Consider the following 71,895-nt stretch of genomic DNA (forward strand, 5'->3'; position numbering starts at 1 on the left):
TTGGCACCAGGAACAGGGTGGGATCATATAGCCAGGGACTGATCGGGGCTGTGGCAATTAGACTGGCTTAAATCATCACATAATTGTCACCAGAGTTGGAGTAGAGCTGTGGGTCAGAGCCCCATGGCTGTGGATGGAGATCCTTTCCTGTGCTCAGCTGTGCCAGCCGCCGGTCCCCAGTCTCCTCCCACCAAACGGTGCTCTTGCCTGAGATGTGCCAGCAGAGCTTCCCTGTTCACTCGCGCTGAGCCAAGACAAGGAATTAAGCGAATCAAACTATTTGGGACTGAAGTGGGCTGGGAGAGAGGTCTTGCCAGCAGACAAGGGACAGTAACCCCCAGAAGAGGGACAGGGCAAGAGGGTACACAGGGTACTCACAGCAGGTACTGCTGTGGTCATAGCTGTTTACAATCTGCCTGCTGTTCTCTACCCTTAAAGAACCTGTATGTTTTATCTTTGAAAAATAAAAAAAAAATCAAAACCCAGAAACAGACTACTAGATGGCTTGCTGACAAAATTTATTCTCACAGGGAAAAAATAACAGGTCTCTTTATTTTAGTGGAGAGAGACGTAGCAAGAAGAGATGGGAAGAGCTGTAGCCAGGCAAATTTCACATGAGAAATAAGGCGCGATTGTTCAGCTGTGCGAGTGGTTAACCAGTGGAACAGACTACTACGGGAAGCAGTAGAATTTCCATTTCTTCAAATCTTCAGCTCAGGACTGGATGTCTTTGTGGAAAATACTTTTAATAAACATGAGATTTTAGGCTCAACACTAACTAACTCAGTAAAATTCTGTTGTGCTTCTTAAACAGGAGGTCAGGCTGGATGATATAATACCCCTTCTGCTCTTAAAAATCCATGAAGTACAAATGAAACAGCTATTGAGCTCCACTATGGAACCGGTTAGGGTATACATTCATATGATTTCCTTGTCAGTGGCAATGTTTGGGCTGGAATATTGCAGCTCCTGACGACCTGGAGTCCAGGATAGCATCCTACTCCTGCTGAACCCTCTTCTGAGGTCAGTCTGTCTCTGTCTGAAGCCCCTTAGCTATGATTAGCTGCAATTCAACGTTCTTTGTGTCTAACTCAGATTGTGTTATATAAAAACAGAACTACAAATTATGGGGAAAAAAGAAGTATGCTTTAGTGCCAAGTGAAAGGTAAGTAGAGAGAAGCAAATTTAGTGAGATACAACAGGTGCTACATGTGAATGAAGGCTGAGTAACACGCTTTTCAGGCAGTCTTAAATCTGCAATTTTCTCAGCAAGTCATCTCAAAAGCTCTCTGAGTCCTTAAAAATCTGTATTTTTCTCCTCCTGAAAATAACAAAGCAGCTCTTACAAGAGCACTTTCCCTCACTAGGGTCCAAAGTCCATTAGTGTAATCAGCATTATTATTTCCTTCAGTTTCATATGTGAAATTGAAAAAAGTGAGTTGTCCCTAGCTAGTCAGAAACTAGTGAGAGTGATCCTGCTGTCTATATTTCAGGTAAGTATCTGACAAGGTTACAAGTATACAAATATCTTGATTTTATTACAAGAAATCCAATTTATTTTCTTAAAATGGTTTTCTGTGGTTGTCTTTTGATAATAATCCTGAAAGAAACGGGCTAAGGGATTCTCTTGCTCATAGTTGGATCTGGCCCTGATGGTTTCCACCAAATACAGTCGAACAACAGACAATATATAGTTAAAAGCTGTAAACATTAAACATTTCTGGTACACCCTGGAGTATCATCTCCATCCATTTACCACCTCCTTTAGATGTAGGTAAGATGTTAAGAGTCAATCCATCGCCAGCAGCGTGGGTAATGGGCAGCCCAATGGCAAATGACTGATATCAGGTGGGAGAAGAGTAGATGCAAAGTGCCTGACGCTCAGCCCGAAATTCAGCACGCAGCTGTGCAGCTGCTCTGCACGCACCAAGCTAGATGCCTGCCTGCCATCTGCGTAATTACATGAAGCCATGATTAGGAACGGTTAGCATGTACGCACTCCAACTGTCTGCGCACTTGGCTACACAATTGAAAAGCAGGCTTTCCGTTTGAGGCTGAACTCAAAAAACAAGGCAGCTATTCCTCCCATTGTTTTACAATATTACAACACAGTTTTCATCCACAAAAGAGCCCCAGCAAACAGCCAGGCATAGGCCAAGGTACACAGAAAGGATCTGATGGATCCACAGTTTTCACAGTTAATTTTTTTTCGACCAGCCAACTTGGTAAACCACTTCCCAGCAACAAGGCAGCACACTCACTCTGGAAACATTAACTCTTGAGTTTCTCAAAGATTATTAAAAATAAGCATCTACCCTGAGCTCAAATCTTACCTTGGCAGTAAAGGTAAAGGAAACTGGCCAGTAAGACTTCCCCCTGGTGTTGCTGCTGTGTAACCTGCTACACTATTTTTTTCGCTACTAATCCGTGTTAATTCTGTGCTTGCTTCTTGCCTGCCCTGCACCTGGAACACACCTGTACAGAAGGGAACTCAAGAGACCATTGGCCCCATTGGCCTTATATAGGATCCATTATGCCTAAAATATTCCTGACTGACATTTCTCTAACCTTAAAGTCTCCAGATACCATCCTCCACAGCAATCTATTTCTATTCATTATCTATTCCTATAGTTTTCCTGTACATAAACTGAATCTTCTTTAGTGTAACTAAAGCCCATTCATTCTTGTCCTATAGAAAATAAATTATTTCTTCTTTTCAATGGCCTTTCATTTCTTTCATGTCTGTTATCATCTCTCTTCTCAGTTTTCTGTTGTTCAGGGTAAGAAGTTCCAGTTTGTTCCATTTTTTCCATTGCAGGTCATGGTTTCAACCCTCCCATCATTCCTGCTGGTTCTTCTCTGGACACTCTCCAGCTGAGTCGTATTGCTCTTGAAGCATAGTGCCTGGAACTGGGTAACCACATGAGACCTTAGCTGCAGTCGCTGCCATTATTCAACTTTTTATCTGTTATAAGCCCCTCCACCTCCTTCCTGAAACCTGGTCCTTACTTCTGTGTTCTCTGTCCCATGCTTGTGCAGTTGAACATTTCTGCCTAAGTGTAGTATCTTGAATTTATCCCCATTAAAAAGCTATTTTCAGACCCTTTCAGAAATATGCGAAAAGCTTTTGGAATTCTAATCCTATACCCCAGTGTACTTGCAGTCCCCTCCCACCTCTTTGTCATTTCCATGTGGAATGTGCCCATTTTCCATTCCAGCAGCTAAATTAGTATTGAATAGAATGAAAAAGACTTAATGAGGGAGAGTCCCACTTGGTAATGCTGCTATACTAATAAAGCATGGCAGCAAAGAACAGGGTAACGTAGTTGCAACAGCACTGTACTGATCTGGTAGTACCCAACAGAGATAGACCAAGTTTGTCATCTCCAAACCTTTTAAGGTCTTCAGTGGAAAAGTGGCATGAAGCCATGTTGGGCCATGGTTTAACCTGTTATTTTTAAAAGCAGTATCAGCTTCTGCACTCTGTTCCCTACCTTCCCTTTGGCACTTGCTCGCACCCCTGCACAGTCTTTTCTGTCAGGGCAACACAACTATTTGTGTAGCCGAGTGGTAAACCACGCTGGGGGAAAACTAAAACAGCCCAAAGAGAAGTGTAGCTCAGGACTAGATGCATGCCCTGAACCAGGTCACTGTGGAGCTTGTGCCCGCACAAGGAAGAGGACAGGGGCATGTGGCTGGAAGTGTGAGCTCACAACAGGTTTAAGGAAAACTCAGCCCTTGCTGCTGCTCGGAGAAACAGCCCCATGCACCTCCCTGCTCTTGTCTTGTCTCTGATGCTGGGTGTAGTACTTAAAAATGACTTTGTTCTTTTTGGCTGGGTTAGTTTTCAACCTGATCGGTTCCCTGATCTGGCTGACTGCATATCTAGACAAGAATGTTGGCTCAAGATAGGCATTGGACATAGGAGAAGGGTTCCTAAAAAGTAGTTTCCTGCCTGGCTTTCATCTAGCTAAAAAGATGCTTTGGCCCAGAAAAGATTCTCCTTTATTGTGCCTTCCACCAGCTCGGTGTGTGGCTGTGTGACAGACAAAAAGACACAGCAGTGTGTCCTGGTGCTGTTGCACCACTTCCTTGAGTGCCTTTGCCTTCTCTATTGCTAAGGGCCTTCCATCGTAACTTCGTACCTGCTTTCCAGCCCCAGCTCCGTGTCCTCTCACTCCAGCTGTCTTGGCAATGTTTCCCAGGGCCTCTGGAGCAGTATCTTTCCCTTGTTTTTCTCATGCTGTTCTCATGCCGTTGTTCTCATGACCTTGCACCTGCAAACCCCCGATAGCATTCTCGGCAAATTCTCATGGGAAGCGATTGCCACCAGTGTGAGAATCACCCATTCTTCCCCCCTTTTCCTACCCTTTGGTTGCAGCTTTTGGTTTACATTACAGGGGGCACAAAGCTTAACAACCACCCAGTGTGCAGCACCTGCAACATAAGCAGTTACAACCAATAGCATTTGAGTGGGTACCAATAAACATTCTATTATTACTATGGGAAAAGCACTCCGGGGGGAGCCTGGAGGGGAGTCTAGGAAAGGACAATTTCTGGGGACCCTCCCCTCACTTTTTTATCAGCTGCCCACTTAGAAGAGTTCTCCCTTCCCCTTCTCTTTCTCAATCTCTCTCTTAGTTTCTTCTACTATTAGATTCAATGTATGCCCTCAGCTATGAACCCCATGAATAAATCTTTGTGCATGTGAACTTGTCCTCACACCCTGTGTGCAACAGGGGAAGGGCATCGAAGGCACGACACTGTCTCTGTAGAGAGTTAACAGGTTTACGTGAACTGGTGTGACCGGAGGAATGGTTCAGGAATAGAAAGCTGCCAGTCACCGCAGAGACAGGTAGATCCTGGGGAACAGGGTTCTTGGGAGAAGAAAGAGCAACAGCAAAGCCATGAGGTGACAGGGCACAGGAGCTGCTCCAGCAGCTGCTGGTGGGGACTGGTGCCCCCTTAGCACTGCTGGAAAATCTGTGCTTGCGCCCTGTTACGAGGCTTCACAGAGATACTTTGGAGTTTTTCCAGTACAACTACTGAAAAATTAAACTGAAATATGAGCTGAGAGAATAACCCATTTATTTAAATATAGATTAACCTTCCGTGTCAGACCATTTTTCCCAGCAAATAATTCCCGCACCATGCAGCTAAAGAAAGCCTGAATTAGAGAGAATAAGTATGTTTCTAAGTCATTTCTAAATCATCAGATTTTGTGGCAGCTAATCACTGCACTGATATTTTAGCGTTGTGAGTAGCTTCTGAAGATGATGCCAACAGAGTCATCATGGCTGTGTGCGTTTCAGTGGAAAATATTTTGGGCTAAGTGTTATGCATGGCTATTTCAACAGAAAAATATTTAAGGGCAAGTGTATTGTCATGGTAAATTACGTAGAAAAACTAGGGCGGGACATGGGAAAAAAGGCAAAAGTTATGTGCAAATAGGAAAAGGCAAAAGCCACATTTTGCAAAATTTTATTAAATTCTCCGTATATATTTTTTGCATTAGCTGTTCCTTTGCTGAGTGATGCTTAGACAGAACAGACAATGCAGAGCAAGGCCCGAGTCTGTACTAACTTCCCCACGGACTGGCTGTGTAATAAAGTTGTTTATCTATGAGGATTCCCTGGCGTTAAGGAGAGAGCCAGGCCAAGAGCAGCCCGCCCAAGAGGCACCCAGGGGTGATCATAGAGTCATAGAATCATAGAATGGTTTAGGTTGGAAAGGACCTTAAAGATCATAGAGTTCCAATCCCCTGTCGTGGGCAGGGACACCTCCCACTAGACCAGGTTGCTCAAAGCCCCATCCAGTCTGGCCTTGAACACCTCCAGGGATGGGGCATCCACAGCTTCTCTGGGCAACCTGGACCAGTGTCTCACCACCCTCATTGTAAAATATTTCTTCCTTATATCTAATCTAGATCTACCCTCTTCCAGTTTAAAACTGTTACCCCTTGTTCTATTGCTACAGTCCCTGATAAACAGTTCCTCCCCATCTTTCTTGTAGCCCCCTTTAGGTACTGGAAGGCCACTATAAGGTCTCCCCAGAGCCTTCTCTTCTCCAGGCTGAACCACCCCAACTCTCTCAGCCTGTCCTCATAGGAGAGGTCCTCCAGCCCTCTGATCATTATGTTGGGGGCCACAGAGCTGGATGCAGCACTGCAGGTGGGGTCTCACGGTGGTGGAGTAGAGGGTCAGAATCCCCTCCCTCGCTCTGCGGGCCACGCTGCTGGGGGTGCAGCCCAGGATGCGGTTGGCTTTCTGGGCTGCCAGCACACGTTGTCAGCTTGTGTTGAGCTTCTCATCCACCAACATCCCCAAGTTGTTCTCCTCACGGCTGCTCTCCACCCATTCTCTGCCCAGCCTGTATTTGTGCTTGGTATTGCCCTGACCCACATGCAGGACATTGCACTTGGCCTTGTTGAACTTCATGAGGTTTGCACAGGCCCACCTCTCCAGCCTGTCCAGGTCCCTCTGGATGGCATCCCTTCTAGCGTGTCAACTGCTCCACACAGGAAGCATGGGGCTTCCCTGGAGGGTCTTGACCTGCTGCATCTTTCCCAGGTTGAATGCAAATCTTGGTGGGGATCATCCTTGTAGTGTTTTTTGGGAAGATATGGAGAAAATTCTAGGGAGGTAGCTGCACATACCTCTGTTCACTATACAGACAGGGCAAGTGAAATACAGTTTATCTGAACATTAGTTTCTTATACTGGCCTTTCAGATTCTTCGATGCTATAGTGACAGATTTAGTACTTTACTATTCACACTTCTAGGAACAAGTTCTGGGATGGCCAAAAGGATGGGCATCAGCCCTTAGCATTTAGGACATTTTTAACTGCTGCAAATACAGGCATATCATGCCAAACCAGCAGCTGAATTCCTGTTGACGGTGTAGGTTGCATTGTTATTGGACTTTGTCACAGAGTCAGTGAGGGGCTGCAGATTCCACCACCTTTCTTCCATAAACGGGGGTCTAAAGTCCCTTTGGAAATACGCTTCATACACTGTAAATGTGCCTTGCTGATTCAGTGAAAGATCCTTCACACACAGAACAAGCTATTCTGGGAGAAAGGTCACTTTAAACTAGACTAAAGGCTCTGTTCACATGAGCTGTGGGTCCATGAGGATTTATTTGGTGACGATACTGGCTTAAGTAATTCTGGCTTTTTTCCTCCCACCTCCCTCTCTTCCCACCAATTGTTCATGTGCCACTCCCTGCACTGCGCCAGCAGAACTGTTTGTGTAGCTACATCGTGAACAAACAAGGGAACTGATCTAATAGAAGTAGGCAAAATGGAGAAATGTTGTTTGTTTTCTTCTGCCAGATCACTTGACCTGTGTGATTCATTACACAGCTATATAAATCACTCCCTGGCAGAGAACAGGAGGGCAGGTGGAAGCAGAAGAAATTAGTTGGTTGGGCAGGAATGGGACTGCCTGAGCAGAGCTGTTGCTGACCATGAAGCCACTGACTGAGTTTAAGCTTTACTGATGCTAACTGCACATTGTTGTCCCTCTGCCACCATTACAGCAGAGCTGTTACAATCGTGTAGATAATCCTACACTTTGGGTCAAACTCTTTTACCCTTGAAGGCAAACCACGAACTAAAGTGGCACACAGGGAGATTTCAGGAGATTGCTGAGGTGTAGCTCACCACTACCATCGGGGTGAGGTCTTGTTTCTCAGCCGTCTTTCGCTCCTGGCTGCAGCTTCCAGCCTTCCTTTGTGCCAGTTCTGGTGGTCATCAGAGAGGTTGCAGAAGTCTGGCCTTGTTCATCAGCTAAAGAGAAAAGATCAAGTTACTTTCTGCTTGATCAGTTTTCTTCTGGGCTAGGGAGCTGAACTGGCTTATTAATAGCCTTTGGAAAAGCAGAGCCCATGGGAGAGAAGTGGTAGAAAACCAGAACTAGGAACATGGAGAAGGCTTGGAAAGAGGGGTGGGTGCGATATCCTTCCTTATGTAGCATTGAGTTGTTAGATCAGCTCAGCTGTCTCGCTTTCTGATTCAGATACACCTTCCATTTTTATGCAGGTTGTTAGCTCTAGCAGATGGATAAAATACATGGCTTTTATCCATATCATCCTGAACTTCTGCAGCAAGATTTGAATGTGTGAGCTGTTCCTTGCTTTCAGAGCATGAGTCAGCTAAAGGTTTGACCCATTAATCTTTCAAAAGTGAGAGGGGAAAAAAAGACTGCAGCCTTTCTGGCTGTTGCACTCCCATCATGCAAAAGGGATGCTCTGGGTTTCTGTGTTAATGCTTTTTCATTGGTTTCTAAATTTGCTGTTTTCATAAGGCAAAAACTATGACATTAGCTGTCAGACTTAGAAAGTCAACTGGTGTTCTGAAAATCCAGCTGTGTTTTCAGATTCTTAATAAAAATACCAGTAACACAGCCTCTGTAATTGGAGATTAACTGACAGGGCTCTCAACAATACATGAAGCAGAACAGAATCCACCTCAGTTGCCATGGCTATGTTTTCCCATAGAGCTAATAGAATTTTAAAAATTACTTTCTCCGGTTAATTCAGCAATTCTGACCTATACACACATAGAAAACAGTTGATATCAATACAAAGGAACACTTTTTATACAGCAGATGCCAGTATCGCGTAATTTAGGTGCAGGGCTATCTCTGTACATAGGTAAAATAACTGTTACCTAAGGCAGCACAAAGCCCAGGGCCCCGCTGTAAATGCCGGAGCTTTAAAAAGTGAGACTCAGCTGCTCCACTGAGTAATGGGAGAGGTTTGAGGGCAACAGGTACTGCCTGGGGAGAATAACTCTCAGTGGAAACAAGCAGCTTTGGTTTCCAGGGCTCTGCTCTTTCATCTCTCTGCCCACTAGTTCTCTATTTCAAGTATTCCCCTTTCCTAGCACAGCACAGCCCCTTCATCTTTAGGATGGCAAAATTCAGTGTTACCTGCACAGCTGAGAAAACCTGAGCTCTCTTTAAACCACTCCTATTTCTTATGTTCTTTCTTAAGTATCCTCTACTGCCTGCTCTTGGAGAAAAAAGTACTGGGTTACCTGGACCAGCTCATTGCCAAAATCACCACCAGAAGAATTCAGGAGGGTGGAGGTTCTTCTGTTTTATAGAGACTACCTGAAGCATATCAAGGAAGAAGGAGGGAGAGACATCTTGCTGGACCTGTTGAAAATAAGAAAGAACTAGTCAAAAGATATGAAGGTGCAGTCTTAGCTGCAGCAAACACAAGACTGCAGAGTTGAAAATCTGGAGAGAAATGAGCAAGGCAAGTAGTAGAATCACAACCTTGGACTTTAGGTAAGCAGATTTTAGTTTACTCTGGAATCTTCTTGGCAGGAGGAGGGCATGGGGCCCAGGGCAGCGGGGTGAACTTCAAGGAGAACCTCCCCTAAGACAAAAAAGCAGTCCGTGCCGATGTACAGAAAATCTAGCAAGTGTGGCAGGAGGCCAGCATGAATGTACAAGGGACTCCCAGCTGAGCTCCAACACAAAAAGGAAGTGTACAGAAAGGGGAAGCACAGATGGACTGCCCAGGAGGAACACAGAGACATTGCTCGAGCATGCAGGGCTGGTGTTAGGAACGCCAAAGCTCAGCTGGAGTTGAAACCAGACAGGGAGGTGAAGGTTAACCGTAAAGGCTTCTGTAGGTACGCCGGCAGCAAAAGGAAAGCACTGGGTCCGCTGCTCCATTGAGCAGGAGACACAGTGACAAAGGACAGGGAAAAGGCTGAGGTACTCAATGCTTTTTTTTGCCATGATTTTCACTGATATGGTCTACCCTTAGGCTTCCTGGTTCCTCAAGCCTAGTAGCAGTCTGTGGGAGTAAAACAGCACCCATCACAGAATTTCGGGAGCATTGAAGCCAACTGGACACACACAAGTCCACAAGACCAGATGGGATGTAACAAAGACTGCCGGAGGAGCTGGCCAATGTCATCAAGAGGCCACTCTATATCATCTTTGGAAGGTTATGGTGATCTGGGGAGGTTCCTGATGACTGGACATGGGTAAAGGTCACACGTGTCTTCAAGGACAAGAAGAAAGATCCAGGGAATGACAGACCAGGCTGCCTAACTTTAGTCCCTGGGAACGTGATAGAGCAAATCCTCCAGGAAGCCATGTCCAAGCACATGAAGGACACGAAGGTAATTGCGATCAGCCAGCATGTATTTATCAGGTCGAATTGATTGCTTTCTACAATGAGATGGCTGGCTGTGTGGGGAAAAGTCACAGGCACTCCCATGGGTGCTATATAGGTTTTGCAAAGCTTTTGGCATGTTTTCCTATAGTATCCTTACAGTCAAATGGGTGAAATATGGCTGGAAGTGGGCTACAAGGTGGGAGGAAAGTTGGCTTGGCCACTGGCTCAAAGAGTGATCAGTGGTACAAAGTCCAAATGGCTGCAGGTTACCAGTGGCATCCCTCAGGGATGACTACTGAGGCCTTGACAGTTTAATGTCTTTTATTGATGACCTGGACAGTGTGATGGGGGACAATCACAGCAAATTTGCAGATAGTACTAAACTGAGGGCAAATGATTGATAAATTGGACGTCAGGGCTTCTATGCAGAGTGTCCTGGACCAGTTGGAGGAATGGATTCACAGGAAGTTCATGTAGTTCAACAAAGGCAGATGCAAAGTCTTGCACTGGGGCAAAAGCAGCTTTATGCAACCATAGGGGTCAACAAAGGAGCCGAAAAAGACACAGAGGTCCTGGTGTACAGTGAGCGGAACGTGAGTCAGCAGAGTGCCCTTGTGGCAAAGAAAGTTAACCACACATCAGGCTGTTATTAGCAAGAGTGTAGACAGTAACTTAAGGGAAGTGGTTCTTCCCCTCTGTTTGGCACTTGTGAGACCACATCTTACAAGTGCCCAGTTTTCACCTCCCCAGTACAAGAAATACATTGGTACGCTGGATTGAGATGAGTAGAGGGCCACCAAGCTGGTCAGGGACTGGAGCTCATGATATACGAAGAGAGACTGAAAGAACTGGGTCTGTTCAGCCTTAAGAGAAAGCTAAGGAGGGAGCTTATTGCTGTGTACAGCTGCCTAATGGGAAGATGTAGAGAAAACAGATGCACAGGGAAAAGATGAGAGGCAAGGATGGGGGGCAAGGGACACAAATCGAAGCATGGGAATTTCTGACTCATTACAAGCGAAAAAAAAGGTTACCATGAGGGTCGTCAAACACCGAAAACAGGGGACCACCGTGGCGGCAAAATCTCTTGCACTGAAGGTATTCAAAACTGGACTCAATGAGACCTTGAGGATCCGGCTTTAAGTGGTCCTACTTTGAGCAGGGATTAGAGATGATGATCTTTGGAGGTCCCTTCCAAGCTACACGATCCTGTGAGTCTGTGAAGAAATGTGGCTTGAAGAGGAAGAAATAAAGGAGTGAGTCTGATTTACTTTCAACTCATAAATATAAAAACTATGTCGCTTTCAACTCATAAATATAAAAACTATGTCGATGGCCTTGAATGATCCAGAAATACTCTGGTATGTGAAAAAAAGCCACAACAAAACAGCTCATCTCTTAAGATCTCATGTCTTCAAGGCATTCCAGAAATTCTTTTTTTTTGACATTTACTACTGCAATCCTATGAGAACTCACATTTGGTAAAATCCTCCCATAGATATAAAATCTAGCCCTCCCAAGTATCCACCGTCTGCTTTTAAGGTACGACTAAATCATCGTTACTTGAAACTGACTGCAGTTTTAAAAATATTTTTAAAAAATATTTTATTGTTCTCCCATTTTCCTGTACACATTATGTTAAGGGTCCTATTACTTCTTAGTTAATATATGTATGGTAGTTATATAGTAGTGTCATACTAATTAAGTAAATTATGAACTACACTATATATTTTTTTTCATAATGCCCCCCATGGATGTAAAAAATGCTTCTCCCATAATACAGCTGAGAAACTGAGGTACAGAAAAGCACAGGGGCTTTCCAAAGAGAATCTTGGCAGAGCAGAAATTGAAGCAAATTCTCTGAACTTTCAAGCTTGCGTTTAACCACACAACTAATTCTTTAAATAGAAGTTTGATGAAGTGTACTATGACTTTTGGAAAGTCAGCTCCCCTGGTCTATCAGCCTTTCATGTCTTCTGAGAAAGAAAATAAGCCAAGTGAAACTAAGAACTGTCTAGAGAGGCCAGCAGGATTGTCACCTGGTGAAGAAAGTCCTCTAGCATGCAGAAAATAAAAGGCATAGACCAGTCTGGGCCCAGCAAGCTGATGAAGGAGACCAAACTGGTTGATTTTGGGTGTGGGTGGGGAAGCTTCCTGCGTGCAGGCCAAGAAGCACAGGCTAGCTGAGGCTTTCGCTTTCCTTATGTTTTGGATGAGCCAGTGAAATGTGGTGGAGTTGAATGCATAGCTGGCCATCTGGAGGACATCACTTGACAGCTGCAAAATGAAGGGGAGCTGTCTTCTCTCCAGTAGCTCAAGGGCACCCACGGGGAGAAGTCAAAAACTCCCACCACTGAAAACTTTGTGCCTGCCCTTCTTTCAACAGATCTGCAGCACAGTCGTGATTTAGTCTTAATTATGATGCCCGTCTGAAAACATCCTGTCGTATTTTAAAAACAAACCTGTTCTTTCTTTCTGTATTTTCCCACAAACACTTTTATCACAACCTTGATCTTACAGCACAGACCTGGGCAGAGCTTTTATTAATTGTAAACTACAATATTTTGCTATGTATTGTGTAATGCTTCATTGGAGCCTGCAGATCTGCAGAGGTAAAGAGACACTGTTTATGGCTAAAACCACTAGAGTACATGCACCATTTTAAGCATATCACTTCTTTAAACTCCTTTATCTCCAAAGGTTATGCAAGATTAAATTTTACATACAGGGCACGGCTCACCTCTGTCACTGCCCTCAAAGCAATGGCTTTTCAAGACTGGAATGCCTCCCTCAGGGAGGAAAGACTTGTTTCTGCTCCTACAAGAAAAGCAGGTAAGATGCTGTGCCTGTGGGTAGATTACTTTTCCCCTTTGATAGTGGTCTTTTTACTGCTCATAATTATTATGACTCTGGGACCTGTGGTTTCTGAAATAAATACAAATCTGGCAACTGCATTTACAGCTTTGGTAGGACGTTGCAATGGTGCACAGGAGCAGGCAGCAGAGCAGAGACTATATTCCTTCTCTGGCAACACTTATTTTTAGACTAAAGAGCAAAAAAAAAAAAAACAAAACACCTTTAGGCACAAGAAACGGCACTCGAGAACCGCGCAAAGATGGACAGAAGGGCAGTTAACACCCGTCGCGACACGGACTGCTTCTTTCTATCTCACACGCGTCCTAGGCCGGCCCTGCCTGGCCCGCCTGAGGTACAGGCAGCGATATAAAGTGCCACCAGCTGTGAAAGGACGGGTTAATTTAACGCCCAGCCCCACCGAGACGAGTGGACTCCAAGCTGCCTCTTCAGCCAGCGGCCCCCTGAGGCGCCGTGCGCCGCTGGGCGCGGGAAGAGCGCTTTTTCAGCAGTGTGGCAGCTCGCTGCTCTTCGGCCGGGCAACAGGGCGCGGGTTTGCTTTACGGCAAACGTTTCGACCTCCCCGTCCGTGCTTTGCGGCTGCGTGGCGGGGTTGGGGGGCGGGGAAGATGTCTGAGCGGGGAGAAGCCCCGGCGGCGGCATCGGCGGGAGCGGGGGGTGAGATGCCGGCGAAGAAGCAGAAGCTGAGCAGCGACGAGAACAGCAACCCCGGGGATCTGTCCGGCGACGAGAACGTGAGGCCGGGGCGGGAAGGAGGATGATGGGGGGGTGAGGGGGGGGGAGGGGCGGTGAGGCGGGAGCGCGCGGGGCCTCGCGCCGGGGGCGGGCGGGAGCGCTGAGGCGAGGGGGACCGCCGCCCGCCGGGCTCCGCTGTGAGGGGGACCTCCCGGACCGGCCCCCGTCTCGGGTGTCCTGCCGCCCAAGGGGTCCCCATGCGACCCCGGCGGGATGAGGGCGCATCCCGGGCGGGAGAGGGGGCTGGGGGTGAAGGGGGAGAGGAGGCTGTCAGCACTCACCCCCCACCCGCCCCGGCTCGGTGGCTGCCCCTCGAGGCAGGCGGGAGGCCCCGGTGGGAGAGACCCGCGTGGGTCTGGGGGTGAGACACTCGCTGTTTCTCCACGTGGGTGAGGGAGAATTTGAGGCCCAGACTCTCGAAGTCTGCTTCAAAATGTAAGCCTTTTTTTTTTTTTTTTCCTTCTGCTGCAAAACAGCAAATTTTTCCATCTTTCTTGCAGTTTCGTGTTGTGCGTCTTCACTGTCACGTTTCAGAGTAACCTGCAGCATAAATTCACGTGTGCAGCCCTTTGAATGAGAAGTAGGGGATAGTGCTCATAAGCTTCTGTCAGCAGAAGGCAGTGGCAGGGGGCTCTAATCTCTTAAGTTAGGCTACAGTCTAGTGTTCAGAACAAAGGTAATGTGATTGATACAGCATAGCTTGATACTTGAAAGAAACAATCTCAGATATCTCGCAATCATTTTATGTAACTACTGAGTGGGGGATGTTATTTGGATATTAGCTTTATGCAGCGTAAGGAGTTTTCTAGTTAGAGCACTTATCCAGAAAGTGAGAGATCTGGACTACATCCTCCATAACCTCTTGAAGTGCCACTTGTGAGGTGACAGACAGGTTCAGGGTGCTCTGTACCACTGCTGCTGACTTTTTTTAATTTTGCTGCTCAGCAGCTTTTGTGAACCCAAGAATAATTTGGTGACAAAGGCATTCAGGTTTGCTTTGGTGCCTGTTGTAGGCTGTCAGTGACCATGGGAGGTGAGCTCTCTGGTTATTGAAAATGTGACCCGTCTCAGTGGTGAGAACCCCTTTTCAAGAGTTTGTTATTGGACTTCTCTACTCCTGATAGACGGGGATTCTGTTTAAAAGTTAGCATAATAGTGTTGGTTTGGAGAAAGGGTGTATTCTGTTCCACAGGTGTCCTGGATTCAAGTTTTTTGGTTATGTTGTAGTTGCAGGTACTGAGTGTAGTTACATCATACCAGGTACCTGGTGTTTCTATATTGACAATATTTGACTGCTCCAGAGAAAACTTCAGTCTTGTGAAGTATCACAACTCTGGCTAGCAAGTGTTATTGGGAGACCAGAACTTGGCAAGGTCTGAAATTTCTTAGCATAAGAGAGAAGAAACTGGAAAACGTAAAAATTGTTAAACTCCTTATGCGTATTAGGGGAGGGTTGGCTTTTTTAGGGGTGCAACGTGAAGGGAATAACTCCAGGTTTGGGCAGTTCGCGTACAGGTGTGTGTGTTTTCTTTCTTCCTTTTCCTCTTGATGTCCTGATTTTCAGAGTTGTTGGGCAAACAGACCGGTACCCCTCTACTGGCTTCTGATGATACACATATAAAACTGGGACAGAGAATAAATGTTTGGTGGGAATTGGTGTATTAATGTTTATAGCTGACCTTATTTCGTATTCCTAGTGGAGTTCCTGATGCAGCTTCATATTACACTTAATCTCTTCCAGTGACAGGCTGTTCTCTGTCTCTTAGTTCAGATCTAGAAATTGCATGGCCTTGGGATAAGTTGTTTTGCCACACTTCTCTGATGGAAACTGAACAGACTACCTTGCCAGAAAAATAAAAAAAAAGTTGATTTTTAACAAGCTGAACTTACTCATATGGAAGCACAGGGTTGCCAGTTATGAGGCAGATGAAGTTGAAGTTCACTGTGATGGGTGATGCAGAGAATAGAAATGTCCTTTTGAGTAGTGTCCTGCTGTTATTTGTCCAAAGCTGATCTAAAGCTGCTCAGTGACTGGGTGGGTTGTTTTGCGCACCCTTTTCTTCAGTTCTCCCCATCCCTACCTTAGCTCTAGCTGCTGACGGTTAGAGGGCCCATTGGATTAGTTAGCTGATCAGACAGCAAGCTAATTTTATTTTTGGTTTTGTTTTGTGGTTGGTTTTTTGTTTGTGGTTTTTTTTTTTTTTTTTTTTAAATTATCTTTTAGTTGAAGCAAGTATCAGTAGGAAAGAGCAGGAGGGAGAGGTAGGACTTCCTCTTCTAGTGGCAATGCTGACATTGCAGAGTTGTGCTATGCCTGATGCTGCTGAGGGTGTATAGAAGTGTCAGAACAGTTAGACTCTTGGTATGGCTAAGCGTAATGTTTTTACAAAAACAACCTCTTCCTTGAGTACTTCTGAAGTACTCATTTCATCTACGTCAAAGATGTTTTCTAGGGAAAGCAACCACTTATCTTTAGACATTTTCTTAAGAGCAGCTACCAGTATTCTGAAGAAACTTCACTAGATCATAGTTTGTGTCTCTCCCTCTTGGATTAGTCCTCATGTGACTCATGTTCTGTTTCTAGGGAGGAATGCTATTATGTTAGTAATAGATTTAAGTACGGGAATCTAAATAACATCAAGTCCTACAAGATCTTCTGTCCTTACAGGGGAGAAGGAAAAGTAAAAAGGCCAAGTGCTGAAAAATTAGTTGAATTTATACAACAATTAATGATACCTTTATTACATTCTATATAATCTGAATGTTTTCAGGATGATGCTGTTAGTATTGAAAGCGGTACTAACACCGAACGCCCTGATACACCAACAAACACTCCAAATGCACCGGGAAGAAAAAGCTGGGGAAAGGGAAAATGGAAGTCAAAGAAGTGCAAATATTCCTTCAAATGTGTAAATAGCCTAAAGGTAGGTATGTGTAAGCTTTAACATGGGAATGCTGGGTACTGCTTGCTCGTAGTAATGTTAATGTTGACTGTGAGACAGTGTCAAGATAGATATTTTTAAATACCTGTATGCAATTATGTTCCATGCTCATTTGAAGAAAGTACTTTTCTTCTTTGGAATAGCTGAAGTTTTGAAGAAAAAGAATACTGAGAAATAGGAAGCAGTAGGTAGTGCTGCAATTAACCCAATTTTTGTACAGGTTTGCAAAGTTGTGTGATATGTTATAATTATGTATTTCATTGAAGCTGTAGTTGCTTGAGATGAAGATAGGAAACTGGATAAAAGAACTCAAATAGAACAAAACCTGTGACAACTTGATGCACAGAACCTGTACAGATTTTTCTACCTGTTGAAATGTATTTAAAAAACACAGCCTTACAATCTTGGAGTAGCTTTTTCCTCACACTTACCAGATCAGATATTTTCTGTCCTCTGGCAGTTTTCATGAATGCTGTATAGTATAATTTGGTTAATTTATTTTGAATGTTGTGGTTATGTGTTTGCACCTGATCTAGGTCATATTTAACTTTCCACATAATACCTGATGATATTGGGGGATGTGGATTCACGGTCTTTACTCCCTTTTCTTGTGTTTTCGGGTATTATTGTGTTCCTCTGCACTGGTGACAGACTATGGTGAACTGAATGAATTTTCTCTTTTATTCTTTCACGCTGTCAGGATGTTGTTCTTTCATTCCCCAGCCTTGTGTGGGATATTTATGTAGCAGAAGCTGTAAATGTGCCATCTGATTTGATTTTTTGTAAGATTTCTAAATAAAGATTGTGTCTGGAACAAGATGGGAGTTTTGTTAAACTTTATATTTAGCTAACAAGAGGATGTGTGCAGTTCCATAGTGGATATTTTCTGCAGAATTGCTTTAAGAGGTTTTTGTCATTCCCCCACACTTAACTGTTGAGCTCTGCTGATGCAGCTGTTTCTGAACTTTGGCTTCAGACAGCCTCACTGAAATGCTGGGGTAGCTGAGCGGGAGGGGATGAGAGGGTTGGAGCATGGAAACCTTGTAAAGAAGCTTTGCCACTGGAGAAACTGTGATATGAAGTTATAGTGACAAAAGTATCTGGGAAACAAGTTGATCTTAATGTGTTTTTTGAAGTATAGGAATTCCATCAAGTCCTTTTGGGGTGCAGGAGGAAGGGAAGGTCTTTCACCTAGGTAGGCAGCTGTTTCTGCCATTCGCATGAATCACCCCCACAGGCAGTGCTTTTCGAGGCTTCAAGTCACGCTTCAAATACAGGCGCAGGCCTTTCAGCACCCAAACATTTAAGAAGTTCTGAGTTTTGCTAAGCATATTTGTTTTCTATCTGCAGACCAAATATTCCAAAGTAGTTAGGACTTTTCAAGTGTCTTCTGGGAAAACAGCACAATCCCTCACCCCAGCTCCAACCCAGGCCCTACTATAGGGTGACCCTATGTAGTTAAGCAATCCCTGACTTCTGTGGATTTGGATCAGGGTCTGGGAACAGATTGCTGTGCAAGTGGAGTCAAGCTGTGAGAGAGTAAATGTAGCATTTCAGCTAAGTGGGATATTTTTATTATCTTTTTTCCCCCCATTTCTCTTTGAACTGAAATTAATGCTAATAATAATAAACATGGATGTTAATACAAAGACTAGGGAGCAGCCAAATTTGGTAACTCCTTTTTGCTTCACATTTGAGGAAGCCTTTTTTTTTTTTTTTTTTTTTTTTTTTTTTTTTTTCTCCTGTTCCTCCATACTAATTTGGCAGATACTGTGGAGAGAAACTCTTAACGATTGAATATTGTATACAGGTTCAGAAAGACACTTGTGCTCTTTGGATGTCACATCATATATCCCAAAGTTTATAAGTCTTTAAACTATGCTGTAAGGTGCATGTACTGAAATTAATGAAAAGTCACTATGATTTAAAGACATGTAAATTAATTTTAATATTCTTTAGGGATGTATAAATTATGTGGTTTTCCACTTTCCTACTCTTGTTTTTCCGTCTTATTTTGCTTTTTACTTTTTTCCTTAGGGAAATAAAGAAATATGGCCATTACCGTCTGCTTAGAATGTTAAATGGTTATGATTCAGCCTGAAAAACTCAGTGTTTGCTAAATATGCTTTTTAAACACTACTGTGGAAGTTATTTTGGGTGAGATTTTAAGTGTCAGGAAAACAAAAATGTAACTTGGAAAATGACAGGAAATAAAGAGCTGCTTTTTTTTTTTCCTTTTGCAGTACTGTGTTACTGTAAGGTGCACTGAAAAAATCTTTGCTCTCTGTGGGCTCAATGGAAATGTAGTTTAAATGAAGATACACAGCTAAGAGATGCACATCCTCACATACATCCATCTATGTTTTGCTTATAGGTCTTTCAGCAAAGAACTGTGTGTATTCTGCTTTGATGTGATAGCTTTAAAACAATGCTATTATTTGCCCTTCCCTTTGCTCTTGCTTAGGGTGTGGCTCAGTGGTTCTCAGCAGTTTGGTGTCTCTCTGCTTCTACTCGCTGTCCCTTGAGCTGGGAATCAGTAACCAACCACATGCAAGATTCTAGCTTGTTGATGTGTAAAGGAGAGGCAACAAAACCCACTGCCAATAATGGCTTGCTTCCGCTTCTGGGAACTGGAAATGCATGTGTGGTCAGTTGGTTCCCCACTGGCAGTGTGGGTGACAATGTATTAAAATATGTTCACGCAGTTGCAGGGGATTATTTTTTTGTGTTGGCATAGTATTTACTTCACTGCCTTCAGTCTAAACCCAGGTCTAGTCTTACCGTCTGACTGAACCTGAGCTGACGTTGAGTGAATCAGGGCAAAACTAACCATTGTTTGTTTATTTATTTGCTTTTATAACAATTGTAGGTATATTTTTTTTTTTTTCCTCTACCTTCTTTTTCTCGTGCATGAAGAACCTGAGTACTTTATCGTTTATGCCCTTTATTCATACCAGGGTCAAGATGGCATTTCACAGTTCTACTTTTGGACCAGCATCTGGGTCAAACTCTTATGTCTGTGTAAACCATTGGTCAGATTTGCATGACATACTTCGCATCTCAGGATAACTATAATGTGCAGCACCTGACAGTGTAGTGTTTTTAAAAACCTGCCTCATTGTTTAGCACTTGGTACAAAAATCAGAGTAGACAGGTATTATCAAAATAGCTTATGTGCTGTCTCTAACCAGTGAGGATGATGGTAGTTTAAATGAGGTGAGCATAACCTCTTCATACACCTTAGCGACTTCCTGCAAGAGCCTTTGCGTCACTCCTTCATCCATTAAACACCAGAAAACCTGCGATATATATGGTCAGGCTTTTGGAGGTTGTAGCACTCGATGTGATGAATGTAGTGCGGATGATGTAAGAAGTCTAAAGACATTTGTTTCGCAGAGTAATTTTTCCAGGGAAATAGGTTGTCTTTGAAAAAGCTTACAAAATACTTTAGGTATGTACTCAAATATAGAAACAGTACAGCCCTCTGTTGTATCTCTACTTATAACGTATTACCCTAGTCTGGGTCTTACCTAGAAAATCATGAATTTTTTCAGCTTAAGTTGTAATAAATATCCTATCTTGAGGGAGGAAAACATCTTCTTCACTTTTCCCATTTCACTAAATTTATCAGAAACAGTGCACACGACAAAGAACAAAGTTATTCCAGAAAAACTAGTGCAAAACCTGCAAATGTGTCTTTGTAATAAAGCAGTAAGCATCCATGCATTTTACCTGTGTTGTCTTCATGCAGTATATCAAAACCCCTTGGTATTTACCAGCCTGAACTCTTTCACACAGAAATTCAAAACCAACTAATTATTAGTGAATTTTTTTTAAAGTGTTCTGTATTTGACCTCTCAGCCATTCTCTTCAAGGAAGACTTAAATACACTCAAAAAATAAGCCTAGAAAGTAAAATTCATAACTTCATTGGACACTAAAAATCATGGCCTTGTGTATGCAATTTTATGGCATGTATTTTTCCTCAGACTTCATGTCTAATAAAACTCTAATCCTTTACAGATGCCAAATACCTGCTTTTTCCTTCTGTCCTGGGGTCACTAATAACCTTGCTGCTTTTTTCCCTTTGCTAATATCCCATATTTATTCCTCATCACATAAAGCCCCTAGTCTGTTCTTTTTAATCTGTATTCAGCTTCAAAAGTTGTTACCAACTCTGAGAATTGCAGGAGGGCCTTCATCTCTGAAAGAGTTTCTCCCTTCTCCTTCTAGCTTATCTAGCTATGTCTGTCAATAACAGATACTGCCTTTCTCAGTAAATAATGCTATTTTAAGTTATTCCAGACTTCCATACTTTTCTGAGGAGTGTTGCACTCCCCACCCACACCCCCTCCTCAAATTTATTCTTCGGTTCTTGGGTAGGCCAGAGCTGCCAGGGCTAATATTTCTCCTGTGGCCTCTGAAGCACTGCCATTTGAAGGCTGCTTAACAGCCGTCATGAGACACTTCCTTCCTGCCTGTGCTGTCCCAGACAGTCCCCTGTGGGGAGGCACTTTAATGAACATTATTCTTACTGAAAACATCCTGTCAGGACAGGCCAAAATACTGTTATCAATTATTAACAAGCACCACTATATTCATCACAATTCATAAACATATCTGCTTCTTTTTTTTCTTTTCTCGATTAAACTGATGTAAGCTGTGTAAAAAATAATACTTGGCATTTCTCTGGTAGGTGTTTGTGAGGGCAATCTGAAAACACTTTGTAGACATGAACTTTGCAACAGCATTGTGACATGCTGGAGAGAGTTCATTGTGTGTGAGAGTTGCAAGACCTAACTGTGCTGTAATAGTTCAATGTGGCCCTTCTCCACCCGTATACCCGTGTAATTCTTCTCTGTCCTAATAATTCTTCTCTGTGAAGTTGTAAATCTTTTGTGTGGAAGTAATTATAACAGTATAAAAATGCATATGGACGTAGCCTTAGATGCAGAGGTTGCCTCTGAAAATTGCAAAAGAAAGTAGTAGAGCTGCAAATATAATTTGGGAGTTCTGCCAGCTTCTGGCCGTAACTGTGAGTTCTCCCCCTTCACTTTTTAAAAGCTTGGTGAGAGAAGAAAAGAGGGAGGGTGTCAGAATATTCCTTTAACCTCCCTTAAGGCAGCCAAGTTAAAATGTGATGTTACAAAATTATTCTTTTAAATTGTTTGCTCTCTGAAACTATAATGGATGTGAACCCAGTAGTTTGACGAGGAAAACGTATCAATTAAACTGCTTACCACCACAGCTGAATTTCACAGAAATAATACGCCTGTGGGTTTTCTTTTTTTTGCCTCTAATCTTACTTTACATCTACAGGAGGACCATGGTCAGCCTTTGTTTGGAGTCCAGTTTAACTGGCACAGTAAAGAAGGTGATCCTCTCGTTTTTGCCACTGTAGGCAGCAACAGAGTGAGTAGTCCGTTTTTAACCATAAACCCTTCCATGTGGTTCTACTTGCATTCTTTTTCTTTTTTTTCTTTTTTTTCTTTTTTTTTTTCCCAACCAATCCCTTTACCCATGTTTAGTACAGACACAGGATACTTCATATAGAAAGCTTTATTTCTGAGGTATGTAGCATCTGTTATCTGGGAGATTTGCATCCTCTGGTTTGTTTTCTGAAGTCATGTGTTAGCTATTTGGGAATTAGCCTATATAGTAAAGTAAAGAAAAAAATCCTCTGGTAGTGTAAACATGGGATAAGGAAGAGAGGTGCATAAATTTTATCTTTTCCCTAAAATTACTCTTCTTAGATGTTACTGTTTCCAAAAGGTCATATGCTCTAAAATGGGATGAGAAGTGTCTGCAGTGATGTCAGGCAGCTCAGTAGCTAAATTAATGGCCTGCATGGAGTGAATTTATAGTCTTTTTCTGAAAAAGGATCTATGTCATTTCAGTCTTGAAAATAACTCCTAAAGTGCATTCTGTGCAAGTGTTGTGAATAAACAAGAAGCCTTTCATTTCCAGGTTTGTTCCACTTGGCAGTTACCAAAAGTGCTAAACTAAGATTAAACAAGGTATCAATGTCTCAATAAAAGACCAAGCCATGTTTGAGATGGCTGCAGTAACTAATCCCAAATAGAGTTTAATTTTACTAAGAATTCAAGGAATAGATTTCAATAGCTGGGAAGGACTGCTGACAAGTCCTGGAGTGGTGCTTTACTGAGACTGCTGTGAGCATTCCTTCCACCTGCTAGAAACAAATTGATGATGGATGAGATCTAAACCATTAATGCACACTACCTCTCCCCATCGGGAAGTGAATACACAGGTGCATGTGATTTCCTTTTGAAATATCACAAGTACGCAGCAATCTCTCCCACATTTTTTTTTTCTCCAGGTTACTTTATATGAATGTCATTCCCAAGGTGAAATCCGTCTGTTGCAGTCCTATGTGGATGCTGATGTATCCTTTTAAGTTAAAAAGCCACTTGTTTGCTTCCTCTTCATCAAAAATGAAGAGGCTGTGTAGGAAAAAGCGCATGAAGTTTTTGTATACTTTGCTCATGTGTCACGTTCCTTATGTTAGGTCCAAGTCTTGCCTCTTTCCCACACCCTAGATTCCCTCTTATTGAAAAAAAAGATTAAACCCACTGTATTAAAATATTTGAAAACTGATTCTCCATCAGTTTAACCTTCCCAACGCTAATATCTGTGTAATGTTTCACATTCACTGCTTTACAGCGGTCTCTGTTTCCCTGTGAATTGGAACTGGTTTTAAAGCTGAGGAATTGTTTCACGCTCTGAAAGTGGTAATAATTTATGTTGATCATTTGCAGTATACAAGTCAATAACTTGCGAACTCAAACTTGATTCATCCTCTTTTTATTCCCAGTCAGTCTTCAGATGTTTTGGAGAAAGAGGTTAAAAAGTGATGCCAAGAGAGAGCAGGTGTTCCTTGTATGTTATGGAACAGAAGTGAGGAAACTGGCATCTGTAGAAAAGGTGATGTTGCTTATGTTTGCAGATTTATAATCAAGTATGTATTTTTTTCTTATTGGGTCCAGCAGAGACTTCTGGGCATAAAAAAGCAACAAATTTCCTTAAAAAAATAATTCCTGTTTCTTCTGTTTTCCTTAACGTGAGATGTTATAGGCAGATGAAAATTTCTATACCTGTGCGTGGACATATGATAGCAATACAAGCCATCCTCTTCTGGCTGTGGCAGGGTCCAGGGGTATTATTAGGATAATTAATCCTATTACAATGCAGTGCATAAAGGTGAGTGCTCCAGACTTCAAGATACAGCTTGTGTTTCAGTAAGGCATGAAACTTATGTCTTCTAAATGCATGTAAATATGAGGGGAAATGATAACTTGGTCTCTGAATTCTGTCCCAGCACTACGTGGGCCATGGAAATGCAATCAATGAACTCAAGTTCCACCCAAGAGATCCAAATCTCCTTTTATCTGTAAGCAAAGGTGAGGAAAATAACTTTTTTTTTCTTTTTTTTTTTTTTTTTTTTTAATAAATCAGAATGCTTTGGATTTAATTTTGGTCTTGAAAATGGCCAAAACCTCTATGAATTTTTTATGAATGGCACTGAACGAGTTTACCTTGAAAGTCTAGAGCAAATCTTGCTCTTTTATGGCTATATATCTTGTACGTATTAAATCCATGGCCTACAATAAACATAACTCCACCTGTGGTGCAAAGGGATTGTGAACAGTGCTTGCTTTTAGGAAAGAAGAAACAAACATTGGGGTTGCTTTCTCCTTTCTCACAGTCGAGTTAAATTTTTTTCAGTTGTTGACTCATGTTGCCATCTAGTGGGGATGTTTTAATATCGCAGGCAGCATTCACCACTGTATTCATGGAGAAAACTTTGATTCTCTATCGCTTAGGAGCAGCTCTGACTTTAGCTGGACTTCGTGTAAAAAGCATATTAGTAAAGGGAGAAGTGAGTTTTTGGTATTGTGTCTTATGGGCTCGTCCAGCATGTCTAAACAGTCACAACTTCCTAATCTTGACTGTTTTGTTAAGTAAGGGAATACTTGATCTGCTGCAAGAGTAAGTCTTCAGGAATCCTAGAGTTGGAAATGTTCAAATAAGGGGACTTTAGCGTATTTGGTATTACTGATGAAGCTACACAAGAATAGGAGTTGAGAACCTCTCTGATTCATGCAACTGTCAAGTTTGTGCTCTGGGTCTGTAATGTTGAATTTTTTGAGTCCTGTATATGTTTTCAGGTTCTCTTCTTAATAACATTTTGACATCAGCAGTAGTACTACAAGTTTTAATGTGCAATTTCTGAGCTGGTTGCTATCTCTGAGAGGGTATGAGGCAGGTAGATATTAGGGTCTCAGAACTGCTTGGCTGAGAGATGAATAGGAAAAGAGGGAAAAAGTTGGGATTTCCAGTCAGCGTTGCTGTAATTCAGTGCAGTGCACTTGTGGAATCCAAAAGGGAAATACACTAGGGGTTCTCATTTCCAAATGGCAAATACAGTAGAGGTTCTTCATTAAAAATTGTTACAACTTTCTGTAAACAAGTGGATTAGTTCATTTGACTTTAGAATATGTGTTGTTTAAAGAAACAGTTTCTCCATCATTGCAGTCTGTAGTTCATAAAGAATAATATTCTAAAGATTAAAAAAATGGAAAATCAAAACTTCTCTGAATGCTGATGTAAGAATGGCTGAAAGGAATTCTAGCATTTTTTGATAGATACAATTATTTTGATATATACAATTATTTTTGAGATAAAACTGAATAAAAGCATACTTGTCCAAGATCAGACTCTTCTTTGTTTTTTGGATGATTTAAAGATCCAAGTACATTTTTGCTGGAAGCTGGCCCTAGGGGAGGGTGTTGGGCACATGTTCTGAATTACAGATTAACAGTAGTTTAGTTGTAATGGCAATTTTGGTTAATGCAGTTTTGTTGTTTCTAACAAGTGAAGAAGAATTAAGTGCCTTGTTGATATTTACATGAACACCTGTTGTTGAAAGTGGTTAAGCTGAAATATATTATTCATATGTACATATAAAAAGCAGCATGTAATTTTATTTGTTCTTTATAGATCATGCATTGAGACTGTGGAACATCCAGACAGACACGCTGGTTGCAATATTTGGAGGAGTAGAAGGGCACAGGGATGAGGTGTTAAGTGCAGTAAGTGGAAGACTGTGGGGCAGTGATTTAGATTTACAGAGGGTAGTAAGCCTACGATACGCAACTTTTTATCCTCTTGTGCACTGTTTTTGATATTATACCTACTTAAAAAAACCTGAAGTGCATAAATACTGTTTTAAGGGGATAGACAAGTTTAAATCTAAGGTGGTTTGATTGATCTGGCCACCTCTCAATACACAGGACAGGTGTTCACTTTCTGTATGTTTCAGTAGCTAGTTTTATCACAGCGCAGCCTAGAATTAAAAAAAAAAAATAGAGCTCAGTGGGGCTAGAAAGAGTAAAAAGTTTTCATGATGGTCCCACTTTTGAAGTTCTTGAGGTCTTATCACAGCAAAGCAGCAAGAGCAAATAAACCTTGAGAGAGATGGTAGTGAAGGAAAGAAGTTATCTCAAGTGAGTTATGCTGCTTTTCAGTGGCTGTGGACAGACACTGGTACCCAGCAAATACCAAATAGAATAGTTGAATTTTAATACGCTGCTTTTAAGAACTGTTTTCCATTCCTGTTGTGTGACCTGAAAGGTGAGGGATGCATCTATATGAAACCTGACAGCATGTTATTCTCTTGTGGTTGTAAATAGTCATCAGCCATATCGTAGCCCTGGGATTCTGCCAGAGTTGCTCCATAAAATGAAACCTAGGGAATTTACTGAGGGGAGAGCACTAGCAGCCTATTCATTATTTGTCAGTGCTGTTGAATATGCCTCTCTTTCTTGAGAAAGAGTAAATAAAATTATTAAGATATTGTGCTGCTTTGCAGTGAGTAGGGTTAAGTTGTTAGTAGTTTTCTGTTTGAAATATGCAGTTGTATTGCATTCTTTAAGCTAGAAATGCTGTTTTGATGGAAATGATGGAATAAAATCTGAGTTGATACAATGCAACTTAGGCTGGGGGTCCTCAAAATTATTTTGTATACATAGGATTATGATCTGCTTGGTGAAAAAATCATGTCCTGTGGGATGGATCACTCTCTCAAACTCTGGAGAATTAATTCAAAGAGAATGATAAATGCCATCAAAGAGTCTTATGAGTACAACCCAAATAAAACCAACAGGTATGTAGACCGCATCTTCTTGGCTGTCTTTGCAAAATATGAATATTCTCATCAATGACCCAGGTTAATTTCTATCCAAATTGGGAATTCTTGCGGATAGTGAGTGACCTGGGGATTGTGCTGGATGCTGAATCTCTCTAGAAGATGTGTCTTATTGATGTTTGTTTCAGTAGAATTTTATTGAATTCAGATTTAAAGTTCTGACACTTTTATTTTTAAATATCTTAATAATTTCTTATCTGCTTGACTAGAAAAAGTCTGGAATTATCTCTGTCATTCTTAAAGCTTGTATTTCACTGTGTTTCAAGATGCCAGTGACTTTTTTTTCTCTCACCTCAATTTCTAGGAAGGAATCAAATCTGTGTAATTAAATATAGCAAATGATTTTCTATTTGGTAGTTATTACTAATATTGTATCTGTTACCTGATTTTGGGGTAGACACAAAACTGTTTATCTAGTAATAACCTTAATTTTCATGATTCTCTGATTTGGCCTCAGGTATGAGTAAATTGTCAAGTAAAAATAGCAGTTAGGGACATGATAAATCCTCCTTTATGAAGTTGATCACCTTTTTAATCTTAACTTCCAGTTAAACCATTGAGAGAATTGAAGAGTCTAAAACACACTGAACATGTTCAGCAATGAAACTAGCTGTGAAAATACTCTCGTTTTTTTTTGGTAATGTTACCAAATATTAAATTATGCTTTTTTAGCGTGCTTTTTTTAAAATGATGGATTTTTTTTTTTTTTTAGTGTGCTTTTCTATTTAACAATATAGATGTTGCAGAAGCAGCATCAGGAAAACTGAGCTTTAATTAGTTCTTGAAGCATTTGGCAATGGAAGCTGTGTTCAGCTCTGAAGGAGTGGTTTTGTTTAGCACTGTCTCTGCACAGTCTTGTACAGTGGGAAATGTTATTTCAGTAGGAATGAGGATGAAAACAGGGACTGTTCCCAATATTTAAAAAGAAAACAAAATTCATGACTTACAAAATCGACTTTGTTGTAAAACTGTTAAAACAACAAAGAAGACAGGCTTGTCCTGTTAACATCTTAAAACTGGCCATTAGAAACCAGACTTGTGCTTCTGTGTTTCTCTGGACCTCACTTGGCAATTTTCTCTATAGGCCTTTTATTTCCCAGAAAATTCACTTTCCTGACTTTTCTACGAGAGACATACATAGAAACTATGTTGACTGTGTACGATGGTTGGGAGATCTAATTCTTTCCAAGGTAAAGTGGCAGCTTTGTCAGCTATATTACTCGTATTTGCTTGTTTGGGGGATCTTTAAACCGTAGAAATTTTACTGGAATTGGGGTCTTAGGTTAACATACTGTGGTGTATGCTGCGTGTGTATGCTGTGCAAATGATTTTATGGAGTGTATTGTGAATTTTGTCAACTGTTATGATGTGCGAATAAGCAACTTGTACTTAAATTAAAAAGTAAAATTATTGCTACAGCTGTACCTCTGCTAAAAGTACAGGGATACCAGCTAACCAGAATCTGCATGGAATGTACAGAAAGAGAATATATAGATACTGATGAGGGATCCTGCTGCTAAAGGGAGAAATGAGGGTTCCCATAGTGGCGTAACTTTGATTAGAGTGTTGCATCCACTAGTAACATTGGCTTGCAGATATTAAACTGGGCGGTCCAAGTGCCTCGTTGCCAGAAATCGTTGCATGCATGGTCCTGTTGGCCGAAGGGATTGGGTGAACAATCCTCAAACCATGGTTAATTGAAACTGCTTGTGAAAGTGTGTTTGAGGCACATCTGGTTGACTTCCTCTGAAGTGGGTGAGGGAGGGAACCTGCAGTCCTCTTACCTGGCAAAGCTGTGAGGGCAGCAGGCTCCCAGTGTTGAGCAACGATGTGTTGGTGGTGATGTGGCTGTGATCTAAGGACAGAGGTAAAATTTTCAGTTGTACTTTTTTAATGTCATTAGGGAAGCTGTGAAATGAAATGTTTGGCTATAATTATACTTAAACTGAATGTGCAGTATAAATTATAAATATAGGTGATTTTTTTTTTCATTATTTCCCTCCAGTCTTGTGAAAATGCCATTGTGTGCTGGAAACCTGGCAAAATGGAAGATGATATAGATAAAATCAAGCCCAGTGAGTCAAATGTGACCATACTTGGGAGATTTGATTACAGCCAGTGTGATATATGGTACATGAGGTTTTCAATGGATTTCTGGCAAAAGGTATGCGTGAGCTTTGACTTTGCTGTATTTGAAGGTGTGTCTCTTTTCACTGAGTCCGTGTTTATGGGCACAGGAAAAGACTTGGCTCATGTGATGTTTGAGAAACAGAATGGTTTACTGCAAGGGGCTTTATATGGAGCTGGAGGAGCTCCAGATTTTTCATTCTGGGTTCTGCCTCGTGGAAAAAGTTCCACCAAATAAATATTTATTTTCCACCAAAGCTATGCTTAGTGATATCTTCCTCCCCTGTCCACAGAGATGGATAACAAAGTGGGGAAAAAGAGGCAAATTTTATAGCATTTGTAACCCCTCCAACAAAGTAATTAAGTCTTTCGTGTTTAAACAGACACAATTTGTCAGCTGTAGAGCCTTTATAAAATTCTGACTTCCGTTCTTTGAGATAGTATTTTAAAACTTCTATATTCTCTGCTTTCTTTTAAAGATGCTTGCTCTGGGCAATCAAGTTGGCAAACTTTATGTTTGGGATTTAGAAATAGAGGATCCTCATAAAGCCAAGTGAGTACTTACTTTTTTTTAATTTTAAGACAGGGAGTTGGGGTAATTTCCTTTTTTCTTTACTGATAACTGTAGAAATTCTTTAGTTCCCCTTTAAGTACTCAATAAGTGAACATTCTGAGCCCCTGAAGGTAAACGTTTATTATTTTTTACTGATTTATTATTTATATTACAGTAGTGCCCAGAGGCCCCATTTGGATTGTGCTGGGTGCTATAGATAGATATGGTAAAAGACAATTAGTTCCTCAAAGAACTTAAAAACTAATTAGGTGGAATTAAGATGTGCTGGGTGGGTGTAGTGTGTGCCAAAGGAGAAATAGGTGAAAGGACTAGAGTAACGAGAAAATAAAGTTTAGCTATGAGTGTAATGTGGAGAGAACAGTATGGCTTTCCAGTACCTCAGATGTGTGGCCAGGCAATTTTACAGCATGTCTTTTATTTTTTTATATATATATATATTTATACATATATATAAAAATACAAAAAAAACCCCGACATTATGTGTATGAAATGTATATATACTATATAATAAATGATATATACTTATATTTATGTATTGTGTATATAATCTATATGGGGGGGTGTGTGTATACACACACATAAACGTATGAAGTTTCTGAAAATGCTGCAGTCTTTAATCACCCAATTACGATATTTTATTTCTAACCACTGGGAAAGAACATCGATTACCAAGTCCTAAATAATGTGATTCAATGAGCTTTCAGTCAGTGCTTAAATGAAAATTGGGTGGATGAGAAAAGGCAGTGAACAGGAAATTACTGCTTTCCCAAGTCCACATTTGGAATACAAAATATGCCATGTAGGGCATAATCCTGTAGCCCTTTCAATTCCTCCTTGGTCACGTAAGTCAGAGGTTGGTTAAACAGCGCTCTGTAATGTAGTAGCAAGTGCAGATTTAATGTTGCAGCTGAATAATTTTCTTTTATTTATAGGTGTACGACTCTTACTCATCCTAAATGTGTTGCTGCCATTCGACAAACCAGTTTCAGCAGGGATAGTAGTATCCTTATAGCTGTGTGTGATGATGCCAGTATCTGGCGCTGGGACAGACTACGATAAATTACTTTTTTTTAATTCAAAGTAGAAAATATATTTTCAAATTATAATGTAGTCTGTTAACTCGCTAGTACAGTAGACGCATTTAGTTTAGACTTTCTCAAAGGTTCGGCAGGCTGGAGCTGAACTTAGTGATGTTTACATTCTGTGTATTGTTCTGCTTGAAATTGCTGCTTTTAATAAAAAGAAGTATTTTTGTAAAGTTTTCTGAATTGTCCATTTTAATTATTTCCCACGATGAGTTTTCACTTGGGTCCTATTAACTTATTTTGCGTACAGCTAGCACAGAAACATATGGTAACTCGCTAGAAGTTTGGTATTTGTGCCTTTTTGACTGAAAACCTAATGAAGCTATTGAATGTTATCCAGGGACCACATAAAGGAAATACTACACTTAACATTTATTTATACTATATTCCTAAAACACTGATAAAAATATTTTGAACTCATTCCTTAAGTTGGTTGCACATGGAAATTGATTAAGTCTTAATAACTTCAAATTGGGATGTGCTTTTCACCATTTCTGTTACTGATCGGGGGGGAAAAAACTTTATTAGCTTTTTTTGGGGGGGGTCACATTGCTCTACTGTTTCTATTCTGACTGTTCAGTTACTGCAATTATCTTAAATCAAAGTTAGTTATTGGAAATACATTTTAATTGCCTCTATTGTAAGTATCCCCAAATAGCCTCATCAATGTTTTGCCCTAAGAATAATGAATTCTAATTGAATACTATTCTAAATACATTCTAAATGAATACTATTTCATATAGGTTTAAAATATGTACAGTTAATAAAAATGAAAAGAGGGGAAATGGATAAGATGGCAGATGTCATTAACAGTGATAATCTGTGTTCAAAACACTTGGGTGTCTCTTACACTTGGGTCTGTCTTGTCAGCGTGTAGTTGAAAGGTTAGTGTATGTATTCGGGAAGCAGTCCAAGACATTGTTTGTACCTGAATGAGGAGTCATAGAATGGTTTAGGTTGGAAAGGTCCTTGAAGATCATCGAGTTCCAACACCCCTGCCATAGGCAGGGACACCTCCCACTAGACCAGGTTGCCCAAGGCCACGTCCAGCCTGGCCTTGAACACCTCCAGGGATGGGGCCTCAACAACCTCTCTGGGCAACCTGTTCCAGTGCCTCACCACCCTCACAGTGAAAAACTTCTTCCGAATGTTTAATCCAAACCTGCCCTCTTCCAGGTTAAAGCCATTCCCCCTCATCCTATCGCTACATGCCCGAGTAAAAAGTCCTTCCCCAGCTCTCCTGTGTGCCCCTTTTAGGGACTGGAAGGCTGCAATAAGATCTCCCCGGAGCCTTCTCTTCTCCAGGCTGAACAGCCCCAACTCTTTCAGCCTCTCCTCATAGGAGAGGTGCTCCAAGCCCTCGCATCATCCTCGTGGCTCTCCTCTGGACATGCTCCAGCAGGTCCATGTCCTTCTGTTGGGGACTCCAGAGCTGGATGCAGTACTCCAGGTGAGGTCTCATGAGAGTGCAGTAGAGGGGCAGAATCACCTCCTTTGACCTGCTGGCCACGCTGCTTACGCTCGAGCAGCGCAGCTTGGCAGTGCACATAACCAACCCGCAGACATGAATGAGTTCTTCCTTTCATAGCAGTTTGGAAAGACATCTCTCTACTGCGACGTGAAGGGGGATGGAGTCTCTGCCTTCTGCCAGTCTCTCTTCTGCAGGCTCAGCCACAGCAGGTTGGAGAGAGGAAAGTGATTTACGGCGATGGTCTCAAGCGTGCACCGTATTCACTGAGCTCAGAGGCAACAGCTGCTGAACCCACAGCAGCTACGGCGCTGGGAGAACTTCTTAATACACACTGCTGGATTATTCAAAGCGCATATGAGTGCATATATTCATCTCCAGCCTTGGAGGCTGGAGCAATGGCAAGAGCAGTCACAGAGCTCCTGCTGGAGAGACTTGGCCATCCCACCCACACAATCTAGTCTGGCTTCCTGACGCCCAAACAACAACAGTCCCACCAGCATCACGGAATAACCAGAGTGCGGTTTTGAGCAGGTCGGAACAGCAGCAGTTTGTTGCTACAGGAGAGGAGACAGAGCAGTGGAGTGACAGCTTCTGCCGCTACCAACTCTGCCCAAACGGAGCCCTCACGGAGTTCATACACCTTTAGGTTACATGACTCGTTCTTCGCCGCACCATGTCAGATAAGCAGAACTACAGGAAATTGCGATGAAGAGTGTTAACATGTGGATTACTTCATATAGGATGCTCCAGACAGATAAGGAAGCCCTACACAGTACCTATTTTTATTTTTATTTTTTTAACAAATAACTCACCCCTTGGTTAATTAAATCACGCTGATGCAGTGAGGCTGTTAGGTCATGCCGACACATATTTCTTAATTAGTGAGGCCTTGCAAAGACCTAAGAAGTGTTAATTATTTTGCTTCCACACCGGGCAGATGCTTCCTTAGAGGCGTGAGAACCTGCGCAATACCCATGAGCAACCTCCAGCCTAACAATACTTACTTTAACTCCGGCTTCCGTTTGGTCCCTCTGTCTCCTTCTGGTACCACTTGTGACATTGTCAGCTATGTGAGGCATCTGTCATCTGCGTAACTAAACTACCAGACCCTACAGCAGGATTTAACAGGTCACACGGAATGGTCCTACTGACCCATTCTGGCGAGGGAGTTCAGCCTGGGCCTCACTGCTAACTGCCCTCAGTGCTGCTTCTCCACAAACAGATGGCCGACAAATGTGTCTTTAAGGAAATTAAGACCTTGACTGAGCTTGAAACCAAGTGTTTGAGGGTTTGGCCCCATTATATGGCTTCTGGGAAACAACTTGAAGCTTTGTCCATAAGCTACCTGGCATGTAATTAATTTTACTTTTCAAAAGGAGTTCTTACATGGTTTCCTGAAGCTCAACTGTCCTCTGTTTATCTCCTTTTGTGGCCCTCAGGTTGAGCTCATGCCCTTTCTTTCTTGTGAGGCTCTCTGGTGGGGTCCTCGCCCATTGTGCGAGAGAGAGTCCATTTTAAGGCTGAGATGTGAACCCAGGAAATGTCATTGAGCAGTTTCAGAGGTGTCAGAAGAACATGTTTCCATTCTCATGACAATCTAGGGAGCAGGAACGGCAACCGGAGCTGTCCCCCCGCAACGTGCCAGGACATGGCTCGCTGAAGCCACCTAACTCCTAGTGAAAAGCCATCCCATGGGGCTGGGGAGGACCATGTTGGAAGAATCATAGAATCATAGAATGGTTTGGGTTGGAAGGGATCTTGAAGGTCATCAATTTCCAAGCCCCCTGCCATGGGCAGGGACACCTCCCACTAGACCAGGTTGCCCAAGGCCACGTCCAGCCTGGCCTTGAACACCTCCAGGGATGGGGCCTCAACAACCTCTCTGGGCAACCTGTGCCAGTGCCTCACCACCCTCACAGTGAAAAACTTCTTCCTAATGTTTAACCTAAATCTCCCTTCTTTCAATTTAAAACCATTACCCCTCATCCTATTGCTACACTCCCTGAGCTTTCCGGTAGGCCCCCTTTAGGTACTTGAAGGCCACCATAAGTTATCACAGAATGATATGCATTGAAAGGGACCTCTGGCGAACATCTAGTTGAACCCCCCGCCAGAGCAGGGGCACCTACAGCAGTTGCACAAGATGGTGTCCAGGTGGGTTTGGAATGTCTCCAGAGTGGGAGACTCCCCCACCTCTCTGGGCAGCCTGTGCCAGTGCTCTGCCGCCCTCACAAGAAAGAAGTTCCTCCTCATGTTAAGATTGAACTTCCTATGTTCAAGTTAGTGCTTGTTCCCTCTTGTCCCATCACTGGGCACCACTGAAAAAAGACTGTTCCCATCCCCCTGGCACCCTCCCTTTAAGGATTTGTAAGCATTGATGAGATCCCCCCTCAGTCTTCTTTTCTCCAGACTACAAAGCCCCAAATCCCTCAGCCTTTCCTTATAGGAAAGATGCTCCAATCCCCTCATCATCTGTGTAGCCCTTTGCTGGACCCTCTCCAGCAGTTTGCTGTCCTTCTTGAACTGGGGAGCCCAGAACTGCACACAATACTCCAGATGTGGCCTCACCAGGCCAGAGTAGAGGGGGAAGATGACCTCTCTCGACCTACTGGCCACGCTCTTGATGCACCCCAGGATGCTATTGGCCGCCGTAGCCACCAGGGCACATTGCTGGCTCATGGTCATCCTGTTGTCCACCAGGACTCCCAGGTCCCTCTCTGCAGAGGTGCTTTCCAGCAGGTCAAGTTCCAGCAGCCTTCAGACCCTCAGACAATGTTTTGCTACAGTGGTCTTCTTGAGTGCCATGATAAGGGCATCATAGCTCTGCCCACACTCACTGAGGGCTCGAGAGACTCAGTATGCCCTGTCAAACATTTCAAATTAAGAAGCAAAAGAGAAGAACTCCTCACATGATCTGAAAATTATTCAGACCACTCCAAAATCCCATGAATGTATGAGCAAACGTGACAGCTTTGGGGGCCAGTGACCATTCCTAGACAGCACTAACAGACACTCCACATCTGTTTCAAAGGGAAACAAGATTTTACTCTGTTTTCTTACCAGGAATAGTTCTTCTAGCACAGCCAAGGTTAAGAATCTTTCTGACAATGTTGGACAGTTGAAATACGGGTATCTGAATGGGCAACCAATCGTTCTTTCCCATATTTCCCGTGATTCCGTGATATGTAGCTCTTCCATAAGACAACCGAATGTCCCCAGCCCAACTATTCTGACACGCTGAAAGTGGAAAAGGAAAAAGAAACATGGACAAAGTTTTCTTGTAAAAGTAGCACAAACATCCTTCAGCTAGAGGAGATGCAAAGGGTTCCAAACAACTGCGATACGTTGGGTGGTCTTCCCACTCTGCCAGCACTGACCTTTGGAATATAGCTAGAGCTGGACATGTTTTTTTCTGTACACTTACAGAAAAATCCAATTTGTGGCACACTTGTAGACTACATTTTAAAGCAGAGAGCCAACATCCCAGAAGAAAGAGAAGACTAAGTATATTTCATGACTTTGGCAGGGGTCAGGCTGCCAAAACCACCAGAGTACGAGGGGAGAAACAGGACAAAAAGATCACTTTGCGTGGTGGCAGCTGCTGCTGGAGGTAATGACATACCTGACCCCAAATTTCCACCATCTCCGCAGAGCAAATGAAAGACATGTCACGGCCTAAGTCACCCAGCTCACAACTGCGTCCCTAAACAAACGAGATGACTGAAGCCACTGTCTTTAAACCTCCCCTCCTTCCTCGCAGGCTACACACATCCCTGGCGGGGGGCTGCACAGCTGAGCTTTCAACCGATTTCAACTCTAGGCCTTCTGCTGATCCCAGGGCGATCTCTGGTGCCGAAACAGAAATTGCAAGTGGTTTGCACCCAGGGACACACATGTCCTGCCATCTGACGGCTGAAGGCATCCTGAAGTTGGGCTGCCAACATGGAGGTACAACAAGATGTGGTGGGAAGAAAGCAGAGAGGGGTCCCTGGCACTGGCACCACAAACAGGATTTCACTGACGGAAAGTAAAACAATTAGTTTCTCACCCGTGAATTTCAGGTCATCTCTCTGGAGTGGAGTTGGACACTCCCTCACTCTGACACCTCCTGTCAAACATTGGTCATGAAGTGTAACCGAATGACTGGGAAAACTCAACCAGGGGAGACAAGCAGGGGGTGTCTGTATGTCATGGAGCAGCTGGAGTGCATGGAGCTCCACCTGGGGATGGATGAGGAGCCAACCAAGAGCTTAAGGGTCAAGATTAAAGGGAGAGCAGGGACAGGTGATGTTTCAGTGGGGTTCTACTACGGGCCACCTGACCAGGAAGACTGAGTGGACAAGGCCCTCTATAGACAAATAGGAGCAGCCTCACCTTCACAAGCCCTGGTCCTCATGAGGGACTTCAACCACCCCAATATCTGTTGGAAGGACAACGTAGCAGGGCATAAGCAATCCAGGCGGTTCCTGGAATATGTCAATGATAACTTCCTCCTCCAAGTGATAGAGGAACCAACGAGGAGAGAGGCCATGCTGGACCCTGTTCTCACCAACAAGGAGGGGCTGGTGGGGAACATTACTCTCAAGGGCAGCTTTGGCTGCAGCGATCATGAGATGGTGGAGTTTGAGATCCTTAAGGTGGTGAGGGCACACAGTAAACTTGCTACCCTGGACTTCAGGCTAGCAGACTTTGGGCTCGTTAGAGATCTGCTTGGCAGAGTACAGTGGGATAAAGCCCTGGAAGAAAGAGAGGCCCAAGAAAGCTGGCTAATATTCAAGAACCACCTCCTCCAAGCTCAGGAGCGATGCATACCGACAAAGAGGAAGTCAGGCAAAAATGCCAAGAGGCCTGTGTGGATGAACAAGGAGCTCCTGGACAATCTCAAACAGAAAAAGGAAGGCTACAGAGAGTGGAAACAAGGACAGGTAGCCTGGGAGGCGTACAGAGAAATTGTCTGAGCAGACAGGGATCAGGTTATGAAAACAAAAACCCAGATAGAGGTAAATCTGGCCAGGGGCACCAGGGGCAACAAGAAAAGCTTCTATAAGCATGTCAGTGACAAAAGAAAGACTAGGGAAAATGTGGGCCCGCTCAGGAGGAAAACAGGAGACCTGGTCACCTGGGACATGGAGAAGGCTGAGATAGTCAATGACTTCTTTGCCTCAGTCTTCACTGGGAAGGGCTCTACCCACATGGCCCAAGTTACAGAAAGCAAAGGCAGGGACTGGGAGGATGAGGTACCACACACTGTAGGAGAAGACCAGGTTGAACACCACCTGAGGAACCTGAAGGTGCACAAATCCATAGGACCTGATGAGATTCATCTGCAGGTCCTGAGGGAACTGGTGGATGAAGTTGCCAAGCCACTATCCGTCATATTTGAGATGGCATATTTGAGATTTGTGGTAGTCTGGTGACGCTCTCGCTAAGTGCGACCATCCAGCCAGTTCCTTATCCACCGAGTGGTCAATTGGTCAAATCTGTGTCTCTGCAGTTTAGGGACCAGGATGTCACTGGGAACAGTGTCAAATGCTTTGCACAAGTGCAGGTAAGTGACATCTGTTGGTCTTCCCTTATCCACCAATGCTGTAAGTCTGTTGTAGAAGGCCACCAAATTTGTCAGGCACAATTTGCCCTCAGTGAAGCCATGTTGGCTGTCACCAATCACCTCCTTATTTTCTATGTGCCTTAGCAGAGCTTCCAGGAGGATCTCCTCCATGATCTTGCTGGGCACAGAGGTGAGACTGACTGGCCTGTATTTCCCCCATAATATGGAACAATGTTCCTTGTTGTGATGGAGATTACAGAGCTGCTTTGACAGAAGTTTCAAGTAGAATCACAATGTCTTGGTTTCAGCTGGGATAGAATTGATTTTCTTCCTAGTGACTAATTAACTCTATCCCAGCTGCAACCAGGACACACAGACAAGTTCTAAGAAGACCAAGAGGCTCATAGGACAGTCAAGAAAAGCTTCAGTTCACTGCACTGCCGTGAGTTTCTTAAAGCATAATGTAATAGCTTCCTCTCAAACAATGGGAACTATACCCCACATAACCTTGAAAAAACTGCAACATTTTGATGTAACTCACAGAACAAGTCTTTCCAATACTATGAGCCATTATGCTTATTTTTCTCTTCCTCCACATCATTCTTCATAACGTAATTAGAGAAAGCTGAAGAGAAAGATAAATTGAAATACCTCCACCGTCAATAATCTGGGAGCTCTCATCTCACAGAGCAGTCCAGGTCTGCAAAGTACAAATCTACAGCTCCGATTTGGCCTGTAACGGCCCTTTCAAAGCTATTTGTCTTGCAGCAGGGAAAGAGCCCACACAGATTTCTCTTCTTTATGTTTTCACCCAGGAAAAGTTAGAGACAGGTAGCCTGAGATCATACTCAGTAGTGTTTTCATGCTAAAGAGAGGGAAATACTATTGCAGCATTCATATGACCTGGGGACAGGAATACTGGTTGTCCACAAACTGAAAGAACTTGCAGTGTAAGTAGCAGCAGGAAAACCATCAGCATGTTCTCAGTTGCCTGATCGTCCTTCAGATGAGGTAAAGAAGGAAAAAAACCCTACATTTCTTTTGTTTACAACTAAAACCCCCAAACCATTAGACAAGTATGAAACAGTGCTGCCATTTTTCGTCTTGTAATTTCTTCCACTTTAAATGCAGTTTCAAAAGAGTACTTCTACACATGCACACACCCCACTGATTTCTTGTTGCAGCAAAGTTCTTCATTAAAAAAAAAAAAACACATAAGCAAGTAGTTTTCATGGATTTTAATTTTAAATATTTTTCAAGAGTAATACAAAAGTTACAAGTTTGTCTATTCAGACTAATCGTTTGTGTGTGTTTTTTTTTTTCTTTTTCTTTTTTCACCTCCAAAATTCTTCAGTGGAATTACTTGTTGCATCTTTCAGGTGACACTGTTTAGAAAGCACTTCAGATGACACAATTTAAGCTTATGTTTTCCAGAAGAGAGGGTTCTGTGTCAGGCGTCTCTGGAAGTTCTCATACCTAGAAAAAAAACCCAAACAACCATAAACAAACAACAACCCCCCAAAACCAAAAGCTGCTGCAAATAAAATGTCTTTAGTCTATGCAGAGACCACAGTAAGTACCTAAAGGGGGCCTACAGTACCTAAAGGGGGCCTACAGTACCTAAAGGGGGCCTACAGTACCTAAAGGGGGCCTACAGTACCTAAAGGGGGCCTACAGTACCTAAAGGGGGCCTACAGTACCTAAAGGGGGCCTACAGTACAGCCAGGAAAGGACTTTTTACTCGGGCATGTAGCGACAGGACAAAGGGGAATGGCTTTAAACTGGAAGAGGGCAGGTTCAGATTGAACATTAGGAAGAAGGTTTTCACTGTGAGGGTGGTGAGGCATTGGCACAGGTTGCCCAGAGAGGTTGTTGAGGCCCCATCCCTGGAGGTGTTCAAGGCCAGGCTGGACATGGCCTTGGGCAACCTGGTCTAGTGGGAGGTGTCCCTGCCTATGGCAGGGGGGTTGGAACTCGATGATCTTCAAGGTCCTTTCCAACCCAAACCATTTTATGATTCTATGATAAGCTATATCTACGCCACATGAGGAAGTGAGTAAATCCAAAACCCTCCTTTCTGCTTCTGCATCAAGAATATTCAGTGAGACTTGTGTATTTCAACAACAATATGGATTTCATTAAAGTGGTATCCCAGAGGATGCTCATTCAAGCTTAGTAAAATTGTAAGTAAATTAACAGCGGCTATTTCATGCATAACGTTTTTTGGGCTGGGAAATCAAAGTTCAGGCAGGTAGAGGGGCGAGTCTGAGGCTGCCCATCATCCGAGTAATCAGGCCAGGTATCTCACAGAAGAAACCCCAGCAAAAACCAAACCAAGAAAACCTCATGCCATTTAGGGATACACTGTAATACTGGGAAAAACACACTAAGACCACTGCTTCTGAATCCACTTCAGCTGTCCCTGCACTACCCCTTCAGCGCTGCTCCATCTAGGATGCAGAAACCACTTCTCAGTTCACGGGACAGTGGACACGAGCTAACAAACTTGACAGACTCGGGCAGGCTTCCACAGAGACCACAGCCTCCAGTTTGGGATTGCTGTCTGGCAGGCTACACGTGACCTGCCCGCAGGTAAGGAGGAGGGGACTGCAGACAATTCTGTGCTCAAGGCTACACAGCGATGGGACTTGCAGTTCCAATAGAAACCTTGAGACAAAGTCGTCCCCATTATTTTTCCACCCTCACCAAATAATTCTAACTTCAACATTTATTATACACACAGTAATGTTTTAGTAAAAAACTAATAAGGAAAAGTAATTCTCTAACACAATGGAATCAAGTATGCACATGCACACAGGCTGTCCTAATTTCACTTTTCATACTCGCAGAAACAAGCAAACCACAAACTCAGAATTCGTTATTGACCTACAGAAGAAATAAGGAAAGTATATGATTTCTGTGACTTTCAAAAAAAAAAAAAAAAAAAAAAGCAAAAGCTTAAAGGCCTTGAGGTACAAAAGCCTAAAAGCCCCTTTCAATCCCTACAAACCCAAGCGGTAAGGTATTAAAAGTTACTGCCAATGAAACAAAGAAAACAAAAAAAGAGGTTGTCCTACATCTTACAGTTCCTAACCCAGCTCAAATGAGAAAAGAGACTCTAAAGGGTTTTAAATGCACTCAAATTACAGAAAGGCTTATTTATGAATGAATTTCTAAGCCAAACTATTGAATTTCCATTGCAGCCAGCCCATTGCAGAGACCTAAGATACTCTACACATTACAAGCTATAATTAAACACATCATAATGACTCACAAACATATGAACAGAGCCAAAAAATGTTGTCTTTTCTGTGACTGTAAACACATTAGCAGATTTCTATCCACAAATGCATTTATTAGAGTTATGCCTCACTTCACGATACCAGTCTGAACACCACAAGCAAATTCAGCATCCTCCAGCCAATGACCAGCCATTACCCTGCTTCTTTAGCCTGTCTTCCCTTTCATTTCTCTCAAAAGCCTTACCCACATATATTCATGGAGTGCATAGAGTTACCTTCTAAACAGAAGAGATCTGCATCAAGTTACACTCCCAAAGAAAACATTACTTACATTAACTGCTTGTGTATTCATGAGATCTGTACTAATCAAAATCAAAAAAAATCACAAAAATGGTTTAGGTTGGAGGGCACCTTGAAGATCATCCAGTTCCAACCCCCCTGCCCTGGGCAGGGACACCTCCCACTAGACCAGGTTGCTCAAAGCCCCATCCAACCTGGCCCTGAACACCTCCAGGAACGGGGCAGCCACAACTCTCTGAATAACCTGTGCCAGTGCCTCACCACCCTCAACGTGAAAAATTTCTTCCTCATATCTAATCTAAATTTCCCCTCTTCCAGTTTGAAGCCATTCTCCCTCGTCCTATCAGTACATGCCCTTGTAAAAAGTCCTTCCCCAGCTCCCCTGTATGACAAAACTGTATTCAGAAAGACTAAAATACTGTTTTAAAAAGTGTTTAGGTTAATACTGTAGAGGCTAAAGAGGGCTCAACTGATAAACTGTGAACCGCAGGCAGTCCTTTATGAAGTCTGAAAAATTCTTTCTTACGTATCTCCAGACTATATGGGCTACCCCCATTGACAGTTATTTCTTAAACCAGTCCCTGGAAAACAACTCAGACTTTTGCATTTGTGCTCAAGGATCTTGGTGACAGAACTAGGTCAACTAGGAACATGGTTTCTCCACCTCTCCCATATTCTTAAGCAATGTAAATATGCTGGAACTATGTCTAGGAACAGGCCAAACAAATTAAAAAAAAAAAATAAAAAAAAAAAAAATCAGCAAGTATCAGTGTGTTCTGTCTTCCCGTAACTCCAGAGCATTTGCATAATCCACAACATAGTGCAACTCCACATATGTCAAGAGCGACATTTCTAGAAGCAAAAAATTCATAGGAGTTTTAGCACTTTTCTAATAAAAAAATTGGTATGAAGATGCTGACAAATAAACACAAAAACAGCGGATAGAACATCTCTATACTTGAGATAAACACCACCACATTTTTGCATCATCTTGCTGAATAGCATGACAGTATTTCAATACTTAGAAATCAGCTGGTTTCATGCCTAGGAAAAAGAACACTTGCTACTAGAGATCATTGCCATTACCATTTCAGAACTACATTTGCAGGAATGAAAGCTTCAGAAGGATTTGGGGTCATCTGTGCCTGAGTAACAGCAAACGAGGAAGCAAAGTTATAGAAGTTATCCAACATCTTCTGAGTGAACTGAAATAAAAAAAAAAAAAAAAAGACATTCTAAGTAAGTTCTTTTTGTGGAAAAATTTAGCAGATACACAATTCCTATATGAAGTAAAATTAGCATCTAAAACACAAAGAAAGTGAATATAGTAGGTCCAAGGATGTCTGGTTTAAATTGATCAAAGCATCCTAACTCTCAGTCTTTCCCCCAGATCCATCCAGTATCCAGAAATCACTTCAGAATCTTCACTTGCCCTCTCCCTGCCCAATTTCATCCAACTAGATAAACAGCTTTGGGAAGAACATTTTCTTCTTGTGACAAAGTGATGCAGTGACAAGAGCTGTCCCTCTCCTCCAAATTAAACAATCAGAAGAACTGTAAACTAGGTCAAAGCTGCCGTTCCAGCTCATAGCAAAACATTAGTTGTTACGGCAGCTGAAAAGTCTGCAATCTTCCTTGTTACAACTTGTCAGACTCCAGTGACAGGAAAACTTCCTTTAGCTTTCACCACAGAAGGGCTGCTATCCTGGTATCTTCTGCCACAAGGTCTTCCTGGGGTAAACATAAAAAAGAGTCATCGGAAACTCCTAAACTGTAAGAATAAGGAAGTAAAAGAGCGAAAGAGACACCAAGAAGCACTAAGTCTTGTGTGCAGAGGATGAGGCTGTAGGACAGTCCCAGCCAGTCTACAAATACATAAGCCTATGGTACCTTCTTCTTTCCCCTATTCTTTTTATTTTAAAAAAGTATGCATTGTTTTGGTGGGAGAACAAACCATCTTCAAAGACAGTGAAATGGTGGAGGAAGACAGAGCCGGGGGCAATGTATGCACTCTCTTGTGCTTCCTTTCACCTGCGCTGACAAAAGGAGTGCAAGAACTGGTGTCCTAAAAGCCAGAAGACTACCCGCAGTGTCACCCCACTCACATGCGAACTTTTTATACTATAACTCTCTCTATATTTAAAAAATATATACAATCATAAAGCTTCATATAACTTACTAAAAATGTAGAGAGAGCAAACCCTTAACTTAGAGTAGCAACAGATGATTTTCACAGAATCACAGAATTATCAGAGTTGGAAGGGACCTCTAGAGATCATTAGTCCAACTCCCCTGCTAAAGCAGGATTGCTTAGAGCACATTACTTAGGACTTTTTTTTTTCCCTTTAAAAACATACTATTATTGCTATAATGTAGCAGTCCAAAGAGATGATGTCAAGTATTAAATCATAAAATGGTTTAGGTTGGAAGGGACCTTGAAGATCATCAAGTTCCAACCCCTCTGCCATGGGCAGGGACACCTCCCACCAGACCAGGTTGCTCAAAGCCCTGTCCAACCGGGTTTTGAACACTTCCAGGGATGGGGCTCCACAACTTCTCTGGGCAATTTGTTCCAGTGCCTCACCACAGTGAAAAAACTTCACAGTGAAAAATTTCTTCCTGATATCGATTCTAAATCTCCCCTCTTCCAGTTTGAAGCCAGTCATAAAAGTCACTAGTCATTTACAAACACACTGCCAGTCATATCCTCTTCCTCTGCTATCTACTCCCTCAAAGGTTTCCTTCAACTATGACTTTATACTTTTTTTATAGGTGTAACAATTGCTTCAACTTTTGGCTCAACTGCCTTCCTTGAAAGCAGTATACAATTTCAGTTGAGATGAGATTCTTTTTTAATAGAAAAATCCACCTGACTGGAAATAACAGTAAAAAAAAAGTTATGCAATTATGAGATTTTTTTTTTTCTTTAATTATTATTGCCAGAAAACTCCACCTGCCACCTTGCAAATGACCCCAAGTGGCACATTATTACCTCATGACTTAACTACTGCTATTATAAAAATTGGTGGAATCAGAAATGTTGTTTAGGTGTCATTTGCCCCTAACAACTCCAGAAAAGCTCAATTAACTCCACTACACAAAAATAGCTGTTGGTCAACTCATAGTCATGGTAACTTTCTTGACTAGACATCACCTATTTGGAATTATTATGTGTATAAACTGGTAAAGGACATCAGCTGCATTATCAGGATTACTGTTCAACTACCATTCTACCTTAGCAACCATCTATAAGGAAAGTGAGCAAGAAGAAAAAAAGCCTCAAGAAAAGTCTCACCAACTGCTGAAATGTTAAAAGATAACGCCAGAGCCATCAGTCCTAGGTAAAAATCAAGATCTACCGCGCAGACCTAGCTTGCCTTGAGCTGCTGTTAGATGGCCAACTAACCGCCAGTGCTGGCTGCGGATTTCCAGAGGTCCGAACTAACAGACAGGCCGAGTTAAAAATGGCAAGTGCTGCAGCCCAAGGCCTGGTCCACAGGGAAAGAACTAGGAAAAAAATAAAAAAATCTTTCTGTGGGAGAGGGCACAATTCTGTAATTCTGCAGAACTACATCAGAAGTATTTCTCAAGGGTCAGTGGTACACTTGAATATCTTATCTGCATCTATGCTCACGTCTGCCTTGACTTTTGAGTAATTTGTGACTGTTCCTGCAAGTCTGTGCACTGGAGTTCCAGCACCTACAAATCACCAAAGATCCACTGTCTCTTATGTGCATTTAGTTATAGCTGCTCCTATGAGGAATTATCATAAATATTTTTACAGTACACTGACACAAGTGAGTCTATTGGCCTGATTCCACTGAGCATGCAAAATCCAATCCTTTACAGGAGACATAGTTTCCCAGCGTAAGGAAAAGTAATTTCAAAATATCAAAGCACCCAGTCAAATGATTTGACAACAAGTAGATTGGTTACAATCCTATAGCTACCCATAGCAGCTTTTTAAATTAGTTCTTCAGAGGCTCAATTTTTAAGATTTTAGTAGTACAGAGAATTTCTGAAAACAGAATGTCCAAGCTACCTCTGTGAATGAATCTACTGATGACACAGCAGCACTCGCAACAGGAGTCTGCTGGGCCAGGTTGTCCAGCAGTTCCACTGAGATTCCAATCTGGGCCACTGTTGGTGTTTGAGGGAGGTTCATGGCACCAAAGGGATGTTGACTTCCCTTCCCTGAAAGCATTAAACAGCACACATTAAACGTAGCACACATGTAAAGGCTGTGTTACTTAAATTACTGTGTTTCTTCTGCACAAGGTATTCCTCAACTCCCACCAGAGACATCTCCCTATCTCAGAAATACAGAAAAAAAAAAAAAATAAAAATCACACAGACACAAGTGCACACAAGCACAACAAATGAAACAGTGCAATAGGTACATTTAAAAAACACAGCAGATCTTAAGGAAATTTCTAAAAAAAGGGAAAAATATAATTTTAAAGCTCCCTATGAAGTAAACATTCGAAAGGAAATACGATCTGTGAATAAAAGACAGTAGAACCTTTCTCTATAGGACCAAGCCTTTAATTCATATTGTAACAATTACAGAAACACAGGAAACATGCAGCACTGCTGCACAGTTGTTTGATTCGCTCATTCAAACCAGGTGCTTGTGAGCCTGTTTGTGCACTGAAAGCCAGAGAACATTACTTCAAGATCACTCTGACTCAAAGCTATCCCCTGTGGTGGGCTGGGTAGTCCCAGGTCTCACCTGAACTGCCTAAAACCATTAAGAGCAGCAAAGGCCAAATGAACAGCCAGGGAGCAAAAATGGTTCTGACTTGGCAAGAGCCACAGAGGAAGCAATGAATCAGGCAGAAAAAAATCCCCAAGTTGCATACCACTCATACAGGCATCATCCCAGCCCTCTGCCATCGCTTCTGACCTTTCTCAACCGAGTATTAACCAGTAATTTCAGTCCCAGCTTCAGCTAGGGTCTCTGCAAACAATGACAGGCATCTAGAGCCACTTAAATCATGCATTCCTCTGTCAGCATCTGGAAAGGAAAATACAGGAAAAAAGGTCTGGGGAGCACAATGCTATTAGTAAACAAATACCAATACACCACCTAAGTTTGAGAGAACACAACAGACGAGTACCCTCTTAATACAGACGTGATGTTTCAGTAGCACACTCTGGCCTCTTGCTAGCAGGAGAAAATAAAGCTAATCGAGAGCTGTCCTACGAACCAGTCAACACTATCTTGAGCCGCAAGGAAGACTAACTGAAATCTAAAGCACCACCTGACTTAGTTCCACGGTCAAAAACTCAGTCAGCAAAACCACCACACGTTTGACAAGTGGAACTGAGATTCAAAGACTGAAGATCTCAGAAACTCAACCGTTCTTCTGCAGAGACACAAGGCATTACCACAGAAGCCAATGTCCAACCCATATGGAAAGCTCATTCAAAAAGTAGCCTTTTCAACTGAAGCGAAGTATCACTCCTCACTCCAGATCCTACAACTGCAATACAGTGCTACGTTTAAGAGTTAAGCACTCACTATTGAAGTGTTACTTTAACACAAGGCCAATAAGAAGAGAATTCATCTCCGGACCACAGGCACCACAGAGCTCAGTCCTCGCTAGAGAGTGTTCCCGAGCCTGCTGTTCTCGCCAGTGTATCAGGGATTCATGCAAGTGTCGTTTACCACTGTGCTTTGATCTTTCCAACAGCAAGGCAGGAATCTTGACAGGGTGCCTCTAAGTCTATCACAGGCCTACATTTTCTAAGCACAGACGTTCTACTTGTCAAGCACACAAGACTGAACAAAGATTAGTATGATATATGTATTTTTCTACACCCCAGCTGCAAGTCCCTTGTGTCATAGACCAACAGGCAAGTTATACACATCACAAAACTTGTACAGTTCCAGACACTAAAGAGAAATTTAACACAAGAGTTACAAATGATACATTCAACCTCTCCCAAAGTCTGTGTAATAAAATACTATGCCACTTCAGCTGGCCACTTGTCCACATAAGAAATACACTGGCCCTCTTCATCACACAGCAAGAAAGACACAGCTACAACCACTGTTTCACAGGGAGATAACAAATAGGGACACAGATTTGTTCCTCTCAACAAGGGATTAAGTTCAAGCAAACACAGCACTCCACAATATTTTCACTCTGCAACACAGCTATTAATACAACTATATAACAATCCCAGCAGGCAAGTTGATGTGGATGCAATGTATTTTGTGACATCACAAGAATTTACCTGTTTACTCATACTTTTTAATGTACATATTCCTAACATAACCTAACAAAAAGCAGACATAATCTAAACATTTCTAAAAGTTTTCCACACTGTTCCAGCTCATAAAGGTAACAGGCAGCCCCTTTACTACCCTATGTTTTGCAAAGCCCACATCAACTTAATCTTGCTATCAATTCTCCAAATTAGCCCTCAGCATCCTCATATTAGCTTGAGCTTACTGAGTCAGAAATATCTGTGCAACCTCCCTGGTGCTCATAAGCCTCACCTACAGGTTTACTTGCCACCCCCAACATCCCCAGAAAAAGTGACAAGGCTAAAACCACCTTGACAGTGGAGCCACTCAGCTTTAAACTGCTATTTTACATGAATGGAGCCTCAATAGCCAAGCTACAAACATAATCACCTGATACTTAAGCAGGGGATAAAACTCTAGTTCAAGTTTTGTATTCAATCTCTTTGTGGAACAGCACTGCTACCTACTATGCTGGATCAGGAGACATCTGAGCACCCCAACATTTGTTGAAGGACATGCTGTTGACATTTGTCCTCCACCTCCTCCTTGTTCATTTCACGGAAATATATGGCCTATTCAAAAAATTAGCTTGACGTAGTCAAATCCAAACCACAGATTTCAACCGTCAGTAATGTCTCTCAATGATTTCAGCTCTCTGCAACCCCTCTCTGGTCTCCCCTTTCTACAGCCTCATAGTCTTCTCCATCATACAAGTGTTTACGGTCATGGAAACTAAGGCTGTATAGCTTACACCGACTCTACAGTCGGAGAGAAGCTGTACACAACAATGGGAACTGTGGAGGTCTCTTGTTCAGGTCAAGCACAGCACTGCCTCACAGCATTGCAAATGCATTCAACCGTGCCACAGAGTTCTTCCCCGAGAGCAGCCCTTACTTGGAAATTACAGCTAATCATGCAAAAAGCATCTGAAAACGTGTTTTCCTATGAAGCTGCCTGAAAGCATATATAATACAGTAAGTCTTCCAAGCACGAGAGGCATACTGCAAAAGCTGGAAAAAAACTTTATTGTTTCACTATCAACACAATTTCGGAATACACAAAAGTACGCCCCCAAAACCCTTCCTGTGGCTGTTGCCTCTGCTGAAGAAAGCCCAAATTTTTGAGGAATATATGCTATCAGAATTCATTTGCGTTGCATCTTGAGAGCCCTTATCTCACGTCACAGTACCATGCAGGACTGCTTCAAAAGAGACCATGCCATGTTATGAATGAATACATTTTATCACAGCAGCCGCAATGCTTACCTAAATAGAGATTCAATTAAGGCCACAGACTACGCTGAAGATGTGTATTACTTTATCACCGTAACACTTGAAGCTGCTTGAGTGACATACCCATGGCCTTTAATAAGACAAAGGTGTGCCACTGGGGCACTGCATTGTTTTTATAATATGCATGGTAACCCCCCCATACATTTAGAAAAACAAGCCCACACCTACTTCAGGTAGTGTCAGCATTCTCTGACTCCCACACGAGTCAGACTTCTCTGACTCAGGTCCATATCAAAAATACTCAAACGTTTGCATAGCTGCTTTCCAATGACGACACCCTCTACTGGATAACTATATAGTGCAACTGCAGCCGAACGGGAAGCTGCTATCCGAAATCACTGCGTCAGACTTCGCTCATTCACAAAACCTGCCTCTGTGTTAGAAAAAATACAATCACTTAACAGTGGAAGCTGAAAGAAAACGTTGCAGACATGTCTAGACAAATGCCTAAAAACCATGCTATGGAAGTTACAGAATCATTCTTCCTCAGGTTCTTCATGCAGAAGCACTGGAACACACGTGAAGCCTGCTCAAAGGAATTTCCAGGTCAACACCACATACAATAAAAGATGAGTGAGAAATTTCACTAGGAACATTAACATACAGACAGACCCCATAAAGCTGACAGACTGATTCTAGTACCACATCTGCTCAGGACTACTGAAAACACACGGTGGTCTGCCTTTTCAAGTAGCTTTTTGCTCAAAACCACCTCCAAACATTTATCCCCCCATGCATGCAGGAACACAGCTGTTTCACTGACTGCTACATTTCATCAGTCTTACCAGATTTCAGACCAGAAATTTTGAAGATGGCACTTGGCTTCTCATTAGTGACAAACCCCAGCAGCTGCCACACTGCCATCCCACTCTGGTCTGGGTAACAAAAATAGACAGATCCTCCCATTCCTTCTGGAAATGGTATCGTTCCCAGCATGAAGACCACTACATGGTTGATGTTTTCATAGTCCGGTAAATCAAATACAAATTTGTCTTCAGCCACTTGCTGGGGAGCTGCTTGTACCTAAAGAGAACAAAACCTTTATTAGTATCAGGATGTTTTTCATCTTTGACTGTAACTGTGAATTTCCTTTTACAGAAACACACCTAAAGTGGAACATAACAAAAAAAGTGAGGAACGTACTAACCTAAATAGCAAATAGCCAGATAAGAGTCAAACACAGCAGAAGAACAACTGCAAAAAATATTACTGAAAAGGCACAACAGTCTCGTTCTACCTGCACTGAACATATATCCCACCCGGGACTACAGGATCAGAATACCTTCGCTCCCCATGTGCGTAGGAGGAAAATAGGGTGCAGAAGAGGTTGCCAAGTCTATAAGCAGTGGCTGTTGACCACCTGGCTGGCACAACCCCAGGATCATGGAAACCTGTTCACATAGGAAATACAATAGACCTTGAGACAGGCAGCAGAAGGACGGCTAAGCGCCAGAGCAAAAGATACCCTCCTCTTTACCCGAGATGCCACATCCTCGCAGCCAACGCACAATCTAGCCTTAAAAAGCTTCTTTTTTAAGCTCGCGGCTTGTCTCTGAGCAGCCCAGAGGGGATGGCGACTGCCTCCCGGCAACGAGGCTCTACACCGCAGCTGCCCCTGGGGATGAGGGGCAGGAGCCAGCCGAGGCGCCGGGCCGGCGTGACGAGAACGGCGAGCTCCCCCCCCTCGCCTGGGGCCAGCCCCGAGCGGAGCCCGGCGAGGGGAAGGGCGAGCTACGCGGCAGCTCCACCCCGGCCCCGAGCGGGTTGAGGGCCCCGCCCGCGGCCCGGGCAGCGCTCACCAGCCTGCCCGCCACCAGACAACCGAACATGGCGGCGGCCGCCGAACCCCCTCAGACGCTTCGCTGCTCCGCAGCCTCCATGAGAGCCGTCTACCGGAAACCAACACTCCGGGGCCGTAGAGTCACTTCCGGAGCGCGGCCGCCGCAGGTTGGAGGGGCGCAAAGCGAACTACAACTCCCTTAGCACAACGCGCGCCTAACGCAGCAGGCGGGGCGGGGCGGGACGGCGCGGGGCCTGACGGGAGATGTAGTTCGCGCAGCCGCATCCAATGAACGTCGTGGGCGGGAAAGGGCGACGTCGCTTCACAGAGCTCCGGGGCTCACCAGCGCAGTTGACCCTGGATTAATACGTGACTGGTTTTCTGTGAGTACTGGAAAGCAGAGGACGTTTTATGCCTTCTGTACCGAGAAATTAAAGTCAGCCTTGCTATGGATGTCAAAGGCTAGATCGAAAGTGTTTCAATCCAGATAAAACTGGCCAAAGCAATTATAGAGTTATGGTTTGGGTTGGAAAGGACCTTAAAGATCATCAAGTTCCAACCCCCTGCCATGGGCAGGGACACCTCCCACCAGCCCAGGTTGCTCCAAGCCCCATCCAGCCTGGCCTTGAACGCCTCCAGGGATGGGGCAGCCACAGCTTCTCTGGGCAACCTGTGCCAGTGCCACCCTCACAGTAAAGAATTTCTTCCTAATATCTAATCTAAATCTACCCTCTTCTAGTTTGAAGCCAGACAATTAAGAGCAAATAAAGTCTACTTTCAAAAGTAAAAGAGAGGTAGAATGGAAAAGTTACTCAGAAAAACTACCTGATTAAACACACTGACATACACCAAATATACTGAGAGGCAACTGCTGTCTATGACACTGCATAGGAATAAGAAAAGGAATTTGTCCTCACAGATCCAGTTCAGGTTCTGGAAGTTTGCACTGAAGAAGTGTCTACATATTGAGTATTAACTGCATAAACTGTTCATGACTCTCCTGACTGTTGCTCTGCAGTGTCTTGTTAACCTCTGTCCACAACCATTTCCAGTTGCTTTGTTCATCCAGAGTTAGGTTCCAGAACCATTCCCAGGCTCCTCATCTTTCTCACTTATCCCTTTCTGTATCCCTTTTAGCCTCTGTCTTTCTGCCATCCCTTTCAGTCTCCATCTTGGGTATCTCATTTTTTCCACTGCCTTCCTGCTACCTGTATTCTTTCCTGACAGCATTTCTCACACAATTGCTGACATCCCAAATCCCAATCTTTATTCCGCCCCCCAATTTTAGGTATTTTTTTAAAGACATGTCACAAACAACTACAATACAACAGATTACCAGAATGCATCTTTTTTTTTTTTTTTTTTTTTTTTTTTCCTCCAAAATGCTGATGTCTGGTTAAAGAAATAAGCAACTGAAAACAGAGGATTTCCACAGGGCAATTTCAGCACATGTTGCTGCTGATTCCACTTACCACACAAATTTTAATGCTAAACCTAACCAAATTGGACTAAACTGAAGGAGGATAAAGCAGCTTCAGATGCTTTGAAAGTAACTTTTCATCAACTTTCATATAAATTTCCATTTAAAAGGTAAAAGTATCCCACCTCTATCCCATATCCTTCACTCAGCTTTGAAATATAAAGGCAAACCTTCATATAACTATTAGGTTCAGTTTGATTTTACACCTTAGGATATGCAGTGTTAATGAGGAAATCCCAGAAGTACCAAATGCATCTTTCCTTGATCAGAAAACTTTTTGAACATGTTCTGCTTGGAAGAATGCCTGTTGAAATGTCTTCAACATCAAGTAGTCATTCAATACCTTTACGATCAGAAAATCCAGACAACAATAAGACATCCTTGGCATATCTTCCAATTTATTAATGCATTGGCTAAGCACTGAAAACTAAGAAGTGTTAAACTGCATTAAGGAATCAGTTGGAATTGGTGAAACCAGTCCAACTGGTGAAACTATATCCAAGTAATGTCTCCTGACCTCGTTTGGACACCAGTAGGAAGGTCACCATGAAAATGGAAGTTGAAATGTTACCTCCTCCTGGATGTAGGTTATGAAATAGGTTCGTATACTCCAGAAGGAGCCAAGCGGAAGAATACTAACACATAAACAGAAAGGGCAGAGATCAGGTATCCAGAGCTCCTTAGGCTACACAGAGAGATAACTGACTGCTGGCATACCCACATCTCTTTAATTGATTGCACAAGGTCAACCTTTCCAGGAGGATTTGATGCTGTGCCTTGAGCCCATGAATAGAAGACCCTATGTGCAAGGATGAGTCTGAATGGCCCTATATAGTAGTAATTCCTTTAGTTGTCTGTGATTCAACGTACTGAGGGCACTTCTTGGGTTGTATGTCCTACTGAGGAGTGGTGTGACTAAGCAAGGAAAGGAAGGATGGAAGGCAAGACAGTCAGTTCAGCAGCCTGCAGGGTAGCACACTTGTTCAGAAATAGGAGATATGGTTTCTGAGTTCTCCTCAGTTTGAGGTGGTTTGAACCCATTACTCCCAATTCCCCAAGGCAGCACCCTACCACAAAGTGACTCTAATTCACTAGTCCACTAATCAAAAGTCAATCAAACGTGCACAGGCTAGCTCAAAGGCCCTATTCACAGATACGAGTCTCCATAAAAAGCAGGTACCATACTGCCTTCTCCTTTGTTTAAAAAAAGCCTTATTCTTTGAAGCTTAAAAGCCCAAATTAGTAGCATCATTATAGATATTTAAGTTGATGGCAAGTTTTTCAAAAGAATACTACTGGTCTAATGATTTTTTTTCCATTTGTAATAGATGCCCATTACTGATTTTTAAGGTATATGCTTTGTACCTTCAAGTCTTGCTAGTGCTGAAAGCAGCCCATCAGCTATGTAAGCTTTGAAGAATATCCAATGCTTGCAGAAGCATCTGGAAACCAATTCTTGCCATCACCTACACAAAGTGCAAAGGTGAACATTCAGGTGTTTCACATGAAGTGTAGAGGTGGAATGCACGCTGCTTCAGTGGAGTTGCTGGCTCAGAGCCTGCTCCAAAGCTGGGAGAAAACAGAGGTTTTAATCCGGGTCAGACCAGTAATTGCTGTCTTCACTACGATGCCTTGGGAAAAGGGCACTCATGAGCACTACTACCACTACTACTACTAACTGCTGCCACCACGGGACATTTTGCTCAGGAAAGATTCAGATTGTTTTAATTGGCTGAGTCCGAGTTGGCAGCTGAGGCTGAAGAGAGGCACCCCTCAGGATCTGGGGCCATTTTAGTATCCCTTTTAATTTGGCGCTAAGCAGGGCCTCTGCTTGATTACAAACCACACCAAGATCCTTCTGCCTGTTTATCGCTGCCGTCATATCCATGGAGCTGTTCACCACAGAAACGATCTCGTTATACTATATAAACAGTTGCCACATTCAAATTAAAACCCAAGACGCTAATGGCATTACCAGCTTTGGGAGTGAGGTGAAATGGCTGGATTTTGTCTGACTACTCTCTCTAAGGGACCTCCCACACTCAACGAAGGCAGACAGCTTCTTATTTTCAACCCACGAGACCTGCCCCTGGTGAAGAGACGAGGTGCCTGACCAAGCTGTGGAAATATGGTGCCTGAAAGCAGTGGGTCAGCACTGAAAGCAGTGGATAGATCTTCCCAGATCTATCCTGAACCTGGTCCAGGAGACGCACCTCTTGAAATGATGCTGACCTGCCGCAGGGACAGCGGGAATAACACCGAATACTGAGAGGGCAAATTAGCTTATGCCAACCAGTCATACACATTTATGTGACTGAAAAGCCATATTTATGTAAACCTGAAGAAAACAGCCATGGCAAGAAGTGCTTCCTATATTGTTATTGCCTCACGTTTTTCCTCAGGGTTGTGTCTGACACATTCCTTCAGGGAAATTAAAAGGAGTGGTTCCAGACAGCAGTGCTGACTGATGCCAAGGGGAAGTTTAAGAAGTATTGTGCTTCAAGTTAAATGGAGAGAAGTGGGTGGCACCAGAGCATCTTAGCAAGGTTGTAACAAGGATAAAGCCGTGTGGTTTCAGTATGGGTTACGGTGAGGCCTAGGACAGTGCCAGTGGCTGAGCAGAGCAGCAGGAAAAAAAAGAAAAAAAGCAGGTCTCTACAGCCTGAAGGAATCGGTGGATGAAAAGAGGGAGGCTGTTGTCTTCCTTCGTGTAGTGAAGGAGAGACAGGTAGACATGTTGCAATAGTCTCAAAACCAAGGTTGCCAGCTCCTCAAAAGGCCTGAAAGGGGCAGTGGCATTAATCCACCGAAGGTGCCAAGAGCGTAAATTGCTGAGCTCTGGGGCTTGGTGCTCCTTCTTCTGATTATTTGATGCATAGAAATATCTTGTATGAAATCCCAACTCTTAAAAGCCTCTGTGCAAACAATGATTGTAGCTGAAACTCATCGTAGGCTTAAAGTTGTGGGTACAAATTGCCCCGTTCATTTCACAGGGCTACAAATGTACTCTCCGGTACTGCATGATGGCAGAGCCTCAATCTAGTTTCTGCCTAGAAAAAGCCACGGTGAGCTAGAGGCTTAAAAATGAAATGATTCCCATGTAGCCAGCAGTTCTGCCTTTTCTAAGTTGCAAGACTTGCATTGCCAAGCAAATTAAAGTAAAGCCAAGCCTGACAGGTTGCCACCTTTCTTCTTGGACAGGTGTGTTGTAAATGTATTTTTGTGTTTTTTTTTTCCACATAGCCATCTTTGTCTTAAGGATCACAGAAGGAGCAGCCTTGCTTAAGCTGAGCATCCTGGGGGGATTATTGAAAGGAAGATAGTGCAGTTGGATGTTTGAATTTGGAGTGCCACCCCCGTACTCTGTTTTCCTCTGTAATTTTGGAGCAGGTGGCACAGGAAGGAAGCGATGAGAGAGAAAGCAGGAGGAGAGCTTCCAGCTCTTGCAGTTGATTTGAAGGTAGGACCAAGTGAGAAAATCATGAGAAGAGAGTTCTCAGTTAGGTGAGCCTCCTGAGGAAATGGTGGAGGGTAATATAGTGCCTTTGTACTTGTGTAAGTGAGGTGTTCCCTTTGGGCAGGCAGATATCCTTTAGCAGAAAGCTCCAGGTGGTCTGTCCAGAAAATGGATATACTCTGCTTAAATGACTTTCAGGCTGTTCAGTGGTATTTTCTGTGTTTACACCTCCACCTAAAATACATCATTATTTTTTTCCTTGCAAAATAGATGGAAATGCTGGCACAAAAAGAGAAAAGGAAGAAAGTATGTTTGTATGATGAGAAGCTTGCCTAGCTGAAGAGAAAGAATATGTATTGAACCGAGATCCTTTGGTAAGAAGTGTTTTTGAAAACAGGCAAAAAAAAAAAAGAATCCTGGTAATTTCTTTGTCACAGCTCTAGAGTTATTTCTCAGAATCCACATAACAAGAAAAGAAACCTTGGAAAGTGGGTCTTCTGCTCAAGTAAAGCATATTTGTCCACAGGAAAAATACCTAGGCTATTTCTGGAGAAGCAACACTTGGCCAGTTAGCAGAGACCAAGTTAAAGTCCTTGGACAGAAAAAGTTGTAAGGTTCATTTTGTGTGATCTGCCAAAGCCCACTGTAGGATTAATTTTCTAATTTTTGCTGTGAAAATGGCCATGGCCTCATGTAGTTATGATGTCCTGTGTGATTTCGGAAGGGTATAGGGGTAGCCAAAGGGAAACTGGAATGAAAGTGTAATCAGTTACATTGCTGTAAAGACTGGATGGAGATGATTAGGGTTATGAAAGTGTCCATGCCTGGTGGAATAGTTAGTTTTGGCTTTATGAAGCCAAACTAGACCATGAGGGTTGCATGGCCGGCTAGTTCTTTTCATCACTAGTTTCTTGACTGCTGTGCTTTCAATGCGTTTGAGAGAGGTTAGAGCCAGTCTTCATCCAATTCCTCTATAGATTGAACTGCTGTACAGAAAACTGAACTCCTATTTCACAAGTATGTGACTGAGAAAAAGAAGTCAGTGAAATGTCTGGGAAAGTGAGAAGTTCCATGAAAAAAGAAGAAAAAAGAAGAAAAGAGAAAAAGAAGAAAAAGAATACTTTCTGTTATTCCACAGGAATGAATAAGTGTGCATGCCCACTTGGCACTGAAGAAACAGGGTGGCAGAAACCTGTTAGAAGTGCCAGGAGTGAAAAGTGCTGAACTTTGGAGAATGATACAGCTTCCTCTTGTTGCTTGAGACACGGGAATCACTTGAACTAGACTCTTAACTCTAGGCACCTCTGTGCCCAAGTACATGCCAGAACCTCATCCTGAGCTGATTGTGAGTGCAAAAGGTGTTTGTGTTCCCCCACCCCAGGGGCTGTGGGCAGGCAGAAGCAGGAGTGTTCTCAGCCAAGGTATGAAAGAGTCTTTTTCCTTTTTGTTTTAGCTAGGCATCGTTATGATAGATCCATGTTAATGCAATCTAGATGTGCGATGAAATCAAGCAGACAACAGAGAAAGAGAATGAACAGGGAGATGAAGAGAAGCTGTTCATCTGGTAAATCTCCATAAATTATGACAAAGATTCCCCCTCTCCTCCAAATCCCTTTCTTCCTTCCAAGCAGCTCCTTGGTGAATTGCAACATCCCTCATGGGGCCTGAGCAGGCTTTGGAGCTTGTGGTCTTGATTCCATCCCTCCTGTTCCTCTGGTCCTTGGGCACACAGGACAGAACAGTTACAGGCAGGTGATGGCTACAGGTGTCGCTGTCAATATCAGGTGTTGCATTCTGCCTTCTCAAATCATTCTTTCCCCTCTCAGCACATGAAAAGCAGGTTTGCTACCTGCTTAGGCAGAGGTAGCAGCTCCTGTCTTGTGTAGCCCCAAGGTGACTTAGCTGCAAATGTTACCTTACTGTTGGTTTGGACACAAGGGGCCACTGTATCATATTACTGAAAATTTATCCAAAGCAGAACCAAGAATGTGTTGGTTGAAATCAGCATGTGGTACTTATCTGCCTTTCTCCTAATACCTAAAACTTGACACCTTTCTTTTTAATTCCTTAGCGTTCTGGAGAAGATCCACCTACGCGACAAGTGCAGAAAGGTATAGCTATAGGTATTGCAAGTTGTGTAAATGAGATATGAACAAAACTGAAGTGAAGAATATCATATGAGATGCTGGACAGACCCCTAGATCCTGCACGTCACCTCTTATGTTTTTGCTTGCAAGGAATTAGTTCATTCTTTGAATTTGTAATGCTGTAACAATATGACCAGTAATATGCCTTATTGCTAGTTATCACTGATGCCTGACAATGAGATTTTTATATAGGCACATATTTTGTAGTATCTGCATGATAATTATATTTAAATAAAACAAATTTCATGTTTTGGATTAATATCCACCTTTTCTTGGCAGGAAATAAAATACTGAGTGAGGAGAGTGTAAGCATTGGAGGGGTGAGAAAGAACAGCTCAGGACATAGGAACTGAATTTCAGTCTCTGTTTATGGGCCACTTCTCTCCTAAGTTAGTGCAGTAATTGTTAAACTGCAACCATGTTCTTTCAGTCCAGGGAAGCTCCTGTGCTTCCTTGCTCGTCTTCTCCTGGGTATCAGAGCACAGGCTGTCTGGCCGAGATGGATACAAATCATTCCTCAATTTGACTGGGAACAGTGTTCTGCACTTTCTATAGAAGCCATTCTTTTAAATCTTTTTCTGCTGTTTCTTCTGGTGTTTACATGGGTATTTTCATTCATGCTTTGATCTTAATCATACCTGTTTTAGTATTCCTGTTACAAATCTCTATAGAATTTCCCCCTTTTTACTGTACCTGTGCGCTGCTCAGGGCTCTGAAATCTGTGACCAGAGCCATCCCTGTAGAAAATGTTAGGGTCCTTCCTGTAGCCAGGCTCAGCTGTGGTGGACATCCTCTGTTGGGCAGGGTCCTCAGCCGTCCATCACAGCCTTCCCAGGCCCAGAGCAATGCACTTGTGGCTCACGGTAGGGGCTTATCACTGGGGAAGCTCCCAGGTTTGATTTTGTTGCCCACTTTGCACTAGTAGAGTTGTTAGCAAAGGGTGACACTGCCTTTCCAAATGCTAAAAACTTAAAAAAGACAAAGTAAAGATGCTGGTGCCTGCTACCAGATGGAGTAACCGACCTGTGCCTGGCAATGTGTTTATGTGTGGGAATTATGAGAGCAAGATCTATTAAGTGCTAGCCCATTGTTATTTGTACTGCCATAATGGAATAAGTATTTCTGCCTGATTGACCTCTTGGATTAGGTGAGAAGCCCAGGTGTGAGAAGTGTTGAGGCACTGGTGCAGAGCTGCCCGAGTCCCAGATCTCATTTTGAATGTGAACTTTTGCAAGTGAGTTCTCCACTTGACAGGTGCTTTTCCAGCTGGCCCTGATGAACTGGAATGAAAGAAAGGGTTTCAAAGCCTGAGATGTTGCAAATTAGTGGAGGGTGGACAAGCTCTGCAGTGCAGTTACTGAGGCACAACGAGAAATCTGCTAATTAGGCAAGACTCATCTCACATTGCCAATTTGCTACAGACCTCTGAGATTACACCATGTCCAAACGGTGCAGGGCGGCCCCATCTTGCAGGCCTGAGCTCAGCAGGGCTCTCATGCGTTCTTGCTGAGGCGTGAGTTTTGTTTCTGTTTGGTTTTTTTTTTGTTGTTGTTTTTTTTTGTTTGTTTGTTTTTTATTTAAACCTAATTTAGTATTTGCCTAAAACTTGTTGAGCTTTCTGTGCAAGGACAGCAGCAGAGCTATTGCTGTTCGCCTTCCAAAACCTAATCTCAGTTTGGCTATGACGTTGCCCTAGAACATACTTGTGACGCTTTGATCAGCACTTAAGCCCCTATTATGATCTGTGGCTTAGTGCCATTTAGGTAAGAGAAGGTCATACAGAGTAGGCATGTTCCCTGTGTGCAACAAGTGAAAGTATTTCCAATTCAATATTATCAAATAGCGACACAACGCAGGAAACAGTTATGTGTAGAGGACCTCTAAGAAGGTAGCTGTTTCTGGGTGGGGCAAAGGCATGAATAAGAGGAAGAAACCCCAGGCAAGCTGAGTCCAGACTGATACAAAACTTCACCCATACGATGGTGGGTGATGTGCCAGAAAACGTACTGGGATACCACCTGAACACACAGACCAGCAGCATCTACAGGTATCCGAATGTGGGTGCAGTGAGGTGTGGACACTGGATGAGCAAAAACTGTTAACAGCAACTTTTTTTTTTTTTTTTTCCTGAATAAAGAGTAACATTCTTGTACTATGAGCTTGGTCTATTCAAATTAGCGTCTATTCAAAAAGTGGAAGGTCCTGCATGTGGGTCAGGGCAATCCCAAGCACAAATACAGGCTGGGCAGAGAATGGATTGAGAGCAGCCCTGAGGAGAACAACTTGGTGGTGTTGGTTGATGAGAAGCTCAACATGAGCTGGCAGTGTCCACTTACAGCCTAAAAGGCCAACCATATCCTAGGCTGCATCAAAAGCAGCGTGGCCAGCAGGTTGAGGGAGGTGATTCTGCCCCTTTACTCTGCTGTCATGAGACCCCACCTGCAGTGCTGCATCCGGCTCTGTGGCCCCCAACATGGACCTGTTGGAGAGGGTCCAGAGGAAGCCAGGAAGATGATCAGAGGGCTGGAGCACCTCTGCTGTGAGGACAGGCTGAGAGTTGGGGTTGTTCAGCCTGGACAAGAGAAGGCTCTGAAGGGCACCCGCAAGAAAGCTGGAAAGGGACTGTTTGGGTTGGAACTGGATGATCTTTAAGGTCCCTTCCAACCTCACCCATTCTATCATTCTATGAAATTAGTCACAGTTGTGAAAGCAACAATAGCTTGTAAAAGACTGGTGATGTAGGGTTTTCTGTTGTTCTTCTTTCCTCCTTCTCTAAATGCTTTTTTCTCTTTTTGTTTGCTGGTGTATTTTTCTGCCGTCTGTCTAGTCTCCAGGCCATTAATGAGTTCAGGAGCCTATGCCATGTCTCTTGCATCTTTTTCAGCCTGAGGAGTCCTAGCTTATGTAGACATTTATTGTGCAGAAGCTTGTTCCATATTTTTGATTGTCTCGTAATTTCTTGGTCACAAGGAAGTTGGGGCTTTGCATCTCCTTTTCCAGGAAGAGAGATTTTTTCCCTTCTGCTGCTGTGCAAGTGAGGAAGGAAGTGGAGAGAATGTTTTCTTGATGCTCACAGTGTTGCAGGCAGCCGCAACTGCCCAACTACGTCTCTATGAATTCTAGGCTGAGCAAGCTGCCTGTGCTCCATTTCACCCAGGTTCCTTTCAGGAGAGCAGTCAGCCCCATAGCTGGTTCTAGCTCTCAGCAGTCAGACAGGCACTAGCCACATCTGCCCACAGGTGGGAGTCTCTCCCATTTCAGGAAGGCGGTAAAGCTTGCTTTGTCGACCAGACGGAAGTCGAGATCAGAGAATATTGAAGAATGGACTCTTGACCTGTTCCCCTGAATTAACAGTCCTGGGATATTTCAAGAATTGATTCCTCTGTGTGGCTGAGCTCTGCTTCTTGAGAGCTTGGTGAGGTTGTTTATAAACACCCCGGTGCCAGCAGGTAATAGAGCTGAGGGCATTTGGGGTAATGGAAATACATGGTAGGAAGGAAGACGTCCGTGAAGAAGGAGCTGTCTCATGGGATAGAGGAGGAACAAGGCTAAATGGAGCATGCAGGAACACGATGTTGAATGGTTCAAGGTCGGTGGTTATAAGGTCATTTCAGAAAAAGATTTTAATCGTCTTTCTGCTGGGCAGTGGTCTGTATTTGTTGTGTTGCTGCTTTCCTCAAGCTGTTGACCAAGTGGTATTAATCTTCACCCTTTAGGAGGCAGTGAACATTTTGTTTACAGAACTAGCGATCAGGAGAAATCACCAGATAAATCTGCAGAGGTTGAATAGTTACTTGGAGGCTAGAAAAAGGAGCCAAAGTGCCCAAGTTAACTGCCGACTTGCTATGTTCTTTTGGGTCTGCTCAAATAACTCTGTAAAGCAATCAAAATCCAGAGACAGTGAACACAGGTGCAATTGGTGGCACTGTTTTATATTAAAAATTTTTAATTTACATTATAATTTGCCATTATTATAACCTTTTCTTGGCTGCTTCTCAACTTTTCCAGACTTTAACTGTTAGGACTAAAGTTCTTTTCACTAAGTGCCTGCCTTAAGTTATTTTTTTCAGATGTGAATGTTTCAGCCAGAATATTTCAGTTGTTCCCAAGACACAGGTCAAAAATCCCATTGTTTTGGTCAAGCTACAAAAACCCCAAAATTGGATGACCTGTTCTTTCAGAAGCCCTAATTTCTTCATGTTGTAAAGGAGGGACTTGCAATTTAGTGGCAAGTAGCCTTGAGTTGGAAATGATGCCATGAAAATAAGCTTGCCTGCATCTATGTATGAAATATTTGAAGAATCCCAGTTTGTGCGTGCTCAGGAGAAATCCAGAACCAGGACAATAGCACCGTAAACTCCATCCATGCTGACCAGGTCTCACCAGGGGCTGCAGAAGTTCCTCTGTAGCTGCCTCTAGGTTGAGCACCAAGCCAAGAAGGGAGTACTGAGGATTTGTCACCTAACTTAACAACCTGAAGGAAGTACCTAAATTAAAAACATGTTTTCCTTCTGTTCTTTCTAGATAGAGGCTCCTCTAAGACAGAAATTGTCCTCTGGAAGAGTATCTTTGCTGCCAGTAACTACAGAAGACATCTTGGCAGTACAGCCTTCTAACTGAGGAGTCCCAGTTGCATTGGAATTTAAGTGGGACAAATCCAAACATTTCTGCAGTCTCAGTGTTAGCATTTCGGTGTGACAGGAGGTACAAGAGAGGACAAAAGAAATAATGAGACTGGGGGAAGCCATAAGGGCGTTAGGTTGCAGCAAGGGGTAGGAAAGGGGGAGAATATAGTTTACTTTTTAGCAATGCTGCTTTTTTGAGGTTTGAGAAACAGTTTTAAGACCCTCTGGGCAGCTAAAAGAGATGATCACTGGTCTTAAAATGGTAAAAAAACGCCTGGCTTACTGTCCTTGTGTGATCTTTTATTTTCCAGTGACAGAATAAATCAGTGTCTGTGCTGTGAGTCTTATTTCACTTACCAACAACCTTGAAGCCTTTGTCATGGCAGTGATATCTGACAGCCCCTGGCTATGGTTCAGTGAAAGATTTAGCAATGACAGAATGGATTAATTGTAGGAGAATATAGGAGATCGTGCAATTTCTGTCTGTTTCTCAAATAACTTTTTGGGACCTGAGTTCCATGGAGGTCTCACACGTCCTTTCTGTCTTTAAGATCTTTGAATCTTTCTGGGGAGGTATGGTTTATTTTGTCCATGAAGTCAAAAGTTTTAGGGATGAGGCTGAATTTACGTTTTTAAGTGAATGACACTTTGTCTCCAGCAGATGGTGATAAAATACCAGGGTTTGGCCTATTAAAAACTAACTGTTCGTGTAGGAAATTAAGACTGCTTCTGACTGTATCTCAGGGGAAAACCTGCTCAATTCATTTTAAACCATAATCGGGATGAAACAGTTTATAAATGTAGTAATGACATGTAATTAACTGGCGACCAGTGAACTATACATTCCAGACCAAAACTGGTGATACAACAGAGAAATTGTAGTGCTAGAACCTTTGTAGAATGTTACAAAAGCTCCAGACACCTTTCTGCAAATTATCCCAAGAAGTTTGAGTCCCCGTCTTGCCACACACCCACAGAGATACATGTACCACCTCGCACCCCAAGGTTTGGGTTACAAGCAAACCAACCTTTTCTGGGTGTGGTTATCCCAGTGCTTAACTTTCCCTCTGCATTTAGAATTTAAAATCAACTTCACAACAAAATTATTTTCTTTTTTTTTTTTTTTTTGTAGAACGCTGCATCTCTATCTGGTTATATAAAATCCTCTAAGTTGCACAACCCCATTTGGGACCTACTCTGTCTGAGTGTCTCTCCAGGCACAGCTTTTCTTAAACTCTTCGAACTGCCAAGTCTGAGTCCCACAAAGTTAGTAACATCAGTTTAATTCTATTTCATCAGAGGGCTGATCAGAGGGCTGGAGCACCTCTCCTATGAGGATAGGCTGAGAGTTGGGGTTGTTCAGCCTGCAGAAGGGAAGGCTCCGGGAGACCATATAGTGGCCTTCCAGTACCTAAATGGGGCCTACAGGAAAGATGGGGAGGGACTCTTGATCAGGGAGTGTAGTGATGAGAGGTAAAGCTTTTAAACTGAAAGAGGGTAGATTTAGTTTAGATATTAGGAAGAAATTCTTTACCATGAGGGTGGTGAGATAGTGGCACAGGTTGCCCAGAGAAGTTGTGGATGCCCCATGCCTGGAGGTGCTCAAGGCCAGGCTGGATGGGGCTTTAAGCAACCCGGTCTAGTGGGAGGTGTCCCTGCCCAGGGCAGGGGGGTTGGAACTAGATGATCTTCAAGGCCCCTTCCAACTCCAACCATTCTATGATTCTATGATTTGGAAAAGCATATTGAGATACATGGCCAATCCTGAGGTGTGTTGAACTTCTTCAATTCTTGGTGAGTTCAAAGGCCAACCCTTGGATGGAAATCTGGAATATTGAGGGGGGCGGGGGGGGATAGATTCTTTTTCCTTTGGGAAACCTCACCTGCCTTCCAGTCAGGCCAAGCTGTAAGTGGCTGCTGTCAAACACCATCTTACTAGGTGCATGCTGTATCAGAAACTTGGACAGCCTAATGTTTCCTACCCAGTGCTGGAGAAAGGTCACAGGGTTGAAGGATGCGTAGGAAGTGTTACACATCTCTAGATGTTGGCTTCAGTGAAAAGTGGCAGTTTCCATGAGTGGAGGTTATTGTCCATGTTTTCTCAGCCTGCCTTCAGAAAAGCTGTGCTTTACTTTCGGGGAGCTTTGTAGTTAACAGTCTGCACTACCACAGTGCTCATAAAAGAGTTATCGTTCGTATTTGTGTACTGGACACAGAAAGAAGCAGTTTGAGTTCAGAATTGCTTTCAGTTTTGCAACCAAATTGTGGATTCTCTCCCATGAAGACACTTTCTAGTTCTTTTTTCTTGTACTCCAGCCAATCCTGCTGAGCAATCCCTCAGAGAGCTCACTATAACTTAGCTGTTTTAAACTCCTTTTAAACTGTGGGTCTGTATTTCAAATACTACTAATATTATTTAAGCATTCGCATGCATCAGTCCACTGGAAGGGACGGACAGTCCCAAGCAGCCAGCATTTATAAGTTCCCTTAGGAAGAAGTAATGCTTTTCCCCCCTCATCTGACAAATCCCTGTCGTGTCAAAGATGTTGTAATTGATCTTTGTCATTAAATTCAATAATGTCCAAATTTACAGATCTACCCTGTTTCAGGCTAATGTAGATAAATGAGGTTCACGGTAAAATATTGACTTTTACTTGGCACCTATGCACCTCAGCATTTTATGTGTTTGATTAACATACAAGCAAGGCTGTAAAATCAAATAAATGAATGTGAGGAGTAATGTTTTATTCTCCTTAAATGATATATGAGGCTTAGCTATTTATAGCAAGGGGCTGGGAGAGAAATGGAAAGCTAAGCCAATTCTAGGAATGCTGATACAGGAGATTCAGTGAAAAATTGGTATTCGTATGAGGAAACTTCTGTAGGGAAAGTCAGAACACCATGTAGTGGTGTAAGCCTCATTTGTTTGTGCCTTGATCATGGTCTCTACCCAATGCAGCCGAACGTTACATAAGCAGCATTTTGGAGAAATAAGGCACATGTTTTTATCGCTTAGCTACTGGAATACCTTGCTAGGGGCTGTGTTAGATCATTTGTATGGAAGTCTTTAAAGCAAGATTTTTTTACTGCTCTGCAGGCAGTGCTGCAGCTCGGCCGTGAATGCTGGACTTAGTAAAGAAAATTCCTCAGCAGATGATCATTATGCAGAAGCCCAGACTGGGCGATCACACTGATCCCTGCACGAATGTGACACACTCAAACCAGAGAAGGCAAATGCTGTGATGTGGCTGAGCTATGAGGAATGGACAGAAATAATTTAAGCAAGGATCCCCTCAGAGAGATGATTCTCTTGAAAGAATGTTTATCCATTGGAAGAGGAGCTGCTCAGATCTCACTGAGCCCACAGCCAGGGGAGTTTTCAAATGATCTCACTTGAGCATGGGAAAAATACTGACTCATTTCAGACTTATTCTCTTGCTATTCTGACACACGCAAAATACAAATAGGCAGATTCTTAAGTGATGCAAATTGCTAAAGCTCCATTGGCATCAAGGGAAAATCTTTAACAGATGAGAAGGATGGCGCATCTCTAAGAAGGCCGCATATGAATTGTTTTGCTACACAAATAATGAGGACAGGTACAAAAAATAAGAGAAGTGTGACCAATGTAATTGCAGACCATTTATCTGTTTTCCTTGCTGGCAGAATCACTGTGGAAAGAGCAAGATTTAGCCAGCAATCAGAGAACCCCAGGCTCATCTTTCATTTGAAGTTTTCAGCACAGACGTGGTAGAAAATGGCTGAATAGGGAACCTGAGCAGAACAGTTCTTCCACTGGAGTAATTCTGGAGCAGATCACTATGGGGATACTGTTTCAGGGTAAAAATTATTTCACAGCAGATACTTGTTTTTCTCCCAGAACAGAATCAAGTTTCAGGAATAGAATCTTTTATTTTGGAATAAGGAGTCCACAAGGGAAGATAGTGTGGAAGAGCAACCATCCACCTGTGTATTTTGACTGGCTTGTGTTTATAGAGGGTCAGAAAAGTCTGCAACAAAATGCAATAGTGGCACTACTTCTTTCCACGTCCGTAGTGATGTGGCTGCCGTGGCCCTGTGCTCCAGAATAGCTTTCCTGGACAATTTTCTCATAGCGCCAACTTCTGAATGGAGGAGAGCCTAGTTAAAATTCATCTCAGACAACAGACTAGAGAAAAAAGGAAAACGTATTAAGAAGGACTAAGTCTGCTTCAGAACCCATTTTGCAGATGCGTATCTCTGTAATGTTTTCCCCCAAAATTTCTCTCTATCACTGTGTTTCTTCTGTGGAATTTTCTCCGGTTGGATTCCTGAGCTATTTCAAAAGGGAAGCGACTTTGCTTCAGTAGGAAAGCACAGTATGTTGAAATGTCATGGGAGTCAGCAACATTTTCTCTTCTGAAGTTAGTAATGAGCTAACATAACATAAATGGGTCCAGGGGGCCATGAGTTTGTTACCTGGTCTGTCAGAGACATCTGTGAATCCTGGGGCAATTGCAGAGGATCCATCCCGACTGCCAAATGTAGACATCTACTGAGTCACTGGCCTCAGTAGACTGGTCTGCCTTTACAGCTAATGGGAGGAAATACGTGCTTTCATCTGAGCTATTCCAGATATTTGCCCTAGGATGTGATACCCCACAAAGAGCCTGTTTCTTTCCACCTATTACAAAGCTAACCCAGGATGACCAGCTCAGGTATAGAGATCTAAACAGCAGACGTCTACAGTTGAGTGAATTAGGCTGAAAACCTAGTGTCTTTTAATACCTTTTATATAGTGAACTTACATCTTTTAATTGTGATCCTCAAAGGGGGATAAAAGGGTATGAACATGGCCCATGTGCTTTTCTAAACAGATGGGCTTCAGATCAGGACATCTGGAGGCTCTGAGAAGGATTATCTCCTCTTCTATCATAAAAGAAATGTTTAACAAATCCTGAAAAGTTTTGAAAATTTGTCTAGGGAAAAAAAAGAGAAAATCTGACTGTCCTTCGTGCAATTTCTTTGTTTCAAGGTCAACATGAATTAATTTTGGAGATCCATGGAATCAGTTGTCTATGTCCAATAAATTATGGTGGGTAATTAAGCTATTCATTTTAACTTCAGTGCTTCCCTCCAGTGTCCTTGTGGATCTGGTATATTGGGTACATTTTTTGCAATAGAAAACTTAAATAGGTAGTTCCCCATTATTTTGACAAGGGCATGGGTGGAATGGTGTCCTGTGATTGTTTATTTGTGTGAAAAGTTACTGTTATTTGTTCCCTGAGCAGAAATGCGGGTTTTTTTATGTTTTTAGGTTTGGTTTTGTTTTTTTTTTTTCCTTATGAAAGCTGTTCCTCTTCTACCCAGCTTTTGATTCGTTGGTTCTATAGGATAGTATGAATATGCAGGTCTCTAATTTTATTTGTGCACTTGTAGCTCCGTGGTTCTTATCTCCTCATGATCTTTGGCAAGTTTACACAGGTAAGACTATTGATAAGATAATTCTGAGCTATTATCTTCATTTTAAAAATGGAAAAGTGAGACACAAAAGGATTTCCCCTGACTGCAGTGAGCTTAGTATTGGGCTGCAAGTATTTCAGTCGAGATGTCACTAAGTTTGTGGCACATTTGGGGATAGAGTCCAGAAAATCGAAATCTTATTGAGTGTACGGAAGGTAACACAGGTCACAAGGATGAATTAGGATGTATTGCCTTTGCTTTCTGTTTTAGATCACCAGTGTCCATTGACATTTTAGACTGAATGATCACAGCTCTGTGAGGCTCATCAGAGCTAAAATCATAGAATCATAGAATGGTTTAGGTTGGAAGGGACCTTAAAGATCATCTAGTTCCTGCCTTCCTGCCATGGGCAGAGACACCTCCCACCAGCCCAGGTTGCTCAAAGCCCCATCCAGCCTGGCCTTGAACACGTCCAGGGATGGAGCTTCAACAACTTCTCTGGGCCACCTGTTCCAGTGCCTCACCACTTTTTTGGTCAAATAACCTTACAGATGCTTCAGCTACATTAGTGGAAATCGTTTTTGGAAATTTCTGAGCCCACATTTGATTTTAGCTTATAAATTTTCTTTTATTTCTCACTCTGAAGTTCAGTGAACCATTTGTAAGAATGTTAGCGAGTGGTCTAACCAACAATGTGCAGAGATATTCGGAGACTGATGCCTCCTGATATGAAGTGGCACGGGTCAGTTGGATTCCAGAGAGTTACGCAGTTTCAATCATGCGAGACTGTTCTCTGATGCCTGATGCTTCTAATGTTTGCTTTTTTACAGATGTGGACAACAATTGCAATTTGTCTGGGGACTAGAAAATTGCCATAAAATCCTGTTGGTTTTTGTTGTCTGTTTTTTTTTTTTTTTTAATTGTCTATTTTCCAATGAAAATTACTAGGGAAAGTGTCATTTCTCGTATTTATACTGTATGAGGTTTCAGACACTTGTAGGGATTACATACAAGTCTATCTAAATGGAGCGCTGATCCCACAGAGGAGCCAACTGAGATTGTTTCTACTGAGCATAGCAGAATTGCTTCGCAGGTTAAGTTCCTTTTAGATCTTGAGAAGCTGGTCTACACCTGAGCTTATAAACCGTGATAGTAGGTAAGGGAAATACAGAGCTGTGTGTGGAAGTTCAGCAATACAAGGTGAAGAGTACAGTAGTTTCCACAAGTTGACTGTGTAGGTAAATACACTTCACACATAAGACAACAAGAAATTTGGCATCCAAATTATGATGAATTACAAGAATTTCCTAAAAACATGTGAGGTAGTATTTCTGTGCTTATTTCTTTAAAGTGCTAAATAGTCATTTCTTATTAGTTCAGTATATCTCTTCTTTCTCTCACTATGGAGTTCAAATCTAGATCTACATAACTTTGGGGGTTTTGGCGGTAGGTTTACAGTTGAATTTAACTCTAGAAATACCTTAAATGTTGCACTAATCCTTTAATAACTGTGTTAGTGTAATACTCTTAGAAATAGTGACCTTCAGGAAGCCTCCTGGTCCCTCTGTGCAGGGAAGTGATGTCTGATGGGTTACAGACACCGTTGGTCTGTAACACAGGGTTGCTGGCTCCCCATCGTTGCTCTGAGGCTCACAGAATCAAGTAGGTTGGAGGGGACCTCTGGAGATGACTGGGTCCAAACTCCTCAGCTATGTCCGGTTGCTCAGGGCTTTGTCCATTTTGAGACTTGAAACTCAAAATGGAGGAAGGAGATTCAGCAACTTCTGGGGCCCCCTATTTCAGGGCTTGACCACTCGTAGTGAAGTTGTTTTCCTTGTATTTAATTGGAATATTTAGTGTTTCTACTTGGCTCTTATTGACTCTGTGCACCCGTGAGATCTGTCTGGCTCCAACATCTCTAGGCTTTTCTGTTAGGTAGCTGTAGACACCAATAGCATCTCCCATTTGCCTTCCTTCTTAAGACTGAACAAACCCGGTTCTGACAAAATCCCATTTCTCATTCTTTCGCTTTAGGACTTAGATCAGATGATTTAGCCTCGTTCTACCTTCCTCTCTCTGTGAAGTTGGGACTAATGCTATTTCTGTACCTCAGCAAGGAGCTGTGAGGATAAATGCCTGGCAGGTTTCTTAGTTACTGTGAGAATGGAGTCTTACGGAAATATCATTGCTAGACAGTGAGTCAGCTTTACTAGAAGGCATTGTCCATCATGGGAGACCCTGGAAATGGCGTTTGCATTACTGTGTGAAGGGGCATCTACCCATGCTCCAAACTTTTGATCTGCTATTTCTCAGTGAAACTTGAAAGCAAAATGTTCTGTACTGACTTTCTTTGTGTGTGTCTGTTCTTCAAGGCGTATAGAGGTTTCTTTGGTTTCCACAGATATGCTAGAGATCATAGAATCATAGAATCATAGAATTGTCTAGGTTGGAAGAGACCCTTGGGATCATCGAGTCCAACCATCTACCCTACTCTCCAAAGTTCTCCCCTACACCATATCCCCCAACACCACATCTAAACGTCTCTTAAACACATCCAGGGATGGTGACTCAACCACCAGATGTGTGTGTGTTTTCATGAGAAAGAGGATGGGAACAGTGGCAACGAGGGTTCCTCCTTGTCCACTTTTGCAGCTTTTCAATAAACAGCAAACTCAAAGGAACTCACAATCTGCCTTTCCTGAACAGAAGGGCTGGTTTTACATGTTGCCTGGACACATAATAAATCACTGCCCTGAGGCCTGGCTTGTCTCCGCTCTATATCTCATCTGTTATATGCAGTGCCTTTGACCCCAAGACTGTTATTCCTGGTGCAAAAATGTAATCCCATGACAGACTGGGTCCTTAGGACATAGCAATCTGCACAAAATGATTCATTTGTGTGTTACACTGGGATTTATTCATATTCTGTCAATATTCATGATCTTCTGAAAATGTTGCTATCTGGAAGGGAATTAACTTTGGCTTCAAAGAAAGTGTTTCCTCACCTTCAAGCTGGAGTACACCATAATAAAAACAAGAGAGTAGTATTCAATTAAGTGTCTTCCCAGCTTGTGGGTGAAATACTGTGTTTGGAGAAAAGCGTGAAAGTGAGTAACTGCTATTCTATTACTTCTACTATTATCTGACCCCTAAATCTGAGAAAGCTTTAGCATATTCTTGTTTTCTTTAATAGGCAGAGTGTTGACTTTGTGTTACAACAGGTAAAGATATACTACAATGCAAGGAAAAATAAAGGCTGCTGCCTTACTCCTGGAAAAAATAATAATGGGTCAGTTGCACAAGGATCTGAGTTAAAATAACAGCATAAACCAGAAACAAGTTGTCATGCAAAACTGGTAATAATTTAAGTGAAAGCTAGTCAAAGCATCACAAACCTCTGGCAACATTCTGGTCCAGCCAAATTATCCCAAATACAGGTGTACTTTTTCTGGAAATCTTTCTCTCCCATCCTTCCAGCTCCTTTCTGCAGATGATGCCTTAAGTTCAGCAGAGCTAAACAGTATTATTCACCTCTCCTTGTAATTTTTCATTTCATAGACCATTATCATTGTCTCATTCTTCTGGCTTTTTCCCAAACTTAAGTCCTAGTCTATTCAATTTCTCCTTCTACAGAAACTCTTCTACATCTCTCATCGTTTCTGTGCATTTCCTCTCTCTAGCTGAGATGGGGTGAAGGTGCAGTACTGATGATAGAATTTTAGCATCGGTCAAATAAAGGAGAGCAAAAGGGTCTTACACCTCCCAGGACTGCGCTTTGTCCGCCCTAGGTTGGTCAGAATAAATTCACTTTAAACTAAAAGAAAAAAATAGAGATGAAAAAAGGACAAAAAGATCCAAGTGAATAACATCATCTTCATCATGACCCCATTATGGTTAATAAAATGCTAAAATGAGACAGTGTTCACCCACTGTTTTATCTTTACTTCATTGCTTTTTCCTACTAGCAGTGCATCAATAACCTGCAGTATATTCTAACTGATTGAATAAAAAGTTATATTTAATTGGGAAATCAATGAGCAGGAATAGGGCACTGAGGTCATATAGATTGTATCATCCTGACCAATCTAACTCACTTGCCCTTTGAGCTGGTCTTTCATCATTATATTTCACTTGCCAATTCCTCAACGGTCTTA

General features: G+C 42.7%; 2 protein-coding genes across 2 annotated transcripts; one reads left to right on the plus strand and one right to left on the minus strand.

Annotated features, from left to right (window-relative positions):
- Positions 1 to 13,619: 13,619 nt before the first annotated feature.
- EED (embryonic ectoderm development) lies at positions 13,620 to 30,851 on the plus strand (the record flags this gene model as incomplete). The annotated part of the gene is made up of 12 exons (XM_082494102.1): positions 13,620 to 13,745; positions 16,518 to 16,670; positions 22,007 to 22,099; positions 23,028 to 23,093; positions 23,783 to 23,908; positions 24,027 to 24,108; positions 25,709 to 25,800; positions 26,740 to 26,873; positions 28,000 to 28,105; positions 28,921 to 29,079; positions 29,522 to 29,595; positions 30,549 to 30,851. The coding sequence occupies 12 exons, from the start codon at positions 13,620 to 13,622 to the stop codon at positions 30,673 to 30,675; spliced, it is 1,338 nt and encodes a 445-aa protein (XP_082350228.1). The 3' UTR covers positions 30,676 to 30,851.
- Positions 30,852 to 38,949: 8,098 nt separating this feature from the next.
- On the minus strand, positions 38,950 to 50,719 carry HIKESHI (heat shock protein nuclear import factor hikeshi). The gene is made up of 5 exons (XM_082486045.1): positions 50,610 to 50,719; positions 49,596 to 49,833; positions 45,305 to 45,456; positions 42,349 to 42,467; positions 38,950 to 39,196 (listed from the first exon to the last, which is right to left on the minus strand). Exons 1-5 carry the CDS (start codon positions 50,637 to 50,639, stop codon positions 39,142 to 39,144), a joined length of 594 nt encoding a protein of 197 aa, XP_082342171.1. The 5' UTR covers positions 50,640 to 50,719; the 3' UTR covers positions 38,950 to 39,141.
- Positions 50,720 to 71,895: the final 21,176 nt, after the last annotated feature.

The sequence above is a fragment of the Vanellus vanellus genome, assembly GCF_965231255.1.
Source record: "Vanellus vanellus genome assembly, chromosome: 1".
Taxonomy (NCBI): Eukaryota; Metazoa; Chordata; class Aves; order Charadriiformes; family Charadriidae; genus Vanellus; species Vanellus vanellus.

Excerpts from the sequence above, each read along its gene's own strand:
- HIKESHI (XM_082486045.1), bottom strand. The coding sequence starts at position 50,639 with ATGTTCGGTTGTCTGGTGGCGGGCAGGCTG. Across the intron at positions 45,457-49,595 it reads AATTTCTGGTCTGAAATCTG|GGAAGGGAAGTCAACATCCC; the intron begins GTAAGACTGATG and ends TAATGCTTTCAG. Across the intron at positions 42,468-45,304 it reads CAGTAGATTCATTCACAGAG|TTCACTCAGAAGATGTTGGA; the intron begins GTAGCTTGGACA and ends TTTTTATTTCAG.